At 38.2% G+C, this 70,031-nt stretch overlaps 2 protein-coding genes across 2 annotated transcripts; one reads left to right on the top strand and one right to left on the bottom strand.

Annotated features, from left to right (window-relative positions):
* The first annotated feature begins 10,105 nt into the window (after positions 1-10,105).
* On the top strand, positions 10,106-25,514 carry LOC150086686 (uncharacterized). The gene is made up of 4 exons (XM_090372226.1): positions 10,106-10,718; positions 16,333-16,495; positions 23,702-23,846; positions 25,350-25,514. Exons 1-4 carry the CDS (start codon positions 10,106-10,108, stop codon positions 25,512-25,514), a joined length of 1,086 nt encoding a protein of 361 aa, XP_090228352.1.
* A 563-nt stretch (positions 25,515-26,077) lies between these two features.
* LOC150086685 (uncharacterized) lies at positions 26,078-50,485 on the bottom strand. Its single transcript, XM_090372225.1, has 13 exons — positions 50,433-50,485; positions 41,975-42,061; positions 41,405-41,584; positions 40,965-41,141; positions 32,298-32,465; positions 31,969-32,018; positions 31,742-31,836; positions 29,723-29,825; positions 29,389-29,545; positions 27,632-27,698; positions 27,161-27,313; positions 26,272-26,440; positions 26,078-26,137 (listed from the first exon to the last, which is right to left on the bottom strand). The coding sequence occupies exons 1-13, from the start codon at positions 50,443-50,445 to the stop codon at positions 26,078-26,080; spliced, it is 1,479 nt and encodes a 492-aa protein (XP_090228351.1). The 5' UTR covers positions 50,446-50,485.
* Between the last annotated feature and the right edge of the window lie 19,546 nt (positions 50,486-70,031).

Below are 70,031 nucleotides of genomic sequence, written 5' to 3'. Positions count from 1 at the left end.
ACAAATGGATGTTCAAGAACACCAACACTGGAAAGTAAAGAGTTGGAAAAGCATCATTGCCTTGTCTGACGAATCCCTATTCTTGATATTTCATGTTGACGGGACGACCAGAATGTGGTGGGGGAAAAATAAAAAAACAGTATGAGTCCATAGACCCATCTCGCCAGGTGGTTCAAGTACTGTGCCATGTATTAAGCGACAGTTAGGTTATGTTATGTGTGTGTTAAGCACCAAAGCAACTAATGCTATGAAGCGTCAGTAAATTGTGTCTGTAAATTTGCATTATTTTGTGTGCTCGATTTGACTGTTTTCTTAATGAAAATCTTCAGTGTCGGGATTAAAAAAAAAAAAAAGAAAGAAAGGACGGTTGAGTAGCAGAAAACAGAGGGCAGTTAGCATTGGGTTCTGCACTTCTTCGATTACTGTTACTAGTTGAGTTTCCCAGTTGTCAGTGGTAGGCCTCTTAATGCTTTCAAAATTTATTAACGATATTGATGAAAGAAAATCAAGCTCATTATCTAAGTTTGTAGGTGACACAATGGTTGGCAGAATGATTAACAACAGGAGTATAGGCATACTACTGAAACAAGAGCTAGAAAAATTAAACACATAGGCTGAGAAGTGGCAAATGCTGTTTGGTGTCCCTTTATTCTTAAATAAATAATTCTTAAACAACTGGTAAATGCAATGTATTGCATATGGGCAGCAGTATTCCAATATTAAAATACCAATTGAGTGGTGCCAAAATCAAAGTACAGAGTAGTAGCATATGATGCGAGAAAGCAAATTTCCAATTATAAAGAATCAGCCAAAAAAAAAAAAAAAAAACTTTACACATCACCTGTCCATCACCAATAATTGTCTAGTTAGAACAGGGTTGGAGATTGTCATAAATTGCATATCTGCTGTACACTGAAAGGACAAAATTCATTGGATACCTCGTTCCAGGGCAACGCGACGCTGTCACCCATCTCGCTAGTGGACTAACCCATTTGGCAGGTATATAGGTACACTGCATTCACGTACACGGTAATTCGATGTCAGTATGGATAAACGTCGTGAGTTAACTGACTTTGAAAGAGGGACGATAGTTGGTGCCCGACGCATGGGCCACTCTATCGCGGAGGTTGCACTATTCCCGTTCGACAGTATCAAGAGTGTATCAGGAATATACCATTTCCGGAATAACATCTCATCGTGGACAGCACTGTGGGCAGAGAAAGGTGGTGGTCGACTTCTGTCTGGCTTTGTTTCAGCCAACCGGAGAACGACAGTGGCACAAATCAGTGTTCAATTGATCAGTGTGTTGAGGATCAAACGGTACCAGGGATTTCTCCCATCACCGCGAGTTTACATTGTCGTGTGATACAGTACACTGTAAATGCCAGAGATTTAAAAGTGTATGGATATTGTACACAGTGTACTGTTGTGTACCGTTGTTCATCTGGTCATTTAGCCGCTGAGCTCCTAATGAAACCCAACATTGCCCACACTTCGCCCCGTGGAGGTAGACCAGGTACACCAGCACATAATTTGAACTCTGGCAGGCCCTGACACCTAATTTCCTGGGATTTCAATGGCAAGGGCCTAAAAAAAAATAATAATGATAATAATAAAAAAAAGAAAAGAAAAAATAACGACTCTGTAGGGGTTATACGCAGAAAGGTGTATAAGGCCGAAAAATTGGGCAAACAGAATTTTAGTACTTTTAAGTTTCGACTGTGTGTGGGGCATATGCTGTGAGAAGTAGACACGGTGGGTGGGGAGACTGAATACTGGGGGGGTAGAAGTTGGAAGTAAGGGGTCGATAGAGAGATTGACCCCTGCAATTAACAGTGGCACAGGCCCATGTCCCACCAGAAGGAAGAGTGGGGAGGCGAGGAGGGGAGGGACAGGGACAGGGACTGTTCCCCCGGGAAGTGTTAAAGAAGGCACCGTGCAAGGGAGCTCTGGTGTAGGTTGCCAAAAGGCCTTTGGTGTTGCCTTTACAGTTGGTAAAGTCCAAATTAGTGGTTGTCGATTTCAGCAGGTTTGTCTGGAGGAAGTCAAGAATTGTCCTCACAGTTCTGTTATTGAATGTTCTGTTTTACTAATGGGCATCTTGGTTCGGTGGATATATCTTTCGCTACTGTGGATCATCTTGTTCAAGTCTGCCTTTGTTGTGCCAGGAGGGGTCTTCATCTTGTGAAGAGATCCTATGCAAAGCAAGAGAAGGCCCTGTATTCATCCTGGGTGTCTAAGAGGTGAGATTCTTGATCCTCTGGAATATATCTGATCTTCGTAATGAAGATACAACGAAGGTCTTCATATAGCTGGCAGTCATAGACAAGGTGATGCCAGCTCTCAAGGCCCCCCCCCCCACAGGTACATGTTGGATCCTCTATGATGCCGAGAGCGACGAGTTTAGCATTTTATAGAACCGTGACCAGTAAGTAAAAACGTTGTGATAGGCATGGCGAGAACCATGGTGGGGGTCTGGGGAAGGTTCTATTGACATCTGCTAGGAATTTTCTGGTGATCTCTCCCTTGGTCGAGTTTTACCACCTAGTTTGCCCTTATAGCAAGAATCACGCGTAAGGACTGGGGGCTAAATAAAAATACCCTCTCCCTATATTACAAAACCCTCTTCATCCCGGTAATTATGTAGGGATAGCCAGTATGGATGACGAAAACCAGCACAGTAACAAACAGGAAAATTCTTGAAACAATTTATAGGAACATACTACTTACAATCACTAGAGCGAGTAGCACAGTTAGTACGGAGGCGCTCCAGGTCATTGCAGGTGCACTACCCCTTGACCTGTAAGTTACTCGCGCGGGACTAATGTACTACCACAAAAAAGCGATCCCAATTACACTTGTGGCATAACCCTTGACGTGACAAGTGGCAGGAAGAGGGAACAAAAAAGGATAGATGAATTCCTAACAGAAACCTGGCAAAGAAGGTGGAATGAAATCACCAAAGGAGCAATAACCCATAAATTTCTTCCACTAGTGACAAAATTGCACCCGAAAGCTCCACCGTGGTTTTTCCCCGTCCTTAACATTACGTATCTACTAACGGGCCATGGTCCGTTTAAGGAAAAACTAAACATGCTAGGCATAACAGAAGATAGAAATTTTACTTGCGGAGAACCCGAATCATGGACTCATGTCATGCATGAATGTGAAAATTATGACGACATAAGAGCAAGCCTCATTACAAACATCCAGTACAATCCAGTTAACCAAGAAATTCGACTCCTGAATACACAAGAAGAGTTTGTAGCATTTACGAACTTTGCAACTCAACTATTTACAAGAAGGAAAACAATTATTGCGCTACAACCTGTCCAGCAGGAAGACAACAACACTCAATAGAAAAGCCTAAACTTAGAAGGAATGGATGAACCAGAACAAGGGAGAAACTCAAACAAACCAGAATCAAAGAAGAAAATTCAACAGTAGAGAAAAACACCATTAGTTTCTAAAAGACTAACCAAAGTTGCTCACAGGAAAAGGAGAAAACAACTATCTTGGGGAAAACTACCCCAGACAAGAGAAATTCTCGTCACACTGACGAATTTCTTGAAAGAGAAAAACACCGAAGCGTCCCAGAGCTAGAGTAGAGCGCTATCTGGCTCTCAGATCGTGCACCTGCAAGATTTTCTTTAAACCCCATTTCCTCTCAGGGGGAGAACCCTCTTCCCCACTTGCCACCCTTCTTTCCCTCTGGTGAGGCATGCTCCACTTAAAAACGGGGGGGGGGGGGTCATCTTCTCTATCGACCCCTTTTCTTCCTACTTCCCCCAAGTCTTCTGCCTCCCCACCCAATACTATCGTCTTACATAGCGATCAGCCCAACATCAAAATTTAAGACATACCAAAATTTATGCCCGACCTTTTAGGCATTACAGACTCAGTGTAAATCCCAAACGATGTTTAAAAGAACCTTAACTAACTAAACTACCCTCGCGACTTCTCCAATTTATTTTATTTTATATATATATATATATATATATATATTTTTTTTTTTTTAGGTCCTAGCCACTGAAATCTCAGGACAGTAAGTCGCAGGACCTGCCAGAGTAAAATAGCCTCACTGGATACACCCGGCCAGACTCCCCGTGGCAGGGTGTGGAAACGTCAGGTCCCACTAGGGGTCTGGCGGCTAATAGGCCGGATGAACAAAGGGCACAACACACGATGTGTTGTGGCCTTTGTCATGCATGAATGTGAAAATTATGAACCATATAAAAGCTCAGGCTTGCCCGAAACATAAAAAATATGCGGAGATGGGGGAAACCCCAGGAGCCGCTAGATCCTTAACACAGCTTACACCTTACCTTACCTAGTTTGCCATTCCTGCTGCAGATGGGCACGGAGGCGATATTTTTCAGCTGTCTTGCCATTTGCTGGATTAATTGTAAAGTTGAGGAAGGTTTGTGGATTTACCTTAGAAACGTGGTACAGTAGACCAGTTCTAATGACCTCGAGGTCGAGAGGTAAGGCATCAGCCAGGACCTGGATGGCGTGATTGCTCACTGTGCAGCAGGCACGGGAAGTGACGAGCAGTATGGAGTGTTGGATGGCATCCAGCATCCTTCTGTTGGTGGCAGTGGTAGCTTTGGTATACCAGATTCAAGAAGCATATGTTATTATCGGCGTGAAAGCAGTTTTGAAGAATAAAGATAAGGTCTTCCGGTTGAGTCCCCAGTCACGACATGAGACCCTGGCAAAACCAGGGCTGCATAATTTCGTACCTCTTTCCTGATGCATTTCAGATGAGGTTGGAATGAGCATGTTGTGTCGAGGATAACTCCCAGGTACTTTAATTCTGTTGAGAACATGATAGTTGTTCCATTGATTCTGATCAGCGGGGTTCTTATGTCCAGCTTGCCTTTAAGAAGGAGAGAATTGGTTGGGGATAGATGGAGATTTTTGTCTGAGGCTCATTCTTGGAGAGTATGGAGGGCTTGGTTTGCCAACTCCTCGAGGTGGGCTCTGCTGTCAGCAGCCACTTTGATCATGAGATCAACGGCATAAGCTTGGGAATTTACCTCCCCCACGCCCTTGTTGAGGAAATCATCCATGACAATGTTCCAGAGCAGCGGACCCAACACCGAGCCTTGTGGATAGCCCCATAGAACTGTTCAAGAAACACTTTGGTATGGTGCGTTAACCACTACCTTCCTATTTGAGAGGCATGTTTTGATAGTTTCATATAGGTTCCTTGGTTAGGTGGCTCTGCACAACCGGTCGAGGATGTTCAGCCAGAGGGTGTCGACTTCGCCAGGACGAAGTCGACAGAAATCAGCAAAATATACTTTTTGTCAGAGTTGGCAACCGATGTGAACAGGTTTTGAAGGGCGTCCACAGTAGAAAGTCCAGGTTTCAATCCAAATTGGTTTATAGCTGAAAGGTTAGCATTCTCATAGTGTTGGAGGATTCTTTGGTATAGGAGTCTTTCAAAGAGCTTATAACAGGAAGTAAAGCGATTGATCTGTAGGATTGTGATAGGTCAGGGGGGCTTGTTGGGATTCTTTAGAATTAGTTTTAAGTTTGCAACTTTCCAGTCATCGGGAAAAATTCCAGCTAGTAGGCAGCGGTTGAAGAGATCAAAATCATCTCCTGGGACAGAATTCAATGGTCTTTTTTATTATTTCCGGCTCCAGAAGATCTGACCCTGGGCATTTTTTGTTTTTAATGAGTGCTGCTGCAGCATGTTGCTCTTCCAAGTTAAAGGGAGGTTCCAGGTTCTGGATTTCGTAGTTGTTATCAAGGCAGAATTGCAATTGCACCTCTGTGGCTGGGGCTGCGGGCTGCTGGAAGGTGACGTCTAGAATGTTGCAGACCGTCTGCTCCCATGAAGTTGTCATGGTACCTTGTGGGTCCTAGTGGTGACTACTTCCTCCCTTGGGAGCTTATTGGTGGTGACTGTACACCACCCACCAAGGGGTTGTCATTACCAGTAGTGGACACTAGTCTTTCCTAGGAGCATTTTTTGCATTCTCTTATCTTTGCTGTGTATCTGTTGTGGGACTCTCTGTATAGGTTTCTTAGGGGTTCGACCTCATGTTCAGGCCAGGAACGCCACGCTCGTTGGAAAGCCTTACGTTTTGAAATTGTTTCTCGTCGCAGACGGGCCAAGTCCTGACACCACCAAGGGACTGCACCAGGCATTGGATTCTTTTTGCTTATTGCTTTGTCAGCCGCATTTGTGATAATCTTTGTGACTTCCTGCTGGAGCTCATCTGGGTCCATTTGAGAGCAGTAATCCGGTGTAAATGTTGCTGCATCCACCGTCATCAGAGCCTTGAAGAGCTCCCAGTTCACTTTCTGGATTGCATATCTGTGTATTATCTGTTTCGTTGGGCACTACCGGGAAAGGTTTCTATTCAGTTGGTATGTGATAACTCGGTGGTCCAATGTGGTCCACGATTCTTGAACCATCCAATCTGTAATGTTGCCAAAGAAGGATCTGGTCGAGAGCGAAATGTCAATCGTTGCCTCCCACAGGGTGTTACAGAATGTTGGGAGATTATTTGGATGGTAGAGTATTGCAAAGAGAGAGTTGGAAAGGAACTCTTCGAGCCGCTGACCATTTCTTGTTCCTCATCTATTTGGTGTGGAGCTGTGCCAAGCTGGGGAGCGACAGTTGACATCGGCCCCCACGACGATGTTCTCATTCTGGAGTATTTGCAGGACAGATTCTAGATATCTGATGGCTGGATCAATATCCTCCCCCGGCCTGCAGTACATGGAGATCACATAGAAGTTTCCAGTGGACTGATAATGTGGGCACACACTGGCGAGGCTATACAGAGTTGGGTAATCTTGGTTGCAATGAGGTTTGGTTCTCAGACTGCAATGGCCGCCCATGGGGTGTCATCGTCCGGCTGAATGATTTTATATCTTAATGGGTACCCCCTGACCCGGCGCATGTGGATCAAATCACTGCCGACTTCAACGAGGGATGTGCCAGAAAGTACTCTACCAAGACCATCAGGCGATCATTAGCTGCAATGGGTTATGAGAGCCGCCGACCTAACAGAGTCCCATTGCTAAGACCACGACACAGGACTCTACACCTCAACTAGGTGAAAGAACATCTGCGCTGGGCGTTGGATGTTTATAGACGGGTTTCCTGGTCCGACGAGTTCCGTTTCCAGTTATTTCGAACGTATCTGGTGGGAACCGCACGAAGCTATGCACCCATCATGCCAAGAAGGAACTGATGAGGCAGGTGGACCGTCGGTAATGGTCTGGGGAGTAATCAATTGGCACACGTTAGGACCTATCGTAGGTCTAGACGCATCTCTGAACAGTCCAGGTTGCGTGTCCACCCTTGCAGACCATCTGCATCCCTTCATGGTCATCGTGCACCCACGGGCAATGGACTCTTCCGGCAGAACAATGCGCCTCCCCACAGAGCCGTAGTGACTAGAACATGGTTCGAAGAGCATTCCGCAGATTTTACCACCATGGAATGGCCTCCCCATTCACTGCACATAAACTCTGTGGAACATCTCTGGGATGCTGTGGAAAGGTCTGTGCTAGATTTGGATCCTCCACCCAGGAATTATGGACAGCGGTGCAGCAAGCGTGGATGGAAATACCCGTGGAGTGCTTTCCTGAACTAGTGGACTCAATGCCTCGCCGTGTGACTGCCCTTATCCTAGCGAAAGGTGGGAACTACCCGTTACTAGGTAGGTGTCCAATGATTTCTGTCCACTCAGTTTAAGCACAAGGAGACCAATTTTACTCGACTAGTTTTATGAAAACCCTGTAACTGAAAAATTTGTTCATTCCAGCAAATATCAAAGCTCGGAACGAAAGTTGCTGAATTTTCTGAGGTTCGATTGCATACTCTTTGGTGAGAATGTTTGCACTACTTCAATTCCCATTTCACACTAATTTCATTTCCATGAAGCTCCTGGTACAGCTTGCAGTTTAAGGCTATCGGAAAGGTTGAGGGAATTGGACCATAATCTGCCACACTGATTCAGTGCGAATTGACAGATCGACCGTATTTAGCAGTCAGGGGCTTGAACCCCAATCTACTCAAAGAGCTTGTGTTATTGCAATCCCAATCCTGACCACTCCACCACGGAGGCCTTTTTCGAAGAAATTAATATTAAATTTGATACAGAGTTAGAAAAGGTATTTTAAAATTAATTAATTTTTTAATTTAATTCATCAAAAATTGTAAAATTTACTTGATAAAATTTAGATTTAAAAATTTGAGTTTAAAAAATTTTTAAAGGCATTACTGGATTTATAAAAACCACTATAATTAGAAAGTATTATGATTTTGAAATAAAGCATTTAATTAATTTACGAATGTCATTCGTATAAACAAAAATTATGAACAAAACTATGAACAAAAATTATGAAATTAAAAATGTCATGCATTGTTTATGAAATAGATGTTAGGAATATTTTTAATACTCCAAATCTTGAGTTTTAATTTTACGAATATTTTTTAATATTAATTGCTAACAGTATTCTAACAGAGCTTTTTTTTTGTTTGTTCAAAAGATAATATAAATGGAGAACTTAAATATCTGTGAAACTTATTAAGCAGATGGGACTAATATATTTGAATTTACCTCTTCAGTTTAGTTTAAAAAGTGAACCGATTTAAAAGTGTTGCCGTGTCATAAAGAGGTGGTTGTTGTTGTACTAGGATTTTAGTAGCATCGGTGACTAAGACTATATTGCTCCGTGTATATTGTCTGTAAATTGCGTATGTTTTGAGGTAGAATTTCTGCTTCCTGGAAGAAAAACTCAAGTTTCCGGGAGAAAAACCATCCTACCTTTGCGTGAGACCGACTAACTCAGCCACGTTGTGAAAAAAGCACATAAAAATTCCTCCCTTCATCGAAGGGATTCGAACTCAGGTATTTTCCACCCGGTGTGGGGAGGAAAGCTGTTCTACCTACTATGTCACCTACGAGGACTCAGCGAGAGGCCCAACCCTCTGAAGTCATAGAAGACAAGGGGTCCCTTCTCTCTGGTGGGCGAAAAGCCCCGTAGGGGGGGGGCCCACAGAATATAACTCAGGTCTACATTTCGCACAGTTGATTTTTTATACGTCTACCTGTCTACTGTGCCAGATTGGGAAAGATGTCAGCATGAGATCCCGATCTAGTTCTCTCTAATAGAACTCTGTTAGGGAGATTCCTTTATGCAAATGTGTTTAAACCTCAGTCCAATCTACTTACAACTGTTGTCCACCTCACACATACTGTACCGGATAGAAAGGCTAGGGTTCGAAACCTGTCAATGACGCAAGAAACTTTTATTTTATGGTTTTTTGTCCAGCAAAACAGCAAATCGACCAGAGAACATAAAAAATTAAGGACATAATACATATGGAGAGATGAATTAATTTTCGGGGGACCCTAATATGACACTTTACACATTTTAATCAGGAGAGTGTCCTATGACTTTTGGTAGAGTAGTATATGCATATTTTGCTTGTAATATTAATGCATTTGTATTATTACAAGCATAATATCATCCAAGGAACATGTTGAACGATGTATCTGAAGTGGTTCATTTAGAATGCACACTACCAAAAAAAAAAATAAAAAATAATAAAAAATATATATATACATTATAAGATAGTTTTTATACATTATAAGATAATTTAAAAGCTAATTCTGTTGGCACATCTTTTAAACTTCCATTTTTTTTCTCTTCATGCGAATTCGAACAGTATTGCGATGTTACACTCATCTTAAGTCATGGAGAAAATATTAAATCATGCTCTAGCAGTCTAGTGATGTACCAGCAGAAAGATGGAGAGGCCTTCAGAGTAATTTTTAAATTTGATAATCCTAAAATAATCCTAGTATTTGCTCTAGATGGAAGTATATCCGTTAACCAGTATTTACATATGTGTTCACTATTGGGGAACGTACATGTTTTCTCTCAGGTGCAGTACAACTGTGCGATTGGTCTGCTTCACTGCCCTGCACCTGCTAATGTGACGTAGAATATCGAAGCTTTCCCCTTAGAGTCACAACATCGTGATATCTTATGTTTCGCCTCTGTTTGAGGGCTGTTTGTACCGGCCATTTGTACCTGAAATAAACAGTTGTATTTTCCAACTGCTTCTATGATTCAACCTGAAGAGTCTACATATTGTGACAGCCCAGCTGGAGTCTATACAGGTAACTCCAGGCAAAGTGCAATAGCCCAACCTAGTCAGGAGACTTACAATGCTGTAAGGTGTGGATATGAACGCACATGCGCTTCTACGCATCTGGTTATGAAGACAGAAGTTTTAGATGATAAATTACATGATTCTACAACTCCTAATGCTGATACGCTTTCATTTCAGGAAGTTGTTCATAATGAAATGAAAGCTGATTGGGTCCAACCATCTGAACCTCCTTTAGATCCTTCTCTTAGCAATTCGCACAACTCCACAGCTTTGCTGACCTACCTCACACCTGCTGTGCCATCCTCATCGAACCTACTAACACATTCGAAAATTCCGGAGTATCAGTATTATGGTGTTTATGATAAAATGGACATGGTTGCGCATCATGTCGACGCAAGAAATGAAAATACCCATTTCTATCAGTTACCTCTACAACCAATAGGTACTCAGCTGGATATATCAGTTCCTTCGATTGCTAATTGTAGAGGAAGTGAAATGGATACTAAATATTCCTTTTTCAGAACGGCACATGTTCGCAGTGAAGGTAGATCATATAGGGAGCGAGGTAAGAATATTTTTTATTTTTTTTTAACTCTGATGAAGTGTCATTTTTGGTCTCCGGTATTGGTATTTGTCGTCCTTCAGTTGTATTTCCAGTTCTTCCATTTGCTAATTTCGGTTTTGGTGGGAAATCTTGTACTACTACTCAGCGCATTGTGAGTAGTCAGTTCCGGTCCATCAGACATGAGGCTGATTCGAGACGTATCCGTCATCAGTGTCGGGTCGCCATAGGCATCCTCCTCTTTGTTCATTGCCTTCTCTATTTAGTAGAGTCAAATTTGGGTAAGAAATATCCTGGTATTCAGTCAGTAAAGATTTATTGATAGGGGCACCATACACTGGACAATTCAACAAACTCTTGCTGAACCGTTCCCTGTGCCACCTACCAGACATCCTGGATTTGAATTCTTTTGATCTCTGAGGTTGTTCAGAGATGTCAACCACTGGTGTTTTTTATTATTATTTTGTTCATTTGTTATTATTATTATTTATTTATTATTTATTTATCTATTATCTTTTTTATTATTTTTATTTATTTTATTATTTTTATTTATTTATTATTTATTATTATTATTTTTTTTTTTCTGCTGGCCTCAGGACTGGGCATTCTGAGTACGGGATTGCTGGCATCCACTGGTATTGCACTACCTCCAGTGGATGAGGGATTTTAGTGCACTACTGAGGCGCAGATAGTAGATTATGCTCGGCCCCACGTGCCTTGGAACGGGCATCAGGCAGCAGTTGCTTAGGTGTTGGCTGCTCGCATTTCAGGCTCTGTTTACACAGTTTCTGTAGTCAAAACAGAGACAATTTGATGACAAACAAACAGGTCACATACATATATTCCTTTACTTAGTTTCCTTACTGCTCTTTTCTTGTTCGTTTGGTGCGGGTCTACTGTTTGCTTTGTTAATCTCCTGCATTGTTATGCAGCGCATCAATGTCCTCCTCCTTGCTAAAAGGTCCTGCGCGAACTTACTGAACGCTTTGTATTCTTCTTCGGTGTCCTGTAAAAGGTGTTCCTGGTTACGGGGAACGCACGTAGTCTTAGTTATCGGGATGCTTCGGAGATCCTCGTAGTATTCACATTCATACATTATGTGTTGCCAAGTTTCTAACTCTCCGCATCCACAGTTTGTGTCGTCTACAATTCTCATATTATTTAGCTTGGCATTTATGGCACTATGGCCGTTAGTAGGTATGTAGTATGTAATCCTGGGAAGAACCAATGTAGGGTCCTGGGGTAGAATTTGTTGACTTGGGATATGAATTTTCTTGTGATTTCTCCTTTACAGGAGTTGGATCGTGTAAGATCTTGCATTTTGCTGCATTAAAATACAGCTGTCACTTTTCTGACAATTCTTGAAGCCTGTTCAAGTCATCCTGAAAGGGCGCTCTGCTTGCCATTAATCATTAACGAATCTACCAATATTTACGTCGTCTGCAAATTTTGACATCATGCCTTTTACCCCTTCATAGATGTCGTTTATGAAAATCAGAAAGAACAGTGGTTCTAGTACCAATCCTTGGGAGATTCCACTTCTGACGTCACACCAATCTGAAGACTGTCCATTGGTCACAACTGTCTGCCTTCTGCCCTGCAGCCACCCTTCAATCCATCTTAGAATCTTTCCATTAATCCCAAACATGTTCCAACTTATACAGTAATCTCTCATAAGGGACTGAGTTAAATGCTTTGTTAAAATCCAAATAAACAATATAGAAATTGTTCCCTGCACCCAGCTCATGAGTAACTGTGTAAAATTTCTAGATTAGTTAAACATGATTTTCCCTTAACAAAACCATGTTGTATGTTCTTCAGAATGTTATTTCTATCTAAATGTCCCTTTCACTCTTAATCATTGCCTCTAAGATTTTCCCTACCACTGAACTCAGACTAACCGGTCTGTAGTTACCGATTTCACTCTCAGAACTGCTTTTATGTATTTGCGATACATTGGCACATCTCCAGTCCAAAGGAATCTCTCCCGAGTCCAAAGATGCCCTCATGATTAATCGGTTAGTCGATCTAAGGCGAATCCAGCAAGGTTTTTCTCCCTAGAAATTATGATTTTCTGTCCAGGAAAAAAATAAAACTGATCAGAAAACACACTCAATGAGATTATTCTCTTGTGATCCTTAACGAAACATTTTTTTTTTTTCATCGCATCTTCTTGCAAGATTTATCTCGCTGACTACGATTCATCTTCTGCATAATAAAATACCTTTAATTTTTTATTTTTGTTCACAAAATACTAAATGGGCATGATGGCCTTTTAAAACATATTCATATTCCTACCAAAAATATTCATTCTAAAAAAAAACAGGCTAGCTTTTATTTCAGAGCAAAATAAAAGAATATGTACGCTATAGTCCTTTATTTCTTTAACTTAATATTAATGATGTGCATCTTTAATAGAAGATTTTAAAACCTATTACTCTTAAGAGAAACTCGAAACTCTTAAAAAAGTTATGAGTTTAATAAGAGTTAAGGATCTGTGTCAGCAATTTATGGGGATTTAATCTGGATTGCTTTGACAATAGACAATTAATTGGTTTGACAATTAATTTGACAATTAATCTGCATTGCTTTGGCAATAGACTTGAATTAATTACACCCAATTTTTTGCAACAGATGAACACTTACAAAACTTAGTCCTCTCTTTGAAAGTCACGCTTTCTTCGCGGGCTATTTCCATTAAGACTAACTTTAAATTAAGTTGTTTTATCCTGGAGTACTCGTGATATTAATTTAGTATTAATTCTTAATACTTAAAAATGCATTTGGGAAACATCTTAGAATATAGATCGCTCTGAAACAGCAAGGTTTAGATGGATGATTTTCATGGATATGAAATCAGCCTATGACAAAATTTGAACACACTCTCTCCTGCGCATTTTAGAAAACCGCTTCAGAGAATATTAGGATGCTTGCTTACCTTGCTGGACTACTGGCAAAGTGCGAAATTTTAGTAACCTATGAAAAATAGTCTAAATGTAGGCTCTCTTTCTGTTGCCGGTTTCTCTGCTATCATGGTTTCTTTCATCTCAGTACATCAAGACTTCATATGGTGAGGATTTGCACATTTTGAAATTATCAGCATATGTAAGATATCACTGATATTTCAGAGTCTTCAAAAAAGAAAAAAAAAATTTCTCACCTGACTGAATACATTCGAATTCGCGGCCTGGAGCTAATTCACCAAAATAGCCCAAATTATAGGAGCATCCGCAACTAAGGTCATATTGCTCTCTGTGTACTGTCTGTAAAGCGCGTGTGTTTTAAGATCGATTTTCTGTTTGCTAACAAAAAAACCCGAGTTTCTGGAAGAAAAAACCATGCTACCTTCGCCTGAGACTGACTAACTTAGCCACATTGTGAAAAAGCCCCATAAAAATTCCTCACGTCATCGATGGGACTCGAACTCGGGTTTTTTCCACCCTTGTGGGAGGACAGTGATTCTACCAACAGCTGCACTTAACAAAAGAAACATAATACCATCATTCATTTCAATGGTTGCCCAATCAACAAAATGCAAACCACTCTGATATTGCTGAGCACGTTGTAGCAGTGGGAAAAAAACAAAAAAGAAAAAAAAAAAAAAAAAAAACACCTGTTGCGCTTTGTAGACAGAAGCAGGAATTCTGGAGCTAATGACCGGAAAGTTACGATGCAAAATGTTCTGACACGTATACTATACTCCATCCATGGTGTGCCCTTCAGTTGTCTGTCGCCAGCACTGCCAAGAACTGTTAATAGTTTTCTGAACATTGAATACCGAATTCTAAAATGAGTGGTCTTATCATGATTACAGCAAATATTTTCAACTTTGGAAAAACTGCTTTCATCTAGACCTGCTTCACCTGACATAGCCATAATTATTGCACCCCCTGAGGAAAAGTTGTGCAGGGATCTTTAATCGCACAATTTCGTTCTAAATTTAATTAGCTAAAGATTCTACAGCAGATGAATACTAGTTATTTCAACAAAGTTGATATAACCTGTGAAACTGTGAACGTCCTGTTGTTTGACAAGAATACAGAACTTCCATTTCCATGACACTTACAAGTTTGTGCAAGTAATGATTTTGTAACTCTAATTATTTACTCCTTCCTCCCAATTTCCAGGCTGTTTCCGGAGTTTAAAAATCAGTCCTCTACTTTGTTAAATTCATACTTCTATAAATTACGGATTTCTTCTTTATGTGGCTTCCTCGATGTGAGGGTGCAGCATCATGTCTCTCCAGTCCCCTCTATCACAACAAGTTTTCCTCTTGGTCTCAACGTAGTTTTGTGACCTTGTCCAGATCGTTATTTCGTCAAACCACGTTCTTCTTTTCCTTCCTCTTGATCTTTTTCCCAAGATCTTTCCCTCTAGGACTGTCAGTGTTCTTTGTCCAGGTGATTCTCTTAGCATGTGTCCTGCCAGTCTAATTTTTCTTTCAATCATTTCCATTAAATTAAATTACAGATTTAAACAATAACAATAATAAGTATTATTATTAAAACGCTTACTAACACCCTTTGGCAAATTCATTATAACTTTAACCATTACACAATTAATTAGGCCCCTAGATTTTCAAAAATTATCATAATTATATAAATTTTGTCAAAAATATAACACTCCAGATTATTAGTACACACGCCTTATTCCATATACTGTACTGTATTATGAATTCATTGGATGCGTGCTAAGAGTTCATCTACATGTTGGACCAAATTAAAGTCTCAATAGGTAAAAAACAGTTCACCTGTTGGCGTGTGGCTGTGTACAGCTATACCTAATCGTATGTACCTCACGCTAGTCCAGGTATATATCTGGACAAATTAAGGACTGCGTGTTCTTAATTTGTCATTCCTTAAAAAGAGAAGACGTCACCCTGACGTTATTCTATTGTATAATTAATATGTTGACTACGTATTGTATTTCAATCTTGTCACCCAGAGGACATAATATTTATTTTTGGTGACTATGGGTAAAAAAATAACTTAGGCATAAGTTATCCAGCATATTGCCAACAAATTCTGGAACACACATCTGCAATACGTTGCTTTTATTTATTTCTAGCATATACGAACTTAATATCAGCTCTGCTTCATTCCATAATGCAAAGTCTTTCAGACGTTCTCGCTGTTATTATTGAGTACCTACATGCTGAATTATACTATTTTTGATTAGTATGCCTACTTACCTTCTAATTTTGACTAAATATTGACTCATTTTAAAGCTAGACGTTGGCCATTGAAAAAGGGGTAAAATTTTTACGTATAAAAATTTTACCCCTTTTTCAACACCCATAGGGCAGTTGGTATTATCACTATCTTCCTCACACCAGGTGGAAAGTCCTGAGTTCGAATCCGGTCAATGATGCGAAGAACTTTTAGAGGTGTTTTTTACAACGTGGCTGAGTTAGCTAGTGTCCGGCGAGAGTAGCATGGTTTTTTTCTCCTTGAAACTCTGGTTTTTCATCCAGCAAAAAACCAGTTCGGCACAGAACATACGCAATTTACAAACATATTATATACGGCTCAAATATAATCTAAGTTGCTAATGCGCCTAAAACCCTACCACAACCAACCTCTTTACGAAGGTTTCTTTTCTTTTTTTTTCATGCTAGGCCGTTGTAAGAAAACTATGTCCAGAGAAGAACAGAAAAAAAGTGCGTGTGATCGAGAAAGAAGTCGAATGCGTGATATGAATCGCGCATTCGACCTACTTAGAGAAAAGCTTCCGTTCTGCAAATCTCCAGGAAAGAAATTATCGAAAATAGAATCACTTAGGTAAGAATTTATTGCTTAGTTTCTTTTTTATTATTTTTCTTTAAACTTGTAGATGGAGATGAACAGGATATTGGAGAAAAACAATCAAGAAGACCCTGTTTGTGTTTATTTATTAGCTTTGTATTAGTTACTAACTGTGTTGGGTAGCAAACAAACCCGCTAATATTTGACAAAAAAATTTTTATTAAGTATATATTTTTTGTCAGAAGTTAATCTAACACTTACAAATACTGTACAAAATTCTCATCTTTGCGACAAGCACGTTTGTTGTAATTATTGTCCTTCTACACTGCATGAAAGACTTGGGTCCTAATCGGGTAGGAGTGTTATTTTTATTTATTATTATTATTTTTTTCTTTTTCTCCACACAGCAGCAAATTAGTCGATCTCTGGAAGAGGGTAGCATGGTTCCCACCCTGTTTTGCACACGTTTTTAACTCCGTTTAGTCTATTCACAGAAAGAGAGAAAAAAAAAAAGTCACAGGTGCACGTTTTGCTTTCATCATCTACATGCAGCCAATGATTCGTTAAATAACATTTGTTTGCTTTTAATAAAGGTAAGATAATTAATGGTAACGGCTACTCATTCATGCATGTTACAAAACGAGCTCTTAAGAGTAGAATAGGGTAACAAACAGGTGGCCTGCAGGCGTTAAATAGTTTAATTTCGAGTTTACTCTGGTATGACAGCGACGAAAAGTTTTATTATTATTATTATTTTAAAATGATCTTATTCATTGAGAATAAATACTAACTGGAGCAGGCGAGAATTAAAAATGACACAGCCTAATCTGTCAGAAGGTTTTTTTTTGGAGGACGGGGGAAATTCCCTAAAAATAGTCATGTTTGTAGATCTTGCAATACATTACGGTATTCATTATCTCTCCAGGTCTTACTTTATTCAAAGTATGAATAAAGTAAGACCTGGAGAGATAATGAATACCGTAATCGTCAATGGAGTGGAAACAACTGATTGGATTACAACAGTGCAGGCAATAACATCGGAGTTGTTTCCTCATGAGGAAGAAGGGGGGGAGACAACAGAGCAAGAAGGCATCAAGGACTCTAATGTAACATACTTTGGGTCTGTTGATATTAGCTTATTTACTTTAGAGGAATTGAGAGCCGTTTCTAAGAAAATTAACATTTCCAAAGCCCCAGGAATCGATTTAGTAGAGAATATCGCTGTTCTTAAAATGATTGAGCTTTATCCTAACATCTTGTTAAACTTGTATAATAAATGCTTACTTCAAGGTACCTTTCCTGGGATCTGGAAAGTTGGTTTGATCAAGCTGTTAGTTAAGCCGGGTAAAAAACCAAATGACCCAAGAGGGTATAGACCAATTTCGTTATTGGCCAATCTTGGCAAAGTTTTTGAAAGATTGTTATTTTTAAGATTGAACCAAGTCATGGATAAAAATGGTTTGACCCTGCCTTATCAGTATGGTTTCAAGAGAGGGCATTCTACGGAGGATGCCATTAATGATCTCATGAATTTCACCAACCAGGCAGAGGATAAGTATGTGTTAGCCATCTTTATAGATTTTACTGGAGCTTTTGACATGGTGTGGCATGAGAGTATTCTGTCTGCATTAAGGGGTATGCAATGTCCAGACTTATTGTATAGGACGATACAGAGTTATTTGTATTGTACGAAAATTATACTGAAAGCTAAGCTTCTACAGTTTAATAGGAATCTTTCGAGAGGGTGTCCTCAGGGGTCTGTATTGGGCCCACTTTTTTGGAACTTAGTACTTAATTTATGGCTAGAACAATCAATTGAAAATCTGCATAAGATTGCTTATGCAGATGATTTGGTTTTATGTATTACTGGTAAATCCAGGGCTGTGCTTGAAATAAGAGTGGCCCAGGTATTAGAAAGTCTAGTGTCGTGGGCTGATCTGCACAAACTATTGATATCTACAACTAAAACTGTTATGATGCTTCTTAAGGGGAAACTAAATTATGCGCGACCGCCAAAAGCTTTAATTAAGGGGAGGCAGATTCCCCTAGTATCTGAGGTGAAATATCTAGGTATAAGAATTGATGATAGATTATCGTTTTTCCCACATTTAAATTACTTACACGAAAAAATTAAAAAATTTAGTGCAGCAATAATTCGATTAACACGGTCAGATTGGGGGTTGAAAAGGAAAGTTTTAAATTTATACTACAAGGCAGTCTTCTTACCCATAGTTGCGTACGGAGCATCAGTGTGGTACTTCAGAGTTACTAACGTTAAATTTAAACAGAAATTGTTATCGATTCAGCGCTCAATGCTTTATGTTATTTCTAATTTGTGCAGAACAGTCTCAACGAATGCTATGCAGGTTTTGGCCGGGCATTTGCCTCTAGACTTGTACATTGTGTATCGGGCCCTTTGTTATTACTTAAAAAAAGGCATAGTGGTTTCTTTCATGAATATTACATCTGATGTCACTATAGAGATAGCTAAAGCTAAGAAAAATGTTCTAACACAGTTGATTGGTATGTGGCAACAGAGATGGGCTCTTAGTGCAACTGGGGAGGTGACTAGATTGTTTATTCCAACAGTTAAATTTACTTATGATAGTAACAACAAATGGTTTTTCCCTTCTATGGTAACATCGTTTATTTTAACTGGCCATGGGTCATTAAATTTTAAACTACATTACTTTGGTCTGGTCAGCTCTCCTTTATGCACTTGCGGTCAACCTGAGACTTGGAGTCATTTATTATATGATTGTAGTTTGTATGTTGAACATAGAGAAAGGCTAAAAGTGAAGATTGGTAATTTAGTTAGTGGCTGTGAAAGTGACCTTATTGATAATCAGGATAAATTTCAAGCACTGCAAGAGTTCTGTGTAACTGTTTTTCAACGGAGAAGACATTGGAATAATCTAATGATTACTAATTAAGATTTGGTTATATACATTTTGATTATTTGTGTTTTTTTTTTCTTTTAGTTTGTTTATATTATGTGTGTGTATATATGTATTTTATTTATTTATTTTTCTTTTTTTTTTTTTTTTTTTTTGCTGGCTGTCAGGTGTGGGCAGCCTGGGAGCGGGATTGCTGGCACCCACCGGTATAGCACTACTTCCGGTGGGTGCGGGATTTTTGTGCATGAGGCACTTAAAATAGAAGACCAGGCCCAGCACCAAGTGAATATGGGCAGCCATTAGGGTCTATTCGCCAACGGGGAGCGGCTGTGCAGGTGACAGCTTCTCCCTGATGGCGAAGAGACCTTCCATACAGGTCTATTTTGCAGAGGTTCTGCACAAAGTGAACTTTATCAGGTGGAGATAGACGGAAGTCTAGGTGCCACCTTAGACATAATAATAATAAAAAAATAATAATAAATAATAAAGATCTTGCAATACAAATAACCCAAGCATGGAAGTCATTAAATAAGTTACTAGAAGCCGGCAGAGGTCAATAAGAAACAACTGCAATAACAAATTTGCCATAGATTTACAGTTTGACTAATAAAGCTTCAAAAACCATGGATTCAGACCTCAAAACTTTCCAAATATTAAGGGTTAAATAATATTACTTCGCTCGAATCTCAGATCTGTTCATTGAAAATACGAGTTGTAGCAATAAAGTTCCGGACTGGTGCAATAAAAAGAACACAAAATGAAGGAGCTGAAAAATGGTTTTATTTTTATTCAGAGTAATCACCAACTGATTGAATGCACTTATTACTCCGTTTTAAAAGCTTCTGAAAAGAGTCAGCGAAGACGTCCAAAGAGATGACGTTCAGTTCGGCGGTTACGTATTTATTTATGTCATCAACATCCTGAAATCTCTTTCCTTGGAGTCCAGTTTTCACCTTGGGAAGGAAGAAGTCCGCTAGTGCTAGATTGGGAGAGTAAGCCTTCTTGAGAGATCGGGAGAGGAATGTCTTCTTGTGAAGACATTTTCAGAAACGTCTTCACGAGAAGTGCGGAATGGGCGTGGACATTGTTGTGCAACAAGAACCAACTGCCTTTCTCGAATTCGAAACACACCCTGTTTGTCAAAAAACATGACCATCATCGCCTTGATCCTGGACTTCTATAAACGAAAATTTTTGGGCCTTGGCGATGATTTTGAAGTCCATACACGCTCTGACGCTTTGTCTCTGGGTCGTACTGAAATACCCAACACTCATATGCAGTTACAATGCCCTCGTGGGTAGCACAGTTGGTAGAATTGCCGTCCTCCCCGCACCGGGTGGAAAAGACCAGAGTTCGACGATGTGAAGAATTTTTATGGCACTATTTCACAACGTGGCTGAGTTAGTCGGTCTCAGCATGGTTTTTGCTCCGTGAACTCGGGTTTTTCGTGTGGCAAACAGAAAACTGACCACAGAACAAACGCAATTTACAGAAAGTATACGCGGATCAATATGACCATAGTCGCTGATGCTCCTAAAACGCAATGACAACAGCAATTACAATATAATGGAGGAAATTAAGATTGTCTTGACAAATATGGATGAAGTCTTCGCATGATCACATCCTTCGTTGCTTCTGCTCATCCACGAGGCTGCGCGGCACAAATTTTGCATAGACCGTCATTTTCCCTAAATCTTCTTGCAGAATTTGACAAATCGTCCCCTTATTCATATGCAACTCATCAGCCATCATTCTGAGGGTCAAACGACGACCTCTTGCAATAATTTCCCAAACTTTTGCAATTCATTTAGAGAGGTTGACGGACGTCCACTTCTTGGGTCTTTGCGAACACCCTCACGTCCGTCTTTGAATCGCTTATACCATTCAAACACACTGATAACTTAGTATTTCATCACCATAAACAGTTTTTAACATTTCTGTTGCAGCTTTTCCCAGTTTAAAGCAAAATTTGATATTTGTTCATTTCCATAGCAAAATCGGGATGTAGAACGATGACACTAATAATGAAATTGGTTGTTACTTGTAACCTATCAGCCTACTGTACAATCTCTATACCACCATCTATTTGATAGTAGTTTGAGCTACAACATGCCACTTCTGTTTATTTTCAAACTCTCAAAGCAAAATTACCGCAACAGCACCAGTCCGGGAACTTTATTGCCATACCTCGTAGCTGCCAAGGTTTAATGCTTTATAGCTTTGTTTTGCCTCATTTTAATTTGTTCATTTTATTTACTTATTAAAACAGCACGAATCGTCAATGTTTTTTGTTTTTTTTCTTTCTAATACATTTATAAAAGTAAAAATATTAATGTCAGTTATATGTGTGTATATATTTGCGTTTATCATCTGCTAATCCACTTTGTGTATTTAGTAAGTGTATAGTCAATTTTGATTTTAAAAAATGTTATAGATAACTGAAATATTATAAAAAATATTATAGATGAGTCACTGAAAAGATCATAAAAAATATTACAGATTATTAGAAACAAATGTGAGGCAAGTTAATATTATGTAAAACTGTTGATGGGATTTCGAATTTACTGCATTAGGCAATAAGCAGATGGCAGACGAAATTCAACCACCCACGTGACAATGACGTAAGATAGCGTCAGGAATGTCGGCTTAGTGGTGTGTAACGCCAGGGTTGTTGACCTTTATCCGCTTAAAGAAAGAAATAAGCACTTTATTATATAAGAATACAATATATTTTTTATTTCGATATTAATATGATGATGCATAATTAGAAATTAGAAGTAGAATTCGTATGGCCAAAGAGGTATTTAAGAATCTTAGGAACTTCCTCTGTGACACTGGATTTCCAGAAAAGATATCGAATGGCCAAATGCTACACGTGGAGCACTTTATATGGATGTGAGACCTGGGTCATGCGGAAGGCAGAAATCAGAAAACTGGAAGCCTTCGAGATGTGGGCGCTCAGAAAAATGCTTAAAATTCCGTGGACAGATCGGGTCATCAAATGAGTAGGTCCTTAAGAGGGTAAGGACCACGAGGACACTATAACTACAATTGCAAAGAGAAAGACTGCCTACCTCGGGAATATTATAAGAGGCCCACAATATGACCTGCAGAGACTAATCCTGCAAGGGAAGATTAAAAGCAAAAGGAAGACAAAGAAGTGGCTTGATAACATCAAAGAATGGACAGGGGGTCTTACAACACAAGAACTATTTCACAAAACAAGAGACAGAGTTCGCTGGAAAATGTTGGTTTCCAACGTTCAAATTGAACACGGAACCTGAAGAAGAAGAAGAAGACGCATAATAAACATATTGATACAAAATTGTATATTTTGTATTTTTATTAAAATTAAAATATTTATTAAACTTTTTATTAAAACAAAATGAATTCATCAATATAAAATAAACAAACATTTTCTTTTTCAAACAATAAAGTTTATTTTTAAAAAAATAAACAAGAAACACTGCAACTGGATGTGGCTTCTTTCATACTCTTTTGTCGTTAATTAAGTAGTCCAACGTTTTGCTGCAATTGTAATCAAAATTTAAACACATTCGAGGTATCTTCCACGATGTCCGTCGTAAGGTGATTTCTTTCATTGAACAACTATATTTCCATTGCGCCAGAAACAGCAAAAAATATAATATTCATATATTATAGAAATATCTTTATAATCTTCTGGAAATTCTGTTTTTCTATTTTTAAAAATACAGATGCCCGCTTTTCCTAGGCTATTTTTTCGTCCCAAACCAATGAATTTCCGAAATCTTAAACTCGACAATGTTTTTGACTATGACCATCTGGTAGAACGTGTCATTGATGTCCATATATATCTGTACTTTTTTGTGTGAAACTTTGACATTCGATTGTCCAGATGTGCTAGCGTTCCTTTTCAGGATGCCAGGACTATTTAATCTATTTGATCTCCATTATATCTGAACTCTACTTGGTCTCCATTATTTCCTCAGAAGAAAATTAAAAACAGGGAATGTGACTCTCATTACCAGCAGGGTAGCTACACCAATTCAAATCACTGTCCCATATATTAAAAAATAATAAATACCCAAGAAAGATATATATTTTATTATTATTATTATTGTTGTTGTTTAAATGTTCACATGTTGCTTCAGCCCTCATCCTGGGAAACAATGATTTATTTTTTAAATTTATGCAATTCTGGTTAATCTGAAAATTCTGTTCCTTAATTATTAGTCTGGCCAAAAATAAGAAACTCACCATTACTATTAAACGTTATCAACAGGCAGTTATTATTATTATTTTTTTTTGAAATCCAAACATTTTTAATACTAATAATTAAACAATTTATTAAACTTTATTACAGATTAGCAATTAAGTACATAGCCCAGTTACATAATTTATTGGAGAATCCTTCCGAGCCACAACCTCAAAGCTTTCAACCTTATATTAACCAAGGAATGCCTCGTCCCTTTTTGAGTACACCAAGTTTCTATAGGTGGATGAAACACGTAAGTTGGTTTCCATTTAATGCCTAAGAAAGAATTGGAAATTTGTTTTACTTTTGTTAAAACTAGATTTACCGAGAGGAGGATTTATTCGGATTTGTTTTTTAAATATTGCATTATGCTAGAATTAATGTATTCTCTAAGAATTTACAATATTTCCACCAGATGGAATACCATAAAATACTAATTAATATTTCTATAAACTCCACTTGCCTTCCTTGAGGGATGAGATCAAACGTTTCACTTCACAAACTGGCGATACCTTTGCCTCTGTCATTGCAAAGGGAACACATGATGAAATATTAAGAAGATGGCACTGCGAGGAGGGGAAATAAAAGTAACCTTATCAAATGATGTTGGGAGTGGTCCAGACCTGGATTAAGAAGGAATGTCGGCAGCAACAGCAAGGAATTTTGAGTATGCACTTCATTTTCAAACAAGCTTGTTAATGAAAAAAAGGGCCCTTAGAGAATAATTTAAAGATAGATGTCCCACCCTGGAGGGGCAGGGGAATTTTTGTGGTGCTCTCATTTTTAAGGAGATCTGAAAACTTATTTTAAAATCAATCTAATAACTTTTTAAAATATAAAAGTAAATAAAAAATAAATTTTTATTAAAGCTGTACTGGAGGTGGAGGTAGGACCTAAGAAATGTCCCCAATGGAGGAGATGCTGAAGTAGATCCCCTTTCCCCTTAATAGAAAAGTATAATTTCCTTTCTCCTCAGACTGTGACGTGGCGCAGCAGTCTGTAACAGTCTGCAACAGTCAGTGTGTGTGTGTGTGTGTGTGTGTGTGTGTGAACACAAGTGGTCACAGGCTAATATACATGTTTAGCAGGTTCAAAAACCTAGAATACCTGAGGGTTCTCCCTACATCTTTACTGAGATCGGATAACTGTGGTCCCACACGAAAAACCCTTCATAAGAAATTTCTTTACAGTCACTGACAGAATTTTAACTCAGATCTCTCCGAATGAGCAAAGAGTAGTGAAATCACTTGTCAAATTATAGTCGTTAAAGGTGTGGGGTTCATTAAAAAAGCTTGGTTGACAGCAGAATGCACACTGAAAATTCCCTACTGGTTCTTTTCAAGGGTTCATTTTAAAGACCAAGTCTATAACATGATGAAATATTACTCTACCCATTTTCATTGGTTTTTTCCAGTAATTTTCAACCAGTGTTCTGCGTAACACGGGGGTTCAACAAGTGTTCTGTAATTTTTATTATTAATATTTTAATTTAAAGATATTGAGTTCCACAGAAAAGTTTGAATTTACAAAAGGGTTTCGTGGCAGAAAACGGCTGAAAAGCATTGTTCTGAACAATAGGATTTTTTTTTCATTTTCTTGTAAATTATTTTTCCGATCAGTACGATGATCTGTCACTTATTTACTTATCATATAAGTTTGGTATATTGTCACTGCAATAGGTTAATATATGCATATACATGCAATTATGTTTATAATGTAAGTTGTATAATGTTCAATGTACGCTTTTCTATTGCAGGATAACCTTACTACTTCAGAACACATTCCCTTTTGTTTTGCACCTACCCCATCCTCTGAGGGTCTGATGTCCCAGTCTTCCAAACTGTATATTGCGAGTGGTGAAAGTGAGATACCATCAGGATCGCCATATTACCATCAAGATGTCCCTCATAGGATTCCTTAGCCCAAATGAATACATAAATTATTTAATAAGTACAAATTATGGAGGCACACAGTAGGTTTCTTTTACCTTAAAACTACAGTTCTGCTTACTGAGAAGTTGTTTAGGCAAATGTGTCAACATTTACGCGACTTTACATTCTTCATCTGCATATTCTAAAGGTAAATTTTAATTGAAACGATTGGAAATATTTTTTACAGTAAAATTTAGATGAGACAAAAAAAGAGAGTTCTGACTCATCGTTGTATTTTTATATTATTTTGTCTTCCATTTTTTAGACTAAAGTTACCAAAAAGTTCGCTAAAAAGTACAGTTTTGTATTGTATTTTAAAAATAAAAATTGTTATTCACACTGGCATTCTCCAAGGTTTGATTTAATAATTACTACAACGATGAAAATATAACAAAACAGATATTTGAACTTGTGCGCAAGAATCATTGTATTGTTCTTGGGTGCCCCTAATATGGCAGTTTTTTTATACCACTAGAACGATGCTCCACGCATAAAGAAAATATTGGTAGGAATGGAAATTATTTATTCGGAATTAGCCACACGGTGGTAGATTTTATTCTGTATTTCCAACTGAACAGCAACAATTGAAAATCTTTTTTACTTTCTCTCGAACCTGAAACAAAAAAGAATTTAATATCAGTCCAAAGCAGTGAAAAAACAATGGCGGATTATTAAAATTTTCTACAACTTTCATGTATACATCTAAAATTCCTGATTGTATCTAAGAATCAAATGTGCCAATCTTACCTCTTGATTACCAAGAGTATGGAAGAAGAAAATAGCCACTCCTAGAATAGCATTCAGTATAGAAGACACACTGAAAAGTCCAAGATTTTGTTCGTATTCGGACAACATCCCTACAATCCATGCAGAAAACACAAGGGGCATTATGATAAGATTGGATCGTTGGTGTATTCTAAAAAAAGAAACAAATCTTTGATTATTATGTATTAAAATAAATATATTTCATTATATAGGATCTCCGATTGAAAATTAAAAAAAAAACATAAAGCTTTAAACCCTTTCACAACGAAGTCAGTGCATGTCTGTAAATTGCATATACAAGTGTTTTATAGTCGGTTTGCTTGTTTTTTTGAATCAAAAACCCAAGTTTCTGGGAGACACTGTATAATGCTCTCAGAAGACAGACAACTTTGGCCACGGTTTGAATAAAGCCCATGCTCATCCCCTTCCTTTTTGAGGGGATTCGAACCTATAAATGAGCATAGTATGATTACGATATTGAGTTCTGTCATACTGGGTGAGCCATATAGTTATATTGAAGACATATTACAGCAGATGACATAAACTACCCTTTACAGTAAATCTCATCAATCTAGGCGTTTTGTTCAGGTTTTTGAAGGTTTACAGTATTACCTTTTCTATCGGAAATCCTGCATGTAAGACTACATATCTATTCGATTTATACACAATAGATAAAACTATCCACTTTATGCACAATAGATTAAAAAATGAGTACAATAATAGGTACAAAATATGTGCAAATCTTTTAACCTGTTGTACTTTATGCACCATAGGGTAAAAGATTAGTAAAACAAATTTGAAAGCAGATGAGAGATAAAAAAAGTTTTAATTAAACAGACAGTAAACAATAAATGTCGCTATTATTACATACTTTCCACTGAGCAGTTGTTTGTGGTCCACAACCTTCAAAGGTTTGTAGTTTGCAGCTCCAGCAGCTTCAAGTAGCACAAAGTCAATTATGCATAGACCAATTACTGGTCCGATTTCTAGGTACACAAGAGGCTTATCCAACTGCAACCAACAACTGAAATATTTGAAGAATTTTTAAATAAATAAAGCAGCAATTTTCATGGAATACATGCATAAACATTACTAAAGTTGTATGAACCAAAAATCAGGCAAGCCAACTGTTCAACACGTCTATATTGAACAGCTTCTTTAACATTATTTCTATACCATTTCTGCATGTAAAAACATAGCAATCATTTCCCTGCTCCCCTTTTCACATAATTATAGAAAATGCAATTTTTTTTAATCTTTTTCAAAGTTTTTCTGACTTATTCGCACAACGCTATCTGTTAATAATTTTGTGTATTAATAAGAGAAAACATATTATACTTACTGGTAGGGGGCGCCATAATCGTCTATATAAAAGCACAAACTGGTAACAATTATCAGCGCTGGAAATCCTAAAATAGAAAAATAATATAATCTTATTTCTGTTAATTAAAAGTGAATCAATAAATATACTAGATAGATTAATTAGACAGTAACAAAGGAACAAAGCTTGTATGTATATCTGTTGTACTGTATTTATGTAGATTTTTAAATATAATTTATAACCAAGATTTCAAAAAAATATAATAATATTACACCAATTTTTTTAAATCCAAATTATTTAGAATTTATTCACCAGTTTAGACATAGAAAAACTGAAAGACGTTTAAAAACGTCTCCCAGTAAATTTGCAGCTATGGTTTATGCCGAATTTTAACTAAATTAAAAATGGCCGATATTTATATTTTAAAAATATACTGAGTAATAATAAATGGCAACAATCAGTGATAGTTAGCATAATAAGCTGCAATTTATCATTATGTTATTTTTTTTTTGACAGCGATAAAAGATTTATACATGAATTTAACTGCCCTGCACCTTACTTAATTCCGCATATGGATTTCATCATATGTGGACAAGGATTAGCCCGGACGAATGATTAGGTTGTGTTGAGACAACCCAACAGTTATTATTTACGCTGTGAACCCTCATCTTGTCCAAATCTAATTACGTTACCGTCATGAGGTGGCTGGGCAATGTTTTTCGGCAGTGCAGTCTTCTCACGATTAGAATTGGAATCAATTTGAGTGAATAAATGACTGAATTAAAATTTTTCTGTTTGTTCAATTTATTTACTGTTCTATTCGCTAAAATATACAAAGTGCGGCTAAAAAGAAACGAGAAATATTTTTTAAATCATTTATTATTTTAAATACAATTTCAATGTTTATTTGCTTCAAGTACTCGTAAGCCGAGCCTATGCAGCGCTCCATTCGCGATTTCCAGGATCTAACACAGCGAAAGTCTTCAGAAGATACCACCTCTAATTTCTGAATTCCATTCTTTTGAATGTCTATTAAGTCCTCAAATCGCTTTCCATTGAGCTGGATTTCAATTTTCGGGTACAGAAAAAAGTTGCACTGCGTTAGATCTAGAGAATGAGGCGGGGTGCTCCAGTGTTGTGATCTTGTTTTTCTTTAAAATCTCTCTCACTGCGATAGAGGAATGACACAGCGCATTGTCGTGATGAAAATCCATCTGTCAAAATTGTTCTTACTGTTTCGTTGTCAATGTGTAACTGTCCTGCGATTAGTCGAATGCTCATCCAATGGCCTTGGCGCACGATTTCTCGAATTTTTCAACATTCTCGTCTGTCGTTGAAGTTGGTGGTCGTCTTGTTGTCGTGGGCATCTTTCCATCCCTCTCTGAACCGTTTATGCCAGTCGTACACACGTGGCTGACTCATGGTATCATCACCGTACACTTTCCTTAACGTCTCCACCGTTTCTGCATCATTTTTACCGAGTTTCACAAAAAATTTAATAACAATTCGTTGCTCTAAATTACGATTACTCGTTTTTCCACCGAAGGGTAAATTCTCGTTCCATTTTAGCCACACTTCGCGCGACAATTAAATTATTTTTTTTATGATTCATTTAGTGCTATTCTTAATCTAAACATAGTATAGGGGCTTCTGTACGAGAGAGAAGGGTTCAGGGTCACCTATCAAATTATTAAGAACATAATATTATGATGTACTCACATTAATGTGATTCAAAACTGACAGAAGATTTAAAAAAAAGTGTTCAACATTTTTCATACCCCATCCAATTACGATGTTTTGTAGACGATTTAGAATCCCATCTTTAGGGACTACAAAGGCTACTAAACTATAAACATGAAGAGCTTCCAGCATCAGAAAGGTGAAACAGGTAGTGAAAAGATAGTGCAGCATTGCAGAAATAACTTTGCAGAGTGTCTGAAAGATAAATTCAATCTATTCTAATATTATTCTCTTATGAAAAAAGAAAAAAACACATCATTTATATTAAACATTAATTGTTATTTCTATATATTAGATACAATATTTAAAACGAATGGAACACAACTATTAGTCATTCCTTCCTTTGTTATTATCATCATGTTGTCTACTTACCGGATTGTCTTTGGACATATCATTGGGAAAGAGCAATACCAAGTGTGCACATAATATCGATATTTCCACGTTCATCTGGATTATCCGATCCACAGAAGACACCCTGAAGTAACCCAAATATAGAATAATCAGTGGATTCTTCTTATTATTAAAATGAACTGTAATGTGTTGATTTAAGGAGGGCATTACGGGGTAGTTCAAGTATAAACCGAGTAAAGAATACCAAACAAATACCAAACTAGAAACTCGTAGCGTTTATGGATGCTGTTTTCGAACCTTGAAGTTTAAATGAAACCAGAGAATTATATCTGCTGATAACCTTTCCACTTTTATATAAAATCTAGATTAAACTGTATTTAATAAATGTTTTAATTTTAATTTTATATAAATATGTATAAATTTTAATTGGGACATATATATTGTGTTATTATTTTTACATATATGGTGTTATTATTTTTACATATATGGTGTTATTATTTTCATCAGATGCTAAGCTCATTAATGATATGAATAACTATGTTTTCAGTCATCGGTACAAAGTACATTTCTGTACTTTTTCTTTGTATATAATAATCGTTACAATATTTTCTCATTACATCCACGACCTCATCCACGATCCATCCTGAATCTGATTTAATGAGCAAAATCAAATATACACTGAAATAGCGTTGTATTAGAAACGCTTAGGCCTACCTAATATCTGGTTACACCACCTTTTGCGTACAGAAATGCCTGAATACGTAGCGGCACAGATATTGCGAGATGATGAAAGGTGTTCTTAGGTAGAATAATCCGTGCTAATCACATTGCATTCAACAAATGCTGGTATGCGATGCTTACTGGATCCAGGTGCCAAATGGCCCATTCGAAGAATCACCACACATGTTCAGTTAGGTTTAAATCGGTGCACATGGTCACCATAAACAGGTTCTTGTTGTTATTTGGTTTTTTTAGGAGCATTAGCAACTAAGGCTATATTGCTCCGGGGATATGCGGTGGTCATTCCCTGACCTTTCCGAATCCTCCGTATTTGGTGGTCACGGGCTCGAACCCCGGTCTAATCAAGAAGCGTGTGCTACGCACTGCTGCTCCTTCACATAGTCACCATAAACAGACAGGTTCTTGTTGTTATTTGGTTTTTTAGCAGCATTAGCAACTAAGGGCATATTGCTCCGGGGATATGCGGTGGTCATTTCCTGACCTTTCCGCATCCTCCTATTTGGTGGTCACGGGCTCGAACCCTGGTCTAATCAAGAAGCGTGTGCTACGCACTGCTGCTCCTGCCCACCTGGCTACGGAGGCGCCACCCATAAACATGTGAACGCGGTCAGAAATAATAGACCTGCTCAGTGAGGCACTGATCGATAGGTGCCAAGGGATCCAGGATCTCTCATCCAAACATGTCCCGGATCATTATGCAGTACCCGCAGGAATGTTGGAAATAACCTGCCTGGTTATTTCTAGTCATCCATTCTCCAATGATTCTGCTCTTGTGTCCACTACAAGCTCATTTGCTTAGTGACGGGCCGTCAGTAGGGACACTCGGGTTGGCCATTAACTGCAACAGTCCAACTGTGCTAGTGTCCGATGCATGGTCCATATTGAATGGGGTTGTGCCACCATGTTGTATTGCATGATCAGTGGCTCCACCGCGCACGTCCATTCCTCTGAAAGGCATTGGGTCCTCCTTTCTCCCCTATAATCAACTTGTAGCTGGTTTACATGACCTCTGGCTATTGGTATTTCCACGGTTGTTCCACTCTTGATGTAACGAGCTGTACACTAGAAGAAAGCAGAGACTCGTGCCCCTTAATCTGTCCCCAAAGATCATTCCCAATTGGAAGTTGGTTAGATCACCTCTCAGGTCCATTCTTCGCACGTGTTCACGGTTGGGAGTATTCCTAATGCAAAGTCGTCTCAGTGCATGCATACAGATTAATTTACTATAGATATATAGATTAGATTAGTTGAAAGTCACACATGCCAATAGTATACCTAATAAGTTTCTTATCGGTTTACCTCATGATTAGAAATAGGGCGAGACTAAGGCCGACCATGATCAATAAGACGGTGCTGGCCGTCCTGGTGACTACCACTGCAACTGTTTTCTCTACCTAATACCAATAAGCAAAGAGAAGGATACTTGAACATATTTTCAAATGCATGCAAAATAATTACACTTCCGGTATTTCAGTGTTATTTCTTAGTAATAGTTATTTAGTCAATAACTTCGACACAATACTTACCGGTGACAAAGTGGGAATTGGTCGAGGAGTTGGTTGGGGTGGAGGTCGAGCTGAAATGTCAAGGAAACTCTATTAGCTTCGCGTTTGACGGATAACATAAACTATAACATCTCCCATTTAAAATATTAATCGATCATATATATATCAGTTATAATTTTCATGCACTGTGCTGCTATAATGATCTCCCACTTAACAGTACAATTCGTTAAAACAAGTAAAATGAAAACGCAGTAGCTTAAAAAATCTGCCGCATATCACTGATTTAGATGCCTTTCGATGATGGCAAAATTCATTTAACGAAACTGTAAAACAATAAAGGGACTGCTTACCTTTGCAAATCCATTTTTCCGTTATAAGTTCATAACTCATAAGACAGGTACATTCCCTGGAAGGTTTTTTGTTTTCTTCATCGAACTTATAATCACATTTACTGCCATCTGGACATTGCTTTAGATCCTTGTAGTTCTCATACATTTTGTTCTTCATGTCACAGGGACCTTGGAGGGAAAAAAATGCAATATTTGTATTTCCGTATTCAAGTATACATTAGAAGGAAGTTGTAAAGTTAAATTTTTCAAGAGAAATACTCCCATTCCCAACTGATTGAAATAAAACCATGATTTGATCTAAGAGTAAATAGTTCATTTAGATAGCTATTCTTGTAATCTAATATATTCACTTTTAATAAACTAGGTAAGTTATCTGTGTTGTGCATAGACCACGATATAATCAGGCCAATTATTATTAAGAAGAATTGCGATTTATCTATTTGAATAAAAACATCGATGTATTAATAAAATTCATAAAGTGATTTTGAATTAAAATATTTTATCGATTTAAGAGTATTTGTAACTAAAATCTAAAATGTAGATGTATTTTATAAAGTTTACTGTATATGCATGTACAAAGCTGTAAGCAGGAAGAGTAAGCAAAGTTGAATTTCTTTGGGTTTTACCGCGCATGTGCATGGTGTGAGTTGCTAATAACATCTGGTAGTGCCATCCCTTCGAAAGTTTTCTGTTTACATCATTGCAGGACTTGCATCACAAAAAATGCCTCATGAACATATGGGGGATAGAGTAGTGGAGTTTGGAATACAAATTTCGGTTTGTTTTTTATTTTAGCTACAAACAGAAGTTATTGTTGTTGTAGTAGGGTTTCTAGGCCATATTGCTTCGTGTATACTATCTGTAAATTGCTCAGATAGTATACACATGAGCCGTGTATTCTATCTCAGGTATATTTTCTGCCTTTTTTGAAAGAAAAACCCGAGTTTCCTGGAGAAAAAAGCATTCTACCCTCACCTGAAATCGGCTAACTCAACCACGTTGTGAAAAAAAAAAAAAAAACCATAAAAATTCCTCCTGTCATCGGGTCTTCTCCACCCGGTGTGGGGAAGACGGCGATCCTACCAACTGGGCTACCCACGAAGGCCATACAGAAGTGATAAACAAACTTGTACGTTAGTTAAAATTTTCTTGAGGTTTTGTAATCCTAAAAATTGTACCAGGTTACTACCAGGACTGATGGTAGTAACCTGGTACAATTTTCTACCAATCATAAGCCTACAGAAGTTGAACCATTCCCTAATGGTAAAACAAATTTAACTTAGGTTGATGGCGTAAATCTTATTAGACCTGGGCATTAATACGTAGAAAACAATGAATGACGATAACCAAAAATTAAAAGATGAATAAAAAAGACATGCTGAATTGTGGTCAATTAATTCTTTAGACAAGAATTACGGTATAAGACTCACGAGTTATTTTACAGTACATACACAAGTGCGTTATATCCTTACCACTGTCTGTATATTGCTACAATATGGTCCTCAGCTTGTGAAACAAAATTTCAAGAAGTTTCAAAGTTCGGAATATACTGGATACTCTGATGGTACCCGGAAACAAATTCAAATTCACATTATCTAAAGCCATTTTAACGTCAAACCCATGGACTCACCTAATTACAGCGCAAAACTTTCTAATGCAGACAGGCTGCCAGGGCAGGTCATGGGGTTTTGTCAATGATATATAGGAATTTTGCTAGCAGGGAAAAGGAGGTGATTATCCCTCTGTATAAGGCAATGGTCAGGCCACGGCTTGAGTACTGCGTACAGGTCTGGAGGCCTCATTTTAGGAAGGATGTAGATTTACTTGAGCGGGTACAGTGAAGGGCAACAAGATTGGTGAGGGGAATGAAGGGATCCTCTTACCAAGAGAGGCTTAAGTTCTGCAAATTGCAGTGGCTGGAGACTAGGCACCTGAGCGGTGATCTCATTGAGGTATATAAGGCCTTGAATGGGTTGAGCACGCTGAATTCTGATGGGATCCTTCCACTTGTTCAGATTACGAATCTAAAGGGGCATAAATTCAAATTAAGAAAAGACAAATGTAGAATAGATGTGCGGAAATTTTCCTTTAGCCAGCGGGTGGTTAATTGCCGGAACAAACTTCCATCTGTCGTTGTGGAAGTTGATAGGTTGAATAAATTTAAGGAGGAACTGGACAGGCATTTGGAGGGAATGGTGTGATTTTTTTTTTTTTTTTTTTTTTTTTTGGCTAATGCTGCATAAGCTCATACATTTGCTTTCTTGCATCACATGCCACTACTACTACTACTACTACTACTACTATTACTAATCCATGCTGAACTTATCTCGGGAATTTTGAATGCTCCACAATTGAATATATGATACTACCAAACAGAATGAGAAGAGCAACAGCAAATGATTCAAAAACAAAAATAAGAACCCTCCTCAACATAGACGAGCTGAAAAAAAAAATATTTTTTTCAATAAATATAACGGTTATTTATAATAAAGGTGCAAATTGACTCGCAGAATTCTGCCGACACAGGAAGTATAGAACAAAAATAGAAGAGAAAATTGTGTAATTTTCTGCAAATATAATTAAAAATAGTGACAAAAGCTTGTCCTTTCAATAAACGTAACTGAAAATAAAAGCTTTTAAATCTCTTAACAAGTAAACTGCTCAAGAAAAGTTCACGATTCCGTAGAAACTACATATGCACTATTCAGACTCAGAACAGCTCATGAGAGAACACTCCATTGGGTAAAATTTAACAAATTTAGATCTCTATATACTCTACCAAAGAAGATGCGTCTAATACTCTTATATAATCTATAACGAAATTAAAAGACAAGAAATTATATTATAGTAATTATAATATTGTAACAAGACATGTATTTAATAGATACGGTTTGAAAACGGACTGAAGTGAAATGAAAAGATTCTGATGGCTATACTGGAGATCCATGTTGAATTAACTGATTTATTAATAATAATAAGTAACTTAGATGTGATTCTATCTTTTTTTCCTTTTTTTAAACTTCTTGAGAATGGATTCTAAGCTAATTGGGTAGTTCAAAAGAAAGCATCGCTGCTTATAAAAAAAAAAACCGTCTCAGTCCATTCCTGTGATCGGCAGAAGTTCAGAAATGCGAGAACCCCTTTTATGGGCTATTTTTGCACTTTGGCCCATTTTGAAAGTCTCATGCAAGGGTTGAATAGTTTATTCTCGAAAACTAGGGATTTTCATGTCATAAATCTACCATAGAATACTTGCAATTTACCAACATGACATACGGACTCCACCATAGCCTTAACTCAAATTCTAATTAGACAACCGACGAAGTGTAAAACTCTCTTTCTTAATTTGTCATAGATTCGGGTAGTGCTAATCAGTTTAAATGCAACAGCCTTTGATCTCTTGAGATTATTTTTTGATCTTTCCGTTTATTAATTTAAACATTTGTTAACTTTCCCATTGTTATACAAATATGATTTTAAGTGTTACGCCACTTGTTAAAGTTACTGTTGTACCTGAGATTTGTTTCAATTGCTGATGACATCAGTCTGTTGATGTTTTACTAGTGTGGGTAACGTTGGAAAACTGAAATTGATGGTGACTTAATTTCATACTGGCTCAGGTAAGCCGAAATTTCACTTTGTAAATTTAACTGTACACCCATTTATGTATTTTATATGACTCGAAGGAATTCAAACAAAATATAATTTTAATGAATAATTTTGATATTGCATTTTCACAGTACATAATGTCTATGTTAAAATAATTTTTATCTCTAAAGTTTTCATTCTATTTGTTGATAAAGAGGCACATTCAGCCTCGAAAGCTCCAAAGTATAATTAAAGATATTTTTACTGGATATATACGTTATTATTATTTATTATTTATTATGTCTATGTAACTTAGACTTAGGAGGGCGCTGACTCTCTTTAAAAATGACAGGTGTGAAATACAGGCTCCGAAAAAGAGATAAGTGTTTGCCGTTTTATTTGCTTAATTGTTATTTTATATTGTACTTTATAAGTAGATTTATAGTTCTAGTTACGCTGGTTATTTTTATTTTTAATTTAGATAAGAGTTTTTGTAAATTACTACTTAATATACTTAAAACCGTTGTTTCGTTCGAATCCTGCAGCCATTGTTTTTGAATAGAGAGTGATAGGGAATTCAAATTTTTAATTGTGATAACTAGGTAGCTCTAACTTAAAATTATATAGTGTAATACACATCACTGCATTTAGGATTCTATTAGATAGTATAGTATTGACAATTCATTAATTAAATTTATTGATCTTATTAATTTAAAATATCATGTCCCAGACTAGAGCAGCAAAACAACTGGCACAAAGTGGCAGGATTGCTATGACTCGGGGGAGAACTGAGGGGGACGATTCTCCAATGCATCACAGCCTAAAACAATGTGCAACTTGTGAAATGTTTGCTGAATTCTGTGAAATAGAACATGATCTAGCCATGGAGGATGTCTTTGTGTGTGTGCCAGGTGCAGAGAATGTCTAGAAATTAGGCGTCAACTCAGCGTTCTATGGGCGTCTGTAAGAGCTTGAGGTGTAGGGTAGATGCCCTCGAAGAAATTAATATGAGGGGCCCATCAAGCTCCTAGCTGCCCAACTCAACGCCAGAGCTCACTCCTGTGCATCAGGCAACACAGAGGCAATCTCTAAGGCAGAATGCGCTGGTCCCAAAGGAAGTAGTTATTGTTGGTGACTCTATTGTCAGGGAGACGGTTAATTGTGTAATAAGGATAGATGGAATAGGACGAGGGTATGTCTGTCAGTGGCAAAAGTTGATGAAGTTCTGAAGCATATATCATCTTTTAAGGGCACAAAGGGTGATATTGTTGTACACGTTGGCACCATTGATATTAAGAGTAGGAGATCTGCAGATTTACTTAACAAGTACAGGTCAATGTTGCAAAAAAGTCGTGAGTTAGGGTTAAATTTGAAAGTGTCTGCAATTCTGCCCAGACACGATAGGAGACAGTACATGATGAGAACCTTGTCAATCAATTTAGCCTTGGAAGGAATATGCAAGGGGTAGAATTTTTTTCAGCGTGGTCTGTGCATGTTAACAAGAGAGACTGCTTCTGCAGGGATGGGATACACCTAAATAGAAAGGGTGCAAGAATATTTGCTGATGCTATCGAGGCAGCGTTAGATGGGTCGGAAAACTGCTAGCTTTAGGGGGGGGGATACACAGACTAAAAGGTTAACAGTGGCCACAGGCAGAGGTGAAGGTGATTCTTACACTACTTCTATTAGAATAAGCAGCGGCCTGGAGTGAGGGGTGCTGGGGGTTTCAGGGATTGATGGCAGTCATCGTGAAACAGGTGGGTATATGGAATGTGTTAGGGTAACTAAGAATAAGAATAGGTGCATGTATACCAATGCTAGAAGTATAGTAAATAAATTTGATGTATTTGAAGTGTTGGTCAAGACATTAAAGGAGGATATTGTTGGGATATCAGAGACGTGGTGTCACACAGATATTAGGAATGCAGAATTGGAATTTGGGGAGTACAATGTATACAGAAAGGATAGACAGGATAGGAAGGGAGGAGGGGTTATGCTGTTAATTAAGAAAAACATAAAATCAAAAGAAGTGCATCCAGTTGATATAGATGGACAGTGCACTGTTGAGTCAGTTTGGTGTGACATGAGCTCTGCGAAAGCAAAAATAAGAGTAGGAGTGTGTTATAGGCCTACTGACTCGAATGAGTACAATGAACAATTGTACAGAGAAATTGAGTGGGCCAGTAAATCAGAATATCTTATAATGGGGGATTTTAACTTCCCAGATATTGACTGGAACTTGTGGATTAGTCATTCGCACACTAGCAAGACTTTTGTGAATTTATTGGATGATTGTTTTCTGCAGCAGCATGTTCGAGATGCAACCAGAGAGGTTAATACTCTTGATCTGGTTATTAGCAGTGATCATTCGTGTATTAATATTTTGCAGATAAAGGAATCACTAGGTGGCAGTGATCACAGTGTACTGATGTGGGATTTACTTAAAGATATAATTAGCATCAAGCGTAAAAGAAAGGGTTTTTGCTTCCGTAAAGGTGAGTACAGTGGTCTCGGACAGTTTTTAAATTCTGTACAGTGGGATCAGCTGATGATGTTACCAACAGCAAATCCTAAGTGGGAAGCATTCAAAGAATTAATCGTGGAAGCTACTAAACGTGTCATACCTATTAAGAAATATTGTTCAAGGTTTAGGCCTAAATGGTTGTCAAATGAACTAATGAGACATGTGGCAGAGAAGAAAAATGCATGGGATGCATATAAATTATCAGGCGACACAGAAGCCTACGGCAGATATAAGCTAGTCTGTAATCAAGTCACAAAGGAGGTCAGGCAGGCGAAGGCTGATTACGAGAAATCTTTGCCAAAAGATGCTAAGAAAAACAGCAAGGATGTCTTTACTTATATAAACTCTAAAAGGAAGGGGATGAATCTGATTGGTCCACTTGACATCGATGGTTCGACTGTTGATGATCCTGCTCAGATAGCAAACAAACTGAATGAGTATTTTGCATCTACATTCACACGTGAGAAATTATTAAGGTTTGAAAATGGCAGAAGGTTATCAAATTGTAGCAGGATACTTAATGATCTTGTAATAACTGAGAACAAAGTGGAAGAGAAATTGTTGAAGTTAAACATAAGAAAAGCACCTGGGGTGGATGGGATCTATCCAGTTATATTAAAGGAGGTGGCAAAGGAACTAAGCAAACCGTTAGCCATAATTATAAGAGCATCCTTGGATTCCGGGGGAGGTCCCCACCTACTGGAGATGTCCAAATGTGTCCCCAATTCACAAAGGGGGATCGAAGGGTGACAGGAGTAATTACAGACCAGTTAGTTTAAATTCTGTTCCGGGTAAAATAATGGAGTCACTGGTTAAAGATGCATTGCAAGATCATCTAGACAAGACTGCAGCAATAATTCAGACACAGCATGGGTTTGTTAAGGAAAAGTCTTGTCTGACAAATTTGATAGGATATTATGATGTGGTTACAAAGGAACTGGATGCAAAAAATAATTTTGATATAATGTTGCGCATGGAAGACTACTGTACAAAATGGAGCAGAATGGTATTAAGGGTAAGTTGCTACAATGGATAAAAGGATTGTTGAGTGGGAGAAGACAGAGGCTGGTAATCAATGGGTGCTGCTCTTCGTGGACTAATGTTATTAGTGGAGTCCCAATGGGTTCGGTGTTGGGTCCATTGTTGTTTTGTATATTTATCAATGATATTGATGACGGTATATCAGGCTTTGTGTCGAAGTTTGCAGATGATACAAAGGTTGGCAGGGTTGTTAATGACAGTATTGGCAGTGTGCTACTGCAACAGGATCTAGAAAATTTCGGAAGATTGGCTGAGAAGTGGCAACTGAATTTTAACATTGATAAATGCAAAGTGCTCCATTTGGGTATAAGTAACCCAAGAGGAACGTACCAACTATGTGGTACTACACTTAGGATGGTAGAAAATTAAAAATACTTGGGAGTAATTGTGCAGTCAGCTATGAAGTTTTCTGAACAATGTAGACAGGCTGCAAGAGCTGGTCATGGGGTTTTGTCAATGATATACAGGAATTTTGCTAGTAGGGAAAAGGAGGTGATTGTCCCTCTATATAAGGGATTGGTCAGGCCACGCCTTGAGTACATGTGTGGGGGCCTCATTTTAGGAAGGATGTAGATTTGCTTGAGCGTGTACAGAGAAGGGCAACAAGATTGGTGAAGGGAACGAAGGGATCCTCTTACCAAGAGAGACTTGAGTTCTGCAAATTACAGCGGCTGGAGACTAGGCACTTGTGGGGTGATCTGATTGAGGTGTATAAGGCCTTTAATGGGTTGAGCACGCTGAATTCTGATGGGATCCTTCCACTTGTTCAGATTACGAACCTAAGGGGGCATAAATTCAAATTAAGGAAAGACAGATGTAGAATAGATGTGTGGAAATTTTCCTTTAGCCAGTGGGTGGTTAATTGCTGAAACAAACTTCCATCTGTCGTTGTGGAAGTTGATATGTTAAATAAATTTAAGGAGGAACTGGACAAACATTCAGAGGGAATGGTTGTGTGAATTTTTTTTTTTTTTTGGCTGATGCTACATAAGCTCATACGCTTGCTTTCACACACCACGATTACTATTACTATTACGAACGGACTTCAATTAAACACTCTTGGGGAATAAAGGACACCATCCACCGAAGCGAATTTTTTGCCCATATAGGAACCGATCTAACGCTATTTACCATCAGTTAAAATATTTTCCTGACCACCTTCCATCAGCCCGAACCTTCAGGCTGATAGAGGCAGGTAATGAAGGTTCAGTCTCATGGAATTTTCCATCAGTTGAACCTTTCAGCGAGAATATTCGAGAGCTTTTTTAACTGATTGAGCTTTAGTCAAGGTTCTATTGCTACTACATGGAACACGAAATTTCAGACTCTTCTACTTTTTATAGACTTAATAAGTGCTGTAAAATACAGTATTGCAAAGATTAATAGCTGTCTTTATTTCGAGTTCGATGAACAATGGGTCTCAGTGGTCAGACCTTATCTCCATTACAATCCATTAAAGCGAGATTTTCCTGTAATATAAATGTGAGTTTCTTTCATCCATAGAAATTACTTACTAGGACATTCTTTGTACCAATCCCAACATTGTTTGGTTTCGACGCTGAGGCCTTCTTTTCGTTCACATATGAAACCACTCGTGGCATTGACGCATAATCTGAATCTTTCGGTGGTTCCATTGCCGCAACTGGTGGTACAAGGACTCCATTCCGTCCACTCATACTCTCTGATCATTTCTGTGGAAGAATAATAAAATCAAAACGTCTCTTATATCTAACACAAAGAAAAATCAATTTCCTAATATGGATTTTTCTGATATATTTTAAAAGTACTACCACTCCTTTTGGCACGACAAGGTTTTAATAGACAACCAAGCAGATTGTTAGATGACTAGATGACAAGCGTGACGGACTACAATGTATGCTTCTTAATAGTGCGAAGTCATAAAAACAGGTGTTCCAAATTTATCAAATGAAGTAACCAAAGACATAACACTTACCGTCACATGGCTGTTCGTTACAAGTGATATTTTCTTGAGATGGGCCAACGCAATCTTTACCCCCTTTCTGTGGTTTAGGGTTCGTACATGTTCGTACTCTGCTTTGAATTCCACCCCCGCAGTATTTATTGCACTCAGAATCGGACATTATGCTCCAATCCGTCCACTCACCATCAACAGCTAAGAAAAAGAGTGGGGATTCAAAACAATCTTAAAGTCAGTTCATAGGTATCATTTAATAAAAGCGACTATTTCTATTTTGTTACTTTTTATGTATACTATTACTTGATCCAGGTCTGTTCTTGGCATTAGGCCTAAGAAATAGAATAGGAATCCTCATAATGTGTCAATTGTTTCTGTCTTTTCCTTCGCCATTTTTTTAACAGAGAGAGAGAGAGAGAGAGAGAGAGAGAGAGAGAGAGAGAGAGAGAGAGAGAGAGAGAGGAAAAAATGACAAATTTATAAGAACATAGAAGAAGCAGTTAAAATAAGCTCCCCTTTCGGAGGTAACTACAAAAACGCGTACATCTGTCAAAGAAAGTATAATCTACAATAGAAGTTGGCTCTTACCTTCTTCTCCAACAACTCTTCCTTCTTGGACAATATATGTAAACAAACAACAAAGGAAGAACCGGACTGACATTTGGCTTTGCATATCTGTGCTGAGAGGATAAAAAGAGAAAAGTATAGCATAGTATTTCTTTTAAAAATTAGAGGAATCTTCAAGATGATTTTTAAGTTTCTAGTATGAATATTTCTAATGTTTAAATTTAAAAGGCATTCTTTATTACCCAAATAGAAGAAAGGGAAAAAACTATAAAAGTACCAAATTTCTTTCACGACAGGTTCCAAAAATAAAATGTCCCCTTAATGATAATAAACTCCTACAGGGAAAAGACGATACAGTACTCTGAGCTTTGCTTGCAGAGTTTCAAAACGTTCCGACAAATAGCACGAGCAATTAGTCATCAAAATGGTGTCATTTTAGTTTAGCATAGCAAAGATTTTGAAACGAGGGTGATATCAAATTCTATGTGTACCGATAGTTATGATCACCGTTCTCCCAAAACCAAGCGGAAAAGGCCCGGGTTCAAATTCCACCAATGACACGAGAAACCTTTACGGGGCTTCTTTCACTCCGTGGCTGAATTTGACTCATGCGAGGACAGCAAGGTTTTTCTTCCCGAAACTCAGGCTTTTCGTTCAGAAAAATAGGCAAACCGACCATTAACGATATACAGAATAAGAAACATTGTACTTGTAATGACAAAAAAGTAGTGGGTCATATTAGGGCCACCAGAACTAACCTATCTGCCATTATGTCATATGCCCATAATTTTTTTTTATCTTTTTTTGGGCGGTCCAGAATTCCACATACAAACTTTTAGCAAATACGAGGACGAATCAAATGAAGAAGAGATTTCCATTGCCTAGATTTCAATTATGAGCTATTTGACAGTTGGTTTTGTGGTGAGTAGCTGAACGTGTCTTGAGTGGTTGCACTGTTATCTATGATTTTTTGAAAGTCATGTTTTTGTAAAGTCATATTTTTGAAAGCTGAAAAACATTCTGGAAGGACGTCGATTGCTAACGAATAATTAAATGAAGGAAGCCATCAAAGATCGGTGCCAACCGATTTTTCATGAAACGGGTAAAAAAATCTAGTGTAGGCAAATGAGGCAAGTACCTAAGCCGTGGTGTAAATTTTTTTGAAAAATGAAGTACCAGTTACAGGTAAAACAATAATTTCAGTTTTAGTTTGATTCGCCCTTGTAAATAATGAGGGAAAATATAGATATAATTTATCATAAAAGTAAATATTTACAGAAAAAAAATTATAAATTTTGTTACACTTAGTGGTGGGCAAACAGATCATTCGAGATAAGTGAGGAGCCAAATGGCGAAAGCTAAGGAGATGAAGATGCTCAGTTGGCACTTCAAAATCTGATGATACTTCGTTCATTGGCTGGCTAGGGAATGGAACAGAATCATCTACAGCCTCATCATTAGAAGATGGAATCACAGGCCTGTGAACGTCGATGTAAATCAGCATCTTTATTGACGATTTCTTAGGCGATGGATTTGCAGTCTTCTCCGATTTTCATTGGCTCAATTAAATCTTAACTTATTTAACCTTTCTTCTGTTATGTGATATTGAGAATAGTGGTGCTTCACATTGATATTTCCTTTTCTCGTTAATTGGCAACTTTGTCCTTGGCATTGCTGATCTGTTAGGCTTTCAAGACTGCCAGATTGTTGCCTGGTTTGGCTCATCTATTTACTCGATCAACTGCAAAATAGTTAACGCAGGTAATAGCCCTTGAATACAGAAATCACCTTCTAATTATAGATTGGAGCAAGAATTCGAGTTTGGGGGCACGAAAACAAACTTTATATTCTGGCAGTAATCATCAAGGTTAAGAGGATGGCCAAGAAGCATTATCTAAATTCATTAGTACTTTGAATAAAGGATTTCTTTTACACAATACTCTCTCAGTTCTGGAGGAGCAATTATGGATAATATTAGCATTGGTAGTGGCAAGTGAAGCAAAAAAGCAAGCTTATAAAGCATCAACCAAAAAACTTTCCCACATCACCTGACCATTCTCTCAATAATTTGTCTAGTTCCTCCTTGGATTTATTTAAACTACCCACTTCCATAACGACAGATGGAAGCATGTAGTCTCAGCAAGAAAAGAATGTCATCGGCATTGAGTTGCTCAATCCATTCAAAGCCTTAAACACCTCAATCAGATCACCTCGCAGGTGCCTAGTCGCCAGATGTTTCAATTTACAGGACTGTAGACTCTTTTTGCTAAGACCACCCTTTGGTTCCTTTCACCATCTCTCTGCCCTTCTCGGCACTCATTCCGGCAGATCTACATTCTTCCTAAAATTAGACTTCCAGATCCATACGCAGTACTCAAGATGCAGCTTAACCATTGCCTTTACAATGGGACAATTACTTCCATATCCCGCCTAGCAAAGTTCCTATATATTATTGACAAAACTCCACGAGCCGTTCTAGAAGCCTGTCTGCATTGCTCACAGATGTTCACATCTGACAGCACAATTACCCCCCAGGTATTTTTAATTTTTTACTACCCCGGGTGTAGTACCATACAGTTGGCACGTTAATCTGGGAGTACTGCTACCCATATGTAATATCATGCAATTGTTAATGTTCAGTTGACATTTCTCAGCCCATCTGCCTAATTTTTCTAGATATTGTTGCAGTAGCGTACCTTGATCACTGTTATTAACGACCTTGCTAGCCTTCGTATCAGAGGAAAATTTTGACATTAAACCTGATATACCTTCATCAATATCATTAATAAATACAAAAAACAACAATGGTCCCAGCACTTAACCCTGGGGCACTCCACTAATACATTAGTCTATGAAAATTTATATCCATTAATAACTACTGTCTTCTCCAACTGGTCATACGTTTGTCCCTAGCAGTAACTTGCCCTTAATGCCAGAGTGCTCCAATTTTTATATAGCAATCTTTTATGAGCAACAGTATCAAAAGCTCTCCTGAAATTGAATTATATGATATCAAAATTAACTTTTTGCATCCAATTCCTTTGTCACTGCATCATAATATCCAATCAGATTGGTTAGACAAGATCGTCCCTGAACAAATCCATGTTGCAGTATAATCGAATTCCTGTCTAGGTGGTTCCTGCATTACTTCTTTAATTCCAATATTTTCCTGGAACAGAAGTTACGCTAACTGGTCTGTAATTACTCATGTCACTCTTTAATTTCCCTTTGTGAATTGGAGATACATTTGCACATGTCCAGTCCATCGGGGAGTGGGGTTGAAGTGAAATACTCCCCCATAAGAATTTTCCAGAAGCATTTTTGGCTTTTGCTTATCTGTAAATAGAACAGTTTCCTGTGCCCTTGCCCTAAGCATGAAGGCTGGACCTGCCCTTGATTTTGGCCCCTTTCCTCTACGTAAGCATGAAGCCTTAATTAACTTTTGACAACATCACCGATAACCGTTATAGCATATTTTTATATTGTTGTTTTTGGAATAATGCCATAAAGGAAGTCTTTTTGTCGGAATGCCATGCGATGGGCAGATGGATCTTTAAGTGTCGATCCTTTTAGGACTTTCGCATTCTCTGAATCGGCAAGATTTTCGAATTCTCTAAATCTCTGAATCTCTCTAATCAGTTGTATTCACAATTAGTGTTTCCACCAGAAAGAATCAGCTTGCCTTCTCAAGACTCATAGTGGTTATCGCTACACCTTTTCTCACAAACAGTACAGAGCATATTTGATGCATTATTCACTATCTGTTTATGTTAATCGTCAATGCAACTGAAGTTACAGTATGAGGCGTCAGTGTATTATCTGTAAACGGTATCTGTTCTGAGGTCGATTTCCTGTTTGCTCTACGAAACACTCAAATTTCCACGAGGAAAAACCAAGCAACCCTCTCTTCAGACAGACTAACTCGACCACCTTGTGAAAAAGATCCCATAAAAATTCTATTCTTCATTCAACTCAAAGAACTATTGCCATTTGTGGCTGCTTCACTAGCTTCGAGTTTTGCGTGGGGAAGCGCGTTGTGATTTGAAGGAAGATCCCTCGCCTTTTTTCTTTTCTTTATTTCTTTCTTTCTGTTCCAGTTTAAACCAATAGTGTTTAACCTTTTTGTACAGTCCCCCTCCATTCGAATTTTATCCTACTGCTTCGTCTCCGTTAATCTAGTTTAAAAATTTGTAAATGAAGTACAAAGTCAGAAAATTCAATTTGTGAGGTCTTCTAACCCCTCGCCTTACCGTCCCCAAAGAAGCGAGCTTACCTGGTATATACTCTTCGATTTCTTCATGGCGATGTATGCTTCTGACGTTGTCATTGGGCATTAACCACTCTTCTAATATCTCAAAGGGAATTTTAAAGAATGGGCGCTCTTTCATTTTTGGTTATAATTTTTGCGCAATTCTGCAATTAGAATCGGGAAAGATGATATTTATGCATATTTTTCCTGTAAGAATATCTTTTACCATTATTTTCTTGGCTGACTCTCGAAGTTTAACAGTTTCTATGAGCCTACAGATTTCTGCATCATTCTATTCATTCGTATATTCTATACTAACAGAATGAATTCTTTGTTTTGTTTTAACTGGAATCGATTCTTTAATTGCTAAACAGTTCACATGATTGAAAACTCGGTGTTCGGTTTTGTCAAAGCTATTGTTATTCCCACCAACATCAGCAAATAGTGATTATCAGCAAATTGATTTATTGTATTTCTAAAATACAGTAAGATAAAACTTGAAGGATAGGGTATATAAAGAAAAACTAAGCAGTTTTATGTATCGTCGTGCTGTCTCTGAACAGAATATTAAATTAAACGGCATCAAAAGCAGTCGAGGGGAGGGGGTTGGGAACATTCCAGACACCTATTAATGTTGCTCGCTTAAAGAATTCTCATTTCTGTATATTTGACGAGATTTGTTCTGAATAATAATAGGATATATATTTACATTATGCAAAGACTCTTTGAAAAGATTTTAATCAGCTATTTAAAATATGTATGCACTTTGTAAATGTTTCTGAAAGAACCACTCCATTAAAATTACTGCGTCTGCAATCGTTATTTATGCTTAGAATTAAATATTAGCCTTCAGCAATCGTAATATTATTCTTTTCACTGTTTGTAATGCAACTGGAATCTCATACAGGTAAACCGATTATGGAACACTCGCTGTTTATAAACATAATAAACGATGGACTTGAGGACTAGGTGATCCATAATGTAAAATGTCTGTGCTTTGTAAGTGGAGTTTACAACATGTATATGTTCAATTGATATTTGCCCTCGTGGGTAGCACAGTTCGTAGAATCGCCGTCCACCCCATACCGGGTGGAAAAGGCCTGGGTTCGAATAGTTCTTTTGGTTAATTTGTCCATTTCAATGTATTCTATTTTCTCTCTCGCAATCGAAAATCTGTCTGTCTTGAGGATTTCTCTTTTCTAGACCATATTTCTAATATCTTGTGATAGTTTGGTAGCATTATTTGACTTTTTAAGTTTCCCTGAAGCTTGCTGCTGTTTCATCTATTTTGTCATACAACTCTTGGACTCCAAGAAGTCACCCAGAGAGGAAAGTGAAGTGAATCCGTTATTCAGCTCAAGATGATAGTCTTCTTGGTTATCACTAAGATGGATGGTACTTGTTTTTCTCTTAGTAAATCTTTTGTTTCTTAGAAGCTTTGTGTTCAGTCGTAATGTAGCTCGGATTAAGCGATGATCGGTACTAAACTGGAATTGGTTTATCACTTCCTGATTCTCGAATATTCTGTAACCCTATGGTCACTTAAAGTCCGGTCCGGGATGAAAAGCCAATCACTAATCTGAGAGGCAAGATCACTGGTGAAGGTGTGAACAGATTAATCTGACAAAAAGATGGAGCTTTACTAATCCATTCAGGGTGCAGTCTATGAATTTACCTTGGTACACCCGTTGATCATTTAATTCGCGGAATGGATTGATTGTAATTTTAATCTTCTTCGTTGAGTACTACTGGTGCTCTTTCCTTGTCAAAATAATCTCCTTCGAAGTATATGCACTTGCGCCGTCCATTAATCGACTCGTAGAATTACTCCCTGAAGCCATTTCTTGACGAGTCATTGAGAGTGGTAGTTTTGGCCATAGCATCTCTCAGACATTTCTCTCAGTCTCTGTGCCACTTACACTAAGTAGAGCACAGTAGAGAATAACGAAAGGTTTAGGCTTCAAATTTTCCATTATGCAGCACACAAAACGGTTTACACTTAGTGGCATGTAACTTAAGGCCATATTACAACTACCCGAAACATATCAGAATTTGCAATTGCGTTAGCATATTCTTGCACATACATTCTTTTGCCATCTATCGGAAGTTTTCCGAAATTTCAGTCGTTTATAAGTTGCCACTGCCATTCTGTGAATTAAATGATCAGCCTGCGTATGAAACGTTGGCATCTGTTCACTGATAAAACATGGATTGCTGGCAAGCAATGGATTGTAGAGTCGTTGACACAAAATTTCAGAATATGCGTACGCACTCCTCACAATTTATAGACACAGATGTAATGTTTTAGTACCAGAAAGTGCAGAAAAGTACTTGTCTTTACTCGAAAACTTCAATGACTGGGGAGCGTCATGAATCTTCACATACTTTTGACGTAGGTGACAGTTGTTGTTGTTTTGGTTTTTTAAGGAGCATTAGCAACTAAGGCCATATTGCACCGGGATATGCGGTGGTCATTCCCTGACCTTTCCGCATCCTCCGTATTTGGTGGCGACGGGCTCGAACCCCGGTTTAATCAAGAAGCGTGTGCTACGCCCTGCTGCTCCTTCCCACCTGGCTACGGAGGCGCCATAGGTGACAGATGCATTGTTCTAAATCAGTGGTTCCTAACCACTTCCTCTTTGTGATTCCTTGAGTATAATAATTTTTTTTGTTGCAGACACCCTAATTTTTTAAAATAAAATAAACGCTTTGACCCTACTGAATTTATTAAAAACAAAGCTTTTGTAACACATAATATGTAACCTATTTACCATAAATTATGAATTCTGATATTATCATCAGTTTGTAGTTAGGTACGTAGTCATAATAAAATATAAATTTCGAAACATAAAAAAGTTAGAAACAAAACAATTTAACCAAAACTTCCGAGCTTGTTTTGGGGAACACGTGCTTTAATGTTCAACCCAAAAGAAGACAGACATACTATGTGATTCTGCATTAAGGTTCTTGACGTATTTTGACTTGTCGAGATATAAGCCGAAAATTCTTTCCTGCAGACGTATGTCGTTGAAACCAGAACTAGAATCTTGTCTTTTCACAAAGCAATGGATATTCTAGCTTCAAACTTAAAAGTTCGTTAAAGATTTATTCGATTCCAATGGCTATAAAAAGCTGAACTGCATCTTTTATAAAGGAATATAAAATGTGAGATGATTTTTATTTTGCAGTTCTAAAGTTGTGATTTTGAAATGGCTTACTTTAAGCTAATAGTCTTAAATCCTCCTCTTGGTCTTAAATTAATCACATCATTCATTATCTGTTTGTCTCTTTGCCACTGCCTGAAAACAATTCCGCCGCATGAGTTATGATTCCAAGAGTAGACTGGTGATTGTATGAAAGTTTTACCAATTGCCATTAAATGTTTTGATTGGTCACTGTGCAAGTGCTCGCTGTTTCTTTTTCTCGATGTATCCAATCTCAATGGAAAATATTCATTAGAATAAATCACTTCAGTTTCGTTTGTTGCTGTATATATAGCCCTTGTGGGGAGCACATTTCACATAAATCACCGTCCTCCCATCAAAGACCTGATTCGAATTCCGTCAATGACGCGAGAAATTTTTATGGATCTTTTTCACAAAGTGGCAGAGTCGGTCTTAGACGAGGAAACATGGTTTTTTTTCCCGGAAACTCGGGGTTTTTAGTCCAGCAAAAGCAAATAGACCACAAAACACCTAATTCACAGACATATTATATATGGCCTAAGTTGCTGATGCACCAGAAACCTTATAATAGCAACAACAACTGTATATGTAACATAGCAAACAAAATTGCCATAGTGATTTCGTTAGAGATTAAACCTCGCGTGGTATGTCAGCCAAGTTAAGGATGAAACTTTAATTGTAAAACGAGATGTGGACAATAACTAATAGCCACTTCGATTACTAATGCAGTCGTACAAAACAAAGAGGCATTCATATAATCAGGATGAGTATAATCACGGCGAATGATCAAACCCACAAGCAACCTTCTCATCTCCAACAGCAACATTGGCAATGAATACCGCAACGCTTATGTTGCTATGCTTAAATCAAGGTCTAGAAATTTAATCTCATCTTAGCAATATATTTTTGTTTAGCAATCTCTTCTAAAATTTCACTTCGATGAGTAGAAGAGGACAGTAACATAAATAAATATATATAATATCGAAGCCAATAATTTAAAGAAATTCAGAATGTAATGATTATCGGATTATAAATCAGCACTTACGTTGTGTGACCATTTCATGTATGATATTGGGTATGAAATAATTTATCACGTTCTCTCGCGATTCGGTCTGGTGCCTAGGTCTGAAAATGTAAACAATGATCTCTATGGTGACGTGTCGTCTGTAAACATAAAGTATTATGAGAATATCACAGATTACGCGCTTAGTTATAACCACCAGGTGGCAGGGAGTCTCTTCTTCACGCCAATACACGTTTAGGCAATATCTTAAAACAAAAAATTTCATTTGGTGAAGACGAACGTTTTGTCATATAATTAAAAGGAAAATATATAAAACATAATTGTTTTTCATGATCCTGGAAGTAAGTGATTCGTTTTACGAACCAAAAGATGAAAATTAATTAAAAAATTACTGAATGTGCATTCCATAATTTTGCTTCCATTTTTTTATTTCATTGATCCGTGGCGCCATCTATCAACAATAAATTGTAGTTATATTCTGAACAATTAGAGTTTTATTTTATTACTTATACGTGTCTATATGGAATTATTTCTCACTTATTAAGAAACAAGGGGAGGGTTAACTGTCAGCTTCTGCGTAAGTAGTATCAAACTTATTTATTCCTATATTATTAAAGGTTACTGATCGAAAGAAACAGCTGTTTAGTTATTTTTAATTAATTTTATTGCTTTTATTTACATATTACAATAAAATGCATTAATTATTTTGTTTATAGTCTGCTCAAAAAAAATCATGAAATCAAGAAACTTTCTGAATTTCTTCATGGACTTCGGGTAATTAGGGGTACCAGACGCGGCCCTAGGGTATTTGGCGCCCCTAGGCAGAAATGTATTTGGCGCCCTTGAGATACTTTTATTAAATATTATTATAATAAAAAAATTGAATTTCGGTGTCACTAGACGTTAGCACCCCTAATAATAATAACAATAATAATAATAATAATAATAATTATTATTATTATTATTATTATTATTATTAATTATTATTATTATTAGCCATAAGGCGCAAGGAAGCCTGAGGCTTATGCTGCACCAGCCAAAAAAAAAAAAAAAATCCGGTGTTACCCTGAGAGAGAGTCAGAAGTAAAAGAGAATCACCAAGAAAGAGAAGAATGATGATATCCAGATCTGGACCCTGGGTTTGCCCAGCCCATACTCACCAGATGTGAGCCCCATGCCATGTTTCTGTCAGAATAATCCGGATTAAGTCTCACTGTTATTTTATTTATTTTTTTATTGATTGCTGTGCAAGTGCACCTTATTTTAAACCTATAAAGCTGTCTATTCCCGATATTCTCAGGAGAGGATTGTAGTTTTTCCCCTTCCTAAGCTTGAGTTTTTTCATACAGCCGCTCAGACAAACCGAGTACAGGCCACACGCAATTTACAGGCATACAGTAATGCCTCTTGGCCTTACTTGCTGAAAATTGCTTAAACTGATGCAAATTCAGTAAGGTTTCTGGAAATGGGGGAAACTGCGACCACTAACCATTCTCATCCTAGGCATTCTCTATTCGTTTGAGGCCTAAGAACATGGCTCACCATCGTATACGGGCTGTACTCCCCGTTTAAATGCATTAAAAGAAAGTCTGGACAAACTGCTCCTGCAGGGAGAACATAAGGATCGTTTTGGTCCTTTACAGTCGTTAAAGCACCTCGAAACACATGGAGGACTGTATGGTCACTGATAGTAATACCAGTCCGTGGTATTAAACCACCACTTAAACTCGTCTCTCTCTCTCTGCCTTCCGCCCACGTGGGTAGCACAGTACATATAAGCACCATCCTACACACACGTGGTGGAAAAGGCCATCGTTCGAACCCTGTCAATCATGCAAGAAACTTATGGGTTTTTTACTCCGTGGCTCAGTCAGTCTTGGCAGATGATAGCATGGTTATTTCTCCCAGAAACTCGGGTTTTTTGTCCAGCAAACAGGCAAATCTACCATAGAACAAGCTCAATTTACAGACATTTATATACAGCACAATATGGTCTAAGTTGTTGATTGATATGCCTAAAACTCTATAACAACAACACGTTCTCTCTCTGGAGAAAGGGGATCGAAACCAATTGAAGCAAGTATCTCACATCATCAGTGAGGCGCAGCCAGAAAACTGGAAAGTTTCTCCACTGGTCCAATTTCCATTGATTCACAGTACAGGTCTGGTATGCCCTACCTGGTATTATACATTGCTGTGCAAAACTTAAGGACCACTATTTCTAAAGGTTACAACCACAAAATCTTTACTTAAGGTACTATTTACTGACGATTGTAGATTCAGTCTCAGCAGCGATTCTGGACGTCAGCTAATCTGGCGACAGGTTGGCACACGGTATCACCCCGCAAACATCACTGAAACGGATCGATGGCGGTCGAGGTGTTCTCGTCTGGGGAGGCGTACCTTGAATGGACGTACACGACTCCAGATACTGGAAGGCGGTACTGTAACCGGTGCACGCTACTGTACCGAGGTAATCCTTCTCCATGTGCGTCTGTTCCGAGGTGCCATTGGTCCCAAGTTCATGTTTATGGATGATAACCCCATCGCACTGCAGCTGTTGATATGCTTTTGGAAAATGAGAACATTGTTCGTATGGATTGGCCTGCCCGTTCCATCGAACATATATGGGACGCTCTGTGGAGACGCCTAGCGGCACGTCCACACCCACAAGAAAATGTTCACCGGCTGAAGAGAGGAACGGACGATGTTACCGCAAGAACTTATCAGCAATATTTTTCTAAGTATGGACAGGCGGTGCAAAGCCTGCATCGAATTAGGGGTGGCCATATCTCTTACTGAGGACTATCTCTTCCCTTTGTTCCATCTTTGGCAGTGATGTATCTGTATCATGGCAGCCAGTGCTATGTTGCCATAAAGTCCCTCTATTCCGTTTTGTTTCCGTTGTTGTTTCCTTCATCATTTCTGTACCTTACGAGGTTCCTTTGGTATGCTTTTCCCATATCCAGGCCACTGCTATGAGAAGCTACAGGTGAAAACTTGACTGGTCCTTAAATTTTGCACACCAGTGTACATATCCAGTATTGCACCTGGGAGATAGGCCAGATGCAATACCGGATATGTGTAATACTAGGGCCCAGGTTGTCTGAGGCACTGGCGCGCATATGGATGAGGTCCTAAAATAAGGTCGCGGGCCTCATGACCTACAATAATTTCATTGTTCCGGGGTCAACAGCGTCCTTGTGGCCCTAGAGCTACTGTGCCACCGCAACGCTGTAAATCCAGACTTGATGGTGTGCATTTGTTTCTGTTATCGAAGGCGTGTGGATTGCAATTGTTCTGTGAAAATATATGGCATGTAGCTCTCTGTGTGTTATGGAAACAATTAGATTTTTATTGGTCTGATGGTGATGTACTCAGTTATCTCAAAGAGCGTTAACTCCTGTCAGTTCAGTATTTTGGGTTTACTTGCGTGCAATTGTATCGTGAACTTAGTGCTACCTCTGGACTTCCATTACTTCAGCCCCTTGCCAATCGACTTGGGGATGTTTAATTCCTAAGCAATATCACGCGCAACCCTCTTCTCCCATATCACATTTTACTCTTAAGGTCCGTGTGCTCATCGTTCTAAGTACGCATTTCAAATGAATTCCAGAATAACGGTTCACCACATGCCTATGCCAAAATATTTGTATACTTTTTAATCACATACTAGAGTAGTTTGTACTGAGTTTTAAATAAATGATTTATCAGGGATATGCAGGCTTATATCCCTGATAAATCATTTATGAGATCACGGCTACCGAAAACTACGAGTCTAGTACTTCACAATTCATGCATTTAATAGGGAGAATGATCATCCCTCACAAACAAAGAACTCCAGAAACGACCTCTCGTGATGTTTACAAAATTGATAATTAATCTTTACTGTACCACATTCTATTCTTCTACAATAGCAGATATACAATAGGGTTCGTGCGCTTGCGTGGATAGTGTGAGGCTGTGTGCAATCGGGCTCCGATTAAAGTTAATGGTTAGTGCAGTTTTACTGATTTGATTTTCGTGAATGATATACTAAATAATTCATCTTGTGACGAGCTGTCCGCTCATGGTGTCAACTCATCTGCATCTTCCTCTGATCCAAATGAATTTGAAAGTGGTTAATTCTACCTGCAGCTTCCCTCGTCCTATACTGAAGAATACCCGTCAACACCCAGTCACCATTCCTTGCCAGCACCAAGGTCGTCCTTCCCTCCCCCAGGCCTTCCGCTACTTCATCTAGAACAGATCTACTTAGGAACGTCACCCCACCAACTTCACCCTCCCCAAGGTCACCTTTTCATTACTGTAAGTAACTCTTTCTTTGTTGCAAAGGCGCTCTTTAATTGTTAGGGGACAATCCCAAAGGTCACGGCAAATATTGTTTAAGACTTTTTCACGTGATTTTGTTTTCACATACAGTATTTTCATACTATGGAGAAACTCAAGATTTGCTCAATATGCAACGATCAAGTTGAAGACTTCCTGATTTGTAGTTCTTGCAGTGGAGCAGTAGGACCTTGTTGTAATAAGATTAAATATCACAAAAAAATGTCGTCACAAGCTAAGGCACGCTTTAGATGTATTATTTGTAAGCTCGCGCAAGATAATACAAGTAGTAAAGAATATCAAGAAATGTCTATTAACGAGACGCAACTTGATACCTACCCAGCCTTCTCAAATGGCATGCACAGCTCCTTCTCCTTGCCATACTCGATGCTGAATAATGCACCAACGCCAGGGTTCGACTTAAATTTTAATATCGAACAGGAGTTTCTCGCTTTCGTCACTGACTTTAAAGAGCTCAAGAGAGACCTACAGTCACAGGGACAATATCTTGCAAACCAGATTAGTGGATTATACGACAAATGGTCCGAGATATTTATTTATCAAAAATCTATGACAAATGGGTTTGACACGCTATACGAAAAGTTGCAAGGTGTGCTACATGAACTTTCCGATTGTAAAAAGCGCAATCTTGAATTAAAGAATTTGCTAAATAACACTACAAGACAACACACGAAACTACCAACAAACTACAACTCGGGAGAGACCCCGAAAGCTGCATCGAGTGATTACGCTGATATCGATGATACAATTCGTTGCTCGCCTGAGTCGAATTGTTTCAAAAACACAAATCCTATCGAACCACGCAAGATGCCGTTAACTAGCAGAGAATCTGGCCTAAAAGATCAAGAAATTTCGCTCGCAGGCGACGGCCAAATTTCTAATGATGATAACGATCCACCGCTTATCGGCTCCTATCAAATACCTTTGGAATTACTAAGAGAAAACAACAAATCCGCCTTAAATACCGTAAAAAAAAATGCAAGCACTCAAATCCCTGAATCAGGGGTGAAACTCTATGAGCATAAGTGTAACCAAACAGAGGATGAACTAACGTTAGGTGCAAAACGGAAGAAGAGAAACGATAAAGGACCAACTCAATTAAGAGTAACACAAGCTGAACACCCAACCATAGAAACATGCAAAACCAGCAAAAACAAAGGACGTCGGTTGGAAAGTGTAACTCACCGAAACAAGACTCAAATCTCAGAGAATGTTAATAAATATGAAAAAAAGATTGATGCACACACCGACACGAAAGAAACGTATACAGCCAAGGCACAGACAAAGCATACTTATGCCCAAATATTAAAAAGGGATATGGAAAATGGCGGCGACAAGGAGGAAGCGGATTACACAGACAAAATTGAAAGAATTTACTCTAGCAGAAAAAAAAACCGGAATCCGAATCCTCAGCTACTAATCGGGGCTTCAAAAAACAAAAAGCTTAAAGTTATTCCAAAGCTCAAGGCTATATTTGTTTCAAGGTTGGCCCCGGACACAACTGAAAGAGAATTACAAGAATACGTTAACAGCTTTTGTAAGTCAAATGTTCAGGTAACCAAACTGAAAGCAAGGTTTCCACAGGAGTACTCATCCTTTAAAGTTTCATATAGTGAGGACAACGAAGCAAGAATTCTGGACACTAACAACTGGACTGAAGGAACACTGATACTGCCTTTCCTCAAGAATGTAAGTACAAGGACAAAATCAACAAACCCATCCTCACCTACGAATATTGAAAACGGAAATAAATAGCAACTACAGACAATCAAGAAAATACAGGAAAATAGGATTCCAGTTCGGCAAAATAAGAATAATTTACAAGACGATTTGCTATGTTACTATCAAAACGTGCAATGTCTAAACAATAGCAACTATAAAGACACCTATTCCCTGATATTACAAGAAGACTACGACATCTACTTTTTAGTGGAAACGTGGCTCACTCAGGATGTTAAGGACAGTGAATTGGTCCCACCGGGCTTTGTTGTTATTCGTAGGGATAGACTGGATAAGAGAGGTGGCGGACTCATGATCGTCTGCCAAAAAGAGATTCCTATCTCAAAAATCAAAGTCTTGGCTAACATTGAAGGAATTTTTCTCCAACTGGGCAGTGGCTCTTATATCTGCTATGTTATGCTTGTCTACCTTCCACCACCTGTAGATAACACTCTTATGACGGAATTTGAGAACACTATCGACCAAATTCTTGATCAACATCTGGGAATAGACCATTTAATTGTTTTAGGGGACTTTAATATGCCACATGCCTATAATGGATGTAATGCCAATCCAACTAATGTCTGGACACTTAAGGGTAGATTTCAAAAAATTTTCAACTCTCTAAATTTGAATCAGATCTGTGAATTTCCAACTAGAAATGAAAGCTACTTGGATTTAGTCTTCACCAACTTTCCTTTGGTGGTCTTTAAGCCAACTAATCTTTTCAAATCAGATCACATTCCTGTGGCTTTTTCCATCAAGAAGAGATCAGTTAAAAATACGGATTTAGAACAAAAACAGAAGCTCAATTTCAATAAAGTGAAATGGCCTGATATGAATTATGCATTTAAAAACTGTAATTGGGAATTACTATTAAAAATCAATGATCCTCAAGAAGCACTGGACTGCTTTTACCAAATCATTAATGAAGTAACTAACAACCTTGTTCCATGCTATAGTGTTCCTGATACAAACTACCCACACTGGTTCTCTAAGGAACTAAAATCCCTACTGGCAAAAAAACGAAAAATGCATAGTAGGTTTAAGACAAATAAAGAAATATGCCTTTACAATAAATATTCCTCCTTAAGAAGACAGGTTAAAACGACATTAAAACAGGACTACAACAAATACCTGTGTTTTGTCGAAAGATGAGTCTTCGAGGCAAAAGATATGAAGCCTATATTCAGCTATTTCAAAGCAAAAAATCAAAATGCGGCTGTAAACACGCTAGATATTCCCAGTGAATTGTCATCTTTGTCTGAGGCAGACTACCTTGCTAGCAGCTTTGAAGAAATTTACAAAACAGATACAGCAGATGACGGGACGGAAGGTAACGAAAATTTTCCTCTCAACTACATTGATACCCTAACAGTATTTGAAATAAACCAAGCAGAATTATTGAGCACAATCCATAGTATGAAAAAGGATCTCACACGAGGCCCGGACGGTATCCCTACTGTCTTATGGAAAAAATGTGGAACTACACTTATAAAGCCATTACTTCACTTAATAAAACTGGTATTTGAGAGTGGAATCTATCCAGTTCAACTGAAAAAGGCCATTGTTACCCCTCTTTACAAAAAAGGAGACCCATCCTCACCCAACAATTACAGACCAGTTTGTCAATTGAATACACTCTCAAAGATAATTGAATCCATTGTAATGAAGCAGCTATTTAACTTTATGAAACTTAATTTGTCAGATTACTCTCACGGATTTATCAAGGGTCGTTCCACCTGCACAGATATGATCTCGTTTGTTTCGAACATATCCCAGGCGCTTGACGAAGGAAAACAAGTCGACTCCATCTTCCTTGACTTAAGCAAAGCCTTCGACAAGGTAGTCCATCAGAGACTAATCAACAAACTGCATCACTATGGTCTCAGAGGACAAGCACTAAACTGGATTGAAAACTACTTGGAAGGTAGAGAAATGTCCGTGACATTTAAAGGTCAAACCTCATATCCTTTCAGTCCTGAAATTGGTGTCCCACAGGGTTCATCCTTAGGCCCGCTATTATTTCTTATCTACATCAACGACCTGCCAAGCACCCTTGGAGCCTACCAAATCAAGATCAACGTATTTGCAGACGACATAAAAATCTATAAAGTAATTCGCAGTACCAATGACTGCATCATCCTAAACGAAGCTCTTCAACGAGTTATTCAGTGGCTGAAGGAGAACAAAATGGCAGTCAATGAAAACAAGTGTGAGCTGATGAGCTTTGCTAATGCACACAAGAAAAACAAACTTAATTTTTCTTATTGTATCAACAACAAGGCAATCAAAAAAGTTAGTACAGCCAAAAATTTAGGTATCTTTATTAAAGAATCATTTTCCTTTGATGTCCATGTCTCTAACATTGTAAAGGCAGCTAGCAAAAAACTAGGTTTCCTGAAAAGAATTAACCGAGACTTCAATCAGTTGGCACTTTTCATCTTTCTTTACAAAATCTATGTTAGGCCAGCCCTAGAATTTGCCTCACAGGTCTGGTCCCCACATGTTGCGTACCAAAAATTAGAAATTGAAAATATTCAAAAGAGAGCAATCCAGTACGTTTGCTTTAAAAGTGGCCTTGAATACTATGAGAAATCCTACCAAGAGTGGTGTGTATTCTTTGGACTCGAAACGCTGGAAAAAAGAAGAGATAAAGCCGATTTACTCCTACTTAACCAACTAATAAATGGTACCCTGAATTGCCCTCATCTCGTCTCACAAATAAATTTCAACGCTCCGACAAGAGCGCTAAGAAACCATCCACTACTGAAACCATCCTATGCGAGAACAAATTATGGATACTACAACTTCTACAACAGGACTGCAAGATCAATGAACAAAGCAAATATTGAGATATTTGGTACCCCCGGACACTTCAAGAGGCAACTGAAATTGCTAACCTCATCCGGTACCTGACTTAAAATAGACTCTTCTTTTAAGTTCTAAGACTCTGATTGTGTGTGAAGAAATACCAGTGCTCTGCCTGTTCACTTAAATAGGACGGATGAGTCCTTTTATTTATTTAGTTTATTTTATCTGTACATATACTTTTTTCTTTACTTTGGGAAATGTATACTCCAAGCTTTTTGAAGCTATGTAATAATTCTTTGTAGCTGCACCCTCAGGCACGTTGTTTGCTGTTTTGTAGCTGTTAATAATAACAATAATAATAATAATAATAATATTAATGCATTGAGAGATCTGGAGAAGTAAGTCGATGTGCCCTTATTTTTCCTCTTAAATATAACAAAGATGCTCAGTCAAATCGAGATCCGAAGATCTGTGCGGTAACTCCAACTGAACAATTTTCGGTTTCAAGGAAGTCAGGGACTATAGCACGTCTGAAAAGCCTTATAACAAAGTTCAAGAATATTGTTTTATACATTTGAGCAGCCATTGTGCCTTGTTCAACGATTTGGAAATTGGGATGGCTATAAATCATGATGCCTTCCGTGACCACCAGATCACCGGAAAATGGACCACTCTCTAATGAGAGTGGTCCATTTTCCTGTCGTCATAGGGATGGAAGTGTGTTCACGTTCTCTCCAGATGCGAGAACAATTGAGAATCACTTTGAATATTGAACCTGGATTTTCTACAAAGAAAAGAAAAGAAAATGTCATTTATAGTTACTCAAAAACAACCTTAACCACCCATGAGCATTATGTCCATAAATTGCGTAAATTCTCTGATCGATTTGTCTGTTTTTCTTGACAAAACACCCTAGTTTCCAGGAGAAAAAACCTTGCTATCGTCGGTTAAGACCAACTAACTCAGCCAGGGAGTAAAAAAAAAAACATGAAAGTTTCTCGAGTTGACGAGATTCAAATGGATGCCTTTTACACTCGATGAGAGAAGGACGTTGATTATAACTACTGGACTACCTGTGAGGTCGGACTCATCTGTAAATACGAAAACTGAGCTATTAGTCCCGCTTCTAGAGATGGAGCAGTCGTCCATATACAATTTATCTTGAAAAGTTGGTCCTGTTGTTGCTGAAAGCTGAAGAGAACCGCCTCTTTCTTGTCTTCGTATGACTCTTACTTTTAGAGCCATAGAACTGCTGTCCTATAATGTCATAACTGTTGCCCAACCTCCGACTTACCTTGAAGATAACACTTTTCTGTTTTTCTGATGTTTTTTCCATAACCTTGAAATTGTCTGCGAGGTAACAGAGTGGTATCTTCACCGTCCTCACCAAGCCGGGTGGAAAAGGCCCGGGTCGAATCCCGTCCATGATGCCAGGAACTTTAATGGACTTTTTTCACCTCGTGGCTGAGTTACTCGGTCTCAGGCATAGATAGCAAGGTTTTTATCCCAGAAACAGGCAATCGACCAGAGAACACACGCAATTTACAGATAGTATACAGGAAGCAATATGGCTTTAGTCAATAATGCTCCTAAAACCCAATAACAGATGTTAAACACTGTTAGTAATTTGATTGTTGCATATCTACGTTTCTTTCATTTTTAGGCAAACCATTGATGCATTGCAACACTAAGAAATGCAGATCAACAGAACCTTTTTGAAAATTTATTACATAGTCTTATTCTTAATGAGTAGGTTTCCAGGAAAAGCGTCCAGTCAGATTATTTTACAATTTATTTTAAATCAATACCGCTTCAATCTAGCAGAAGTGACAGATGGCTGTAATGCGTGTAACATAATACATTTGTTGTTGGCTTTTCCAGTTAAGTTTTATTGCATGAAAATATTTATGGTTTCTCTAATTATTCAAATTATTTTTGATAGCATATCGAATACTCAGAAATAAATTGAATCAGTGTACCATTTTGTTTATGCTGTATTCTATAATTGTAAGAAGGAAAAATAAGCTACTCTAGGTAGGTACGTCTTTGAGTTAGTGATACCATTTGTAGTTTGATTTTTTATTGTTCGATGGCTCCATCTGGTGTTCATTTGTAATAGTTTTTAATTCTCAAAAATTGCATGAGTACAATTATAATATTTTTTTCCCCAACAACTCCTTAATAGCAATAATTAAAACATCTATAGTATTGCGTCTATCTATTTTTTAATGTAATTAAGAAATAATATGTAATTAATTAAGGTTAGGAGTTCCACAAACTACATACAAAAAATTCCTGTTCTTTTAATAATGGATTATTAAATGATTGAATTGCAAATTAGAATTCTCCTTCACCAGAGAACGAATATGAAAGAACCTCAAATTCAAGTCCATCAAGTACATCAGCGCCATCCAGCATAGCACTGCGAAAACATGGCGCCTGTAAGACGTCTTGTTGGCGTCTACAATAGCCCGAAAATGTGTTTAAGTTAATATACACATGTGTTCAAAAGCTAAAGAGCGAATACAAAAACTAAATAAATCAAAACATTTTATTTGATTATAAAAAGTACATATAAAAAGTACAACAAAACATTAACGGGACATCATTTTTAATATTTCATAAATGACAAATATTTGGTTTTATATTTAATTGTATTTAAAAATGTTCGTTAAGGAACGGATTTGTTCCTTAACATTTGGGCACCAGTGTACAAACCAGGCTACTAATAGCATCAGAAATGATTGAGCTGATTTTGAAAGGAAGCCGGAGATTGTAGCCACAAAATACTTAAATAAAGCTTTTTATTTTTCTTTGAAATGGTAATTGTGCCACTACTTTTTGAACAACCCCTCAAATAACATATATGCACTGTATATATATTTCGATTCTGTTCAAATCCATAAGACAGTGGTAGGCTTGCCTATATCATTGATTATTGAAGCTACTGAATGCGTGCGTATTGCCCTAGCCCGAAGTCGACGTTCCAGTTCTCCCAAAGGTGGTCAATTGAGTTAAAGTCGCAGCTCCAGACAATCCAATGAACCTTTGCCATGCAGCTGCCTTTGTATTGTTCTTGTATTAATATCAGTTCTGCCCGAATTTTCCACATATTGTGCAATTTAACTGCTAGTTAAGTTCCGTTTCCAATTACGCAGTTCTGAATAGATGTTCACCGTCTTCAGGGAAGGTTGTAGAAGGCTCCCTCAACTGTAGAACTATGATAAGGACTGGTGAAGTTCTAAAATTCCATCTTCTTATTGATTTCTGTCATTGTTATATTCATATACTTCTTAATCACTACACGGTTTTTCAAAATTGTGTAATATTTAATAAAAAAATTTGGAATTTGCAACTCGTTCGAAATGCTGGGATGGGATGTATACGTTCATACTCCATTGCTGACTCTTAGCTGTACTCGACAAATGTGTTGTCTTTGTGAAAACAAACTGTTAAACATAAGTGAACATGTCAGAACTTTTAGACTACTTCCGGATGAGAACATCAGATATAATGGGGCATGTTTCGCGCTCTTCCAAATTCGAGAAACTTATTTCCAGTTTATTTATTTATGATTTATTTCTTTTTGAATGTATTTGATATATTCTGAAGAAGGAGATTGTAAAGGTACATTTACTGGTTAAAAAATTAGAAACCTTTATTCAATGTCCAGTAGGACCAAACTTCCTTGTGAACCTTCCTGTTGTCGAAGTATTAGTCTTGGAACGATGGAAGGAATTTTTATGGACCTTTTTGACAACTTGGCTCAATTAGTTGGTCTCAGACGAGGATAGAATGGTTTTTTCTCCCGGAAACTCTGGTTTTCGTCCAGCAAGCAAGTAACTCGGCCAATGAACACACAATTTACAGATATAATATAATGGTGCAATATGGTCTAAGTGCATCACCATAACATAATATCCATTCAACTTTATTACTACTGGATTTTAGTAAAATCGAAACGCAACACGTATTTCACGTTTCTAGTGTGATTAAATGAAATATTGGATGGATCGATAAATCTTTGTAAAGGAGTCAAACATCAAATTTCACAAAACTCCATCTACTGGGAGTCGAGTTGTTTCATGCGGACGGACAGACTTGGCTAAAAACAAACATAATATTGCAAGAAATTAGAAAATTAATAACGCAAACAACACCAAGGTCGTTTATTGGTAGCATCTGACAAAACACAAGGCGCTATATTCTCCTTAATGTCTTGTGAAATTATTAAGAAAGGTAACCGTCTACACACAGTAATAAGGAACTAATACTTCACGTGGCTTAGCTCTGACGTCAAAATGTTTGCTTCAAACTCAATCTACGCTCAGTACAAACAAAACACTACTGTCTGTCCTCGGAGACTTCCTTTGAGCAGCCCCTATTCATACAGTTCAATCATGCGCATTTGTTCTCTTTCCGGAAAGTACCGACACATACCGGATGTCTCTGATAACCGTAGGTGAACAAATTCATCTGCCATGATGTGTTTCCTCCCCCGAAACTCGAAATACATTTCGTGGTGAACTGAATTTCAATGCAAAACATTTCAAGACTGCAGGAATATACATAAAATGGTGAAATCATAAAACATGAATCCGTTTGTTAAAAGCAACTCGATCTTCAGTTATTTTTCTCAGTTAAATCACTTCTAGGAAAGGAAAAACATAGAGTTTATGTGCTCAACATTTTCAATCCTTAAATGACTCAATTATGGGTGGACAAAATAATGGAAACACCTGATATGAAAGTAGTATTTCTTTATTTTTTTTTTTTTTTGTTGTAGGGTTTTAGGCGCATGAGCAACTTAAGCCATATTGCACTGTATGTAAATTAATTGTGTTCTTTAGTCGATTTTCGGTTTGCTGGACAAAAAATCCGAGGTTCTCAGAGGGAAAAAATATTCTACCAGCGCCTGAGACCGATTAACTCGGCCAAATCGTGAAAAAGGCCCATAAAAATTCCTCTCATCATTGACGAGGTTCGAATTCAGGTCTTTTTCACCCGGTAGGGTCAAGATGGTAATTATGTCAATTGAGCTAGCCACGAGGGTATGAAAGCTAAAAAAGTTATACAGTATGACGTACAGTATTTATGAACATGCAGTGATGATTTTTTGTTTGTTTGTTTGTCTCTAGCAGGTAGTATTGTGAGGGAAAGACGATAAAAGCTGATATTTATTTAGAGGTGATATAAAAAGGTGCATGATGTAAATGACTGATCTGTCTGAATTCCAAAGAGGTCAAATTGCTGATTCACGTTTAGCAGGGGCATCGGTGACTAAAACTGCTGATTTGTTTAATGTATCCAGAGAAACTGTATCAAAACGTCTAACAGGACGAATAGGGACAAAAAATCGAAGTTGGCTGAAAGAGACTGCTGGACGCTGAAGAGGATTGTAGCCCCTAAACATAAAACTAGTACCTGAAAAATAAGTGAACAACTTAATGTGAGTCTCAACAATCCAGTTTCGAGCTAAACAGTTCGGCAAGAACTTCGTAAAGCTAAAATTTATGGCAGAGCCACTATTGCCAAGGCGCTCGTTAGAGATGGTGTTGCTAGAATAGAGGATGCAATAGTATAAAGAGCATAAAAACTGGACACTTGACTTTTAGAAACGTCATATTTTCATACGAATCATTCATACTTTTTCCAACATCAAGGAGGGTTTATGTTTGACGAATGCTAAAGAAAGAGAGCATCATCCTGTGCCAACTCTCAAATCTGGAGGGAGATCAATAAAGGTTTGGGCAGGAACATCTTGGTATTATCTAGGTCCTATCATAACCCTGGACTGGCGAAATACTGCCACTGATTACCTAGATATTCAGAGTGACCAGGATTCATTTCATGGTGCAAACATTGTTTTCCACAAACGATGCCATATTTCAAGATGATAATGCTCCAATACATATACGGCCAGATGTGTTCAATCTTGGTTTGAAGTGTAGGAAACTGAAGCAAAGCATCTCCTATGGCCTGTAAAATCACCAGACTTAAAAGTTATTGAGCCACTGTGGGCACATTTAGAGATGAGACTACGATGCAGATTTCCTCCGCCTTCATTACACAAGAAGCGTTGCTCCATGAAGAATGGTCCAATGTTCTTCTTAGGGCAATGAAATCTATTGCACGTAGAATGCAAGCTGTTTTAAAAGCAAAGGTTGGTCCAACACCATATTAGTGCATACCCGTAACTCTTATCGCAGGTGTTTCCATTATTTTGTCTACCCCCTGTATCAGCGTTCCCTTCTTTGTACCTAGAAATGGAATCCCTTCCTCTACGAGGGGAAGAGATTCCAGATATAAACACGTCTATCAGATCGAAGAGCTGTGTACCGCGATTCTTCGTCCATAACGTAGCTTTCTAGTGTTCTAGGCACAAACTGAGATTGGTTGTGCACCAGAAGTGGTGCACAACTCGATGCAGTGCATTTCATGTTGTGATATTTGGTTTTTGTGTTGCAACTTTTATTGTAAAATCCAATGTCATGCCGCTCCTTAAGTATCATCTCATCCTTTTATTAATATCGCTTTCTGTGGCCTTCCTGAAGTCCTCGTTGAAAATACTGGATAAGGACTGGCTGACTCTACGCACGAGGGGTTTCCGAAAAGTAAGGTAACATATTTAACACATTTTTTTTCTTAATAATGGTGAAAGGGAATGAGATGAAATGCGGTGGACAGATAGACCCTTTAATAACGTTCAAAAAGACCGCCAGTGCAGTGTTGCGGTACTGACGTCTCACAGCAGATTCCAGTTGCAAAATGGCGGCTACCATGCGAGTGTAGCCCAAAGCAGGTGTTCGCGAAGTTATTCACTTTTTGCAAGCAAAAGGGTCTTCAAGTGACATTCACCGTGAACTGGTTGCTGTGTATGGCGAAAAGGTGATGACAAAGAAGCAGGTGTGTTTTTGGTGCAATGAATTTAAAGCGGGCCGTGTTGACATTGAAGATCGACATCATGGCCACAGTGTTCTGGGATCGCCAAGGCGTTCTGTTGGTGGATTTCTTGCCGAAGGGAGGAACAATCAGTGCACAGCTTTACTGTGCAACGTTGAAAAAACTGAAAGCCAACATTCGACGCAAACGACCAGGACTCCTGACAAGCGACGTGATTTTTTGCACGACAACGCAACTCCACACATTGCCAACACCACTTGTGAGTGGTTGCACCGTAACCGTTGGGAAACTCTGTCACATCCCTCCTACAGCTCAGACTTCCATTTGTTCGGCCCTCTGAAGAAACACCTTTCAGGAAAGCATTTCATTACGGATGAAGAAGTTCATCAGGCGGTGCGATGTTGGTTATTGCATGTGGGCACGGACTTCTTCAGTACTGGTATTGATAAACTGATCCATTGTTGGGACAAATGCATCAACAAAACTGGAGACTTTGTGGAGAAGTAGTGCATGTTCACTTATTTCTTGCTGTTTAATTTCAACTTCGTATTATTAAACATCATCGAGAGAAAAAATGTGTTACCTTACTTTTCAGAAACCCCTCGTACAACTCTCTGAGTACCTTCGGGTCTCTTTCGTTAGCTTCTACGGTCTACCTGAATGTTTCCTTGCTGTAGTACCATCATGACAATTCCATTTGGTAATTACCTTACCACCGTTAATGTAAGGATGTTGTTAGTTTGTTGCAACGACACGAACAGATTGATTGCTAACATGGCAACCTATAGTGATTTCCTGTTGGAAGCAGCGCTATGCTCAACTCCTTGACCATCTACTATATTTCGTTGATCCTCTTACTTTTACCGTGATCGGTGTGTGCTAAGGCCAAACTAAGCAGCTAAGGCTACAAAGGCTTCATTATAATATGTCTAATTACATGTGTTCTTTGGTCGCTTTGCTGGATGAAAAACCAGAGTTTCCGAGAGAAGAGACCATGCAATCCTCGTCTGAGATCAATTTACCCAGCCGAAGAAAGCCCATTTTTATGGGCTTTCTTATCCGAAGAAAGCCCATTTTTACGGGCTTTCTTCGAAAGCGTGCTTAATTTGACCTTAGCAAACACCGATCATACTAGAAGTAAGCAGATCAACAAAATATACCAGATGGTCGAGGAGTTGAGAATAGCTTCTTCCAACGGGGAATCACCATAGGTTGATGTTAGCAATCAATCTGTTCGTTTAGTTGCAACAACATCCTTACATTAACGTAATTACCAAGTGGAAATGCATGATAGTACTACAGCTTAATGTTGATGGGATTGATTCTTCCTCTTGCTCAGATTACGCATTTGAGGGGGCATCAATTCAAACTGAGGAAAGACAGTTGCAGAATAGATGTGCGGGAATTTGCCTTTAGCCAGCAAGTGGTGTTGATTGCTGGAACAAACTTCCATCTGTCGTTATGGAAGTTGATAGTTTAAATAAATTCAAGGAAGAACTGGACAAACTTTTGTAGCGAATGGATTGCTGAATGGGAAGGGTTTTTTTTTTTGTTTGTTTGTTTGATGCTGTAAATACCCCTAATTGCTTCAGCTTTAAACGTAGTACTTCGGAATATGCCCACTTTGACATGTCTTATAAGACACTGTCTAATCTGGAGCTCCTCATCAGAACTCCCTTTTCTTTTTGATCTCCTTTGGCTCAAAATCTTAACATCATTCTGAAATATTATTTGTTGCCTTTATGGCTTTACTAACTCGAAAAATCACTCAGAATTTTTTTTCTTTCTTTCTTTGAAACTCGACTTTCTCCAATATAACTTTCCTCACAATGAAGTAATTTTCCTTATTTTATTATTCATAACTCCAGCTGGCTTCAATTTTCTAGTTGTACCGACCCATCTGATAAATATGCTACGACTTTTGCTATTACTGCGGGTTATAGCAAATCCTACATGATCAGTAATAAGAGTAATAATCTTACAAGACTTAATAACCTACATCTGTCTACCAGAATCCTAACCACAAATGTAACACTGACGGGCTCAAGAGACGGTGGCATGGTTTTTTCTCCCCGAAACTCCGGTTTTTAGTCTAGCAAACAAATAAACCGCAGAACATGAGCAAAACGGTCACTGTTAGTGGTCTTCTGGGCACCTCAGAGATCACAACTAGGTTGAAACTCTCTCTCTCTCTCTCTCTCTCTCTCTCTCTCTCTCTCTCTCTCTCTCTCGGGGCCATTCTCAGCTTCCGATTATTTGACATTAGAAGAATGCGAAATAGGATTATTATTCTTAAAAGAATGAAATCCTTTATTTCTCAATCCAACCTAAGCTCTCACCTTTTATCAAAACTATGGTTTTTCGAGAAAATATTGTACCAGGACTCTTTGAGATAAGAATAAAGCATATTACAATTGGTTCACAACCAACTCTACGGCTTCGCTTTTTGCCTGCAGTGAAGATTGCAATAATTGTAAACAAGTCATTAATAAACTGAAACGCGAATTTTGAAAAGTCCCAAAGTAGGAAATGTAACTCTTGTCTAGATGGTAATCAAGTTTCCTTGTTCTCTTGTCAAGCAAATGGCCGAAAGATATATATATACTTTCGCCTGAGTTTCATCGCAATAGTTCCTGATACACCGATGAGCCAAAACATTCCAGCGAGTCGTTATGCAAATCGCAGGTGAACTACGGCGCGTGCGCGGATCGGGACACGATATAAAAACAGCTAATACTGAGCTCCGTTAATCAGTGTTACTCTTGTTCTTCAGATGGGAAAGGTAGCAAACTTAAGCGAGTTCGATAAAGGCCAAGTTGTAATGGCCAGACGACTGGGTCAGAGCATATCCGATACGGCACGGCTGGTGGGGTGCTCACGGTCAGCCGTGGTTAGTACCCACTGAAAGTGGTCCAAGGAGGGAAAACCCACGAACCGCAACCGAGGTTTTGGATGACCACGGCTCATCGATGCTCATGACGGGAGTAATGTGTCACAACACACAGCACATTGAACACTGCTGAAAATGGGGCTGCGTAGCCGCAGGCCGCTCCGAGTGCCCATACTAACCACAGTTCATCGGTGACAGCGCCTACAATGGGCACGCGAGAATCAATCGAAACTGGAACTTGAGTGATTGGAAGAAGGTCGTCTGGTCCGATGAATCACGTTTCCTGTTGCGCCATGTTGATGGTCGGGTTCCTGTGCGTCGTTTACCTGGGGAAGTGATGGCGCCTGGATGCATCGTTTTGGGCGATGTTTTGCTGGGATACCCTGGGTCCAGTCATCCATGTGCCCGGCACTCTGACGTCTACCACCTACCTAAACATCGCTGCGGTAGCACATTGGTATTGTCACGTCCTCCCCACACAGGGTAAAAAGGCCCGGGTTCGAATCCCGTCGATGACGCAAGGAACTTTGATGGGCTTTTTTCACTCCGTGGCTAAGTTTGTCGGTCTCAGGCGTAGATAGCAAGGTTTTTCCTCTAGAAACTGGGGTTTTTCATCCAGAAAAACAGACAAATCGACCATAGAACACACGCAATTAAGAGACATAAGACACACAGCACGGCAGATGAATTTAATTATTCGGGTGGCCTAAATATAATAGTTTGATTTTTTCACCTAAACATCATTGCTGACCAGGTACACCCTTTCGTGGCAACGGTCTTCCCCTCTGGGGGTGCATTTCACCACCAGAGGGGAAGACCTTTAAAATTTCACAATAACCAAATGTAATCAATCGTTGTACCAATCCACTTGTGATTTCTTGGCTTATGTTACTCATCTTTGGAGAAGTTCAATTAAAACAGTTTACAGAAACTTAAGTAGATAT

Source organism: Mastigoproctus giganteus, chromosome 4, assembly GCF_048544385.1.
Source record: "Mastigoproctus giganteus isolate SK-2022 chromosome 4, ASM4854438v1, whole genome shotgun sequence".
Taxonomy (NCBI): Eukaryota; Metazoa; Arthropoda; class Arachnida; order Uropygi; family Thelyphonidae; genus Mastigoproctus; species Mastigoproctus giganteus.
This window is presented reverse-complemented; position numbering and strand designations above follow the sequence as displayed.

Bases quoted from the DNA above. Each gene is read 5' to 3' on its own strand.
- LOC150086685 (XM_090372225.1), bottom strand. The intron at 41,585-41,974 runs GTAAGAGCCAAC...TCTTTTTCTTAG, and splicing joins AAGAGTTGTTGGAGAAGAAG to CTGTTGATGGTGAGTGGACG. The intron at 29,546-29,722 runs GTAAGTAGACAA...TTTATCTTTCAG, and splicing joins ATATGTCCAAAGACAATCCG to ACACTCTGCAAAGTTATTTC.
- LOC150086686 (XM_090372226.1), top strand. From the start codon at position 10,106: ATGATTCAACCTGAAGAGTCTACATATTGTGACAGCCCAGCTGGAGTC. The intron at 16,496-23,701 runs GTAAGAATTTAT...ACTTTATTACAG, and splicing joins TCGAAAATAGAATCACTTAG to ATTAGCAATTAAGTACATAG. The intron at 23,847-25,349 runs GTAAGTTGGTTT...TTTCTATTGCAG, and splicing joins TCTATAGGTGGATGAAACAC to GATAACCTTACTACTTCAGA.